This window comes from Xenopus tropicalis, chromosome 1 (assembly GCF_000004195.4).
Source record: "Xenopus tropicalis strain Nigerian chromosome 1, UCB_Xtro_10.0, whole genome shotgun sequence".
Classification (NCBI taxonomy): domain Eukaryota; kingdom Metazoa; phylum Chordata; class Amphibia; order Anura; family Pipidae; genus Xenopus; species Xenopus tropicalis.
In genome coordinates, this window is record NC_030677.2 from 203,500,911 (window position 1) to 203,561,858 (window position 60,948).

The 60,948-nt window shown below is 46.2% G+C and overlaps 3 protein-coding genes across 6 annotated transcripts; all 3 read right to left on the reverse strand.

Moving 5' to 3' along the window:
• Window positions 1-15,593: 15,593 nt before the first annotated feature.
• c18orf54 (chromosome 18 open reading frame 54) lies at window positions 15,594-28,208 on the reverse strand. Its single transcript, XM_004910367.4, has 8 exons — window positions 27,895-28,208; window positions 22,865-23,155; window positions 21,783-22,460; window positions 20,556-20,703; window positions 19,127-19,244; window positions 18,402-18,533; window positions 15,999-16,072; window positions 15,594-15,877 (listed from the first exon to the last, which is right to left on the reverse strand). Exons 2-8 carry the CDS (start codon window positions 23,124-23,126, stop codon window positions 15,793-15,795), a joined length of 1,497 nt encoding a protein of 498 aa, XP_004910424.2. The 5' UTR covers window positions 23,127-23,155; window positions 27,895-28,208; the 3' UTR covers window positions 15,594-15,792.
• Window positions 28,209-32,226: 4,018 nt separating this feature from the next.
• Window positions 32,227-41,090, reverse strand: stard6 (StAR related lipid transfer domain containing 6). Of its 2 annotated transcripts, XM_031894881.1 has the most exons (8): window positions 40,773-41,090; window positions 39,252-39,492; window positions 37,406-37,497; window positions 36,979-37,028; window positions 35,347-35,473; window positions 34,989-35,106; window positions 34,500-34,593; window positions 32,227-33,147 (listed from the first exon to the last, which is right to left on the reverse strand). In XM_031894881.1, exons 2-8 carry the CDS (start codon window positions 39,265-39,267, stop codon window positions 33,000-33,002), a joined length of 645 nt encoding a protein of 214 aa, XP_031750741.1. In that variant the 5' UTR covers window positions 39,268-39,492; window positions 40,773-41,090; the 3' UTR covers window positions 32,227-32,999. The 2 variants fall into 2 exon arrangements, with proteins under 2 accessions (XP_031750741.1, XP_012822495.1); XM_012967041.3 differs by lacking the exon at window positions 39,252-39,492 and having other exon boundaries at window positions 40,773-41,088.
• Window positions 41,091-43,025: 1,935 nt separating this feature from the next.
• Window positions 43,026-56,928, reverse strand: poli (polymerase (DNA directed) iota). Of its 3 annotated transcripts, none has more exons than XM_031900939.1 (10): window positions 56,692-56,766; window positions 53,061-53,183; window positions 51,075-51,239; window positions 50,313-50,462; window positions 49,282-49,518; window positions 48,404-48,582; window positions 47,121-47,212; window positions 46,186-46,319; window positions 45,636-45,838; window positions 43,026-45,283 (listed from the first exon to the last, which is right to left on the reverse strand). In XM_031900939.1, exons 1-10 carry the CDS (start codon window positions 56,747-56,749, stop codon window positions 44,447-44,449), a joined length of 2,178 nt encoding a protein of 725 aa, XP_031756799.1. In that variant the 5' UTR covers window positions 56,750-56,766; the 3' UTR covers window positions 43,026-44,446.
• Between the last annotated feature and the right edge of the window lie 4,020 nt (window positions 56,929-60,948).

The window sequence follows — 60,948 nt, forward strand, 5'->3', positions numbered from 1 at the left end:
TAAAGGGAGCAGAAAAGGGATTGGGGTAAAGACGTTATGGTCATTTCAAGGGTCACGCTATGCATGGCGCATTATGGGGGCCCCAAGTATCAGGTTTGTTTCGGGCCCCATATTATGGTGAGTAGCATGCCCCCTACTGGCAGCGCCACACCCTGTTCCCAGCAGTGTCACTAATTCCCCTCACATTGGGGGTGCATGCAGGACCATTGCCGACAGCAGAATGGGGGTTTGTAGCGGTGCAGGAGGGGGCCCTTGAGGTAAGGTTCTCTGGTGGGCCCCAGGTACCCCAATCTGATACTGGCTCAGTAAACCTGGTTACAAAGGGAGGTAGATGTGACCAAAACAAGGCACTTACCCCCCTGCCCCCCCCCAAACCTAAGGATTTCCACTGTGCTAATGAATCTGAATTAACCCCCAGATAAATAAAAAAAATAAAAGCGCACTAAGTTTGCCCAGGAGCAGTAACTAATAGCAGCCAATAAGATGATTGCTTTTATACAGGGGACCAGTTAATGCTACCTGCTGATTGGTCGCTATGGGTTACTGCTCCTGGGCAAACTTAGTGCCTTTTATTACATTACCCCATAAGTCTTATTAAATTTGTTTACCTTACATCCTCCGCTATGTGTTTTGGCTTTTGAAAGAGAAATAACTTAAATGGTTTGTTTATTGAATTCTCTGTACTTATTTATAATAGGGAGGGTATAAGGAAGTAATTTGCCAGGGACCTGCGGGAAACGGCCCTCGGTTTGGCACAGACAGGTTGGTAGATAAATATGGGGCAGAGAGAGAGAAGTGACTCAGTTACAGGATGTTACTGTCATCGCGTTTAACCTTGGCTTTCAGTTCCCAAGAAGTTCTAATGGTTTTTATTTGTTAATCCATGGTGAGCACCACAGTGAGCTGATATTGCACCGCAGTGAGCTGATATTGCACCGCAGTGAGCTGATATTGCACCGCAGTGAGCTGATATTGCACCGCAGTGAGCTTATATTGCACCGCAGTGAGCTGATATTGCACCGCAGTGAGCTGATATTGCACCGCAGTGAGCTTATATTGCACCGCAGTGAGCTTATATTGCCCCGTAGTGAGCTTAGATTGCACCGCAGTGAGCTGACATTGCACCGCAGTGAGCTTACATTGCACCGTAGTGAGCTTAGATTGCACCGCAGTGAGCTAACATTGCACCGCAGTGAGCTGATATTGCACCGCAGTGAGCTTATATTGTACCGCAGTGAGCTTACATTGCACCGCAGTGAGCTGATATTGCACCGCAGTGAGCTTATATTGCACCGCAGTGAGCTTATATTGCACCGCAGTGAGCTTATATTGCACCTCAGTTAGCTTACATTGCACCGTAGTGAGCTTAGATTGCACCGCAGTGAGCTGACATTGCACCGCAGTGAGCTTACATTGCACCGTAGTGAGCTTAGATTGCACCGCAGTGAGCTTACATTGCACCGTAGTGAGCTTAGATTGCACCGCAGTGAGCTAACATTGCACCGCAGTGGGCTTACATTGCACCGCAGTGAGCTAACATTGCACCGCAGTGAGCTTACATTGCACCGCAGTGAGCTTACATTGCACCGCAGTGAGCTTAGATTGCACCTCAGTGAGCTAACATTGCACCTCAGTGAGCTAACATTGCACCTCAGTGAGCTAACATTGCACCTCAGTGAGCTAACATTGCACCGCAGTGAGCTAACATTGCACCGCAGTGAGCTTACATTGCACCGCAGTGAGCTAACATTGCACCGCAGCAGGCAAGTTACACAGTAATACAGGGTATCTCCTCGCACCATTTCAAAACAGATTTAAAGTAAAAAGAAAGTGATCCCTGTAGCATTGGGGCGACAAGTAATAATTCCTACCTGCAGCACTCATCCCAGCAATGTGACACGATTGGCCAGAGTGCCGCATCATAATCCTCCCAATGTTATGTGAATAAATAAATATAAGCTTTACTATTTGCTCAATGGAGCAAGGGAATATATCTTTGTACAATACTTCAGTATGTGACACTGTGTGCATAGGGTCCTTTTTACTTATAAAGAGGAAAATAAAATGAATAAATATTAGGCAGATTTTGGTATGGCACTAACAGCATTTACCCTGGATAGACAGATACCAACGACCTACGGCCTCATGTTTTTATATGGTTACAGAACCCCTCAGTGACTGCTAATATCCTTATCATTTACAGTAGGGGGTACATTATCCCTTATAATACATGAGTGATACTCAGACTTCCCTGTATAACTCAGCCTGCAGCCTTGTGCCTTTATATGGGCACAGAACCCCTCAGTGACTGCTAATATCCTTATCATTTACAGTAGGGGGTACATTATCCCTTATAATACATGAGTGATACTCAGAGTTCCCTGTATAACTCAGCCTGCAGCCTTGTGCCTTTATATGGGCACAGAACCCCTCAGTGACTGCTAATATCCTTATCATTTACAGTAGGGGGTACATTATCCCTTATAATACATGAGTGATACTCAGAGTTCCCTGTATAACTCAGCCTGCAGCCTTGTGCCTTTATATGGGCACAGAACCCCTCAGTAACTGCTAATATCCTTATCATTTACAGTAGGGGGTACATTATCCCTTATAATACATGAGTGATACTCAGAGTTCCCTGTATAACTCAGCCTGCAGCCTTGTGCCTTTATATGGGCACAGAACCCCTCAGTGACTGCTAATATCCTTATCATTTACAGTAGGGGGTACATTATCCCTTATAATACATGAGTGATACTCAGAGTTCCCTGTATAACTCAGCCTGCAGCCTTGTGCCTTTATATGGGCACAGAACCCCTCAGTGACTGCTAATATCCTTATCATTTACAGTAGGGGGTACATTATCCCTTATAATACGAGTGATACTGTATAACTCAGCCTGCAGCCTTGTGCTCAGTGACTTTCAATAGTCTTATAAATTCTAGTAGGGGGTACGTTTATTTCCAGTTATTTATATAGTGCCGACACATTTGCGCAGCGCTTTGCAGACATTATACATCATTCACATCAGTCCCTGCCCCTGAGGAGCTCACATATATGTACTAATAAAGCTGTGATTTCATGGGATGGGGAAGCCACTTCACATCACTTTTGATGCCAGGTTCTCAGCTAAAATAATATTCATCTTGCCCCCAGATGAGTTGCTATTACTGAAGCGTATTAATCCATAGCACACCCCCCCTACACCCATTTATTCCAGTGTAAGTATGGTGGAGCAATAGCCCACTAAAGGCAAATAGACAAAATGAGACAACTCAACCATGGGCAATGTTGCAATGATCAAGTCACAACCCTAATCCCAATCCAATTGTGAATCTTTGTGCACTATTTGTGCACAACCTTATCCAAACCATATAACCTGGAGCAAATCTGCCTGGAAGAATGGGCCAAAATCTCTTCTGAAGAGTGTGCCAAGCTGCCCACATATCTAGGGTTGCCACCTCTGCCGGCTTTCTTAGCCGGGGGCAGGGGTGATGTCATGGGGGGTGGGGAAGAGGCGGGGCTGTGATGTTGCAGGGTGGGGAGGAGGTGGGTTGTGATGTCATGGAGGGGGCTATAATGCGGCTATTGTGACTTGGGAAACTGGGCAGGAAGTTTTGACCTGAGCTGTCTGGGTCAAAACCGGACAGGTGGCAACCCTACACATATCTATTGGGCAAATTAGAAAATGCCAAGTAGATAGGTCCTCTGCGCTCAGCCTTTCAGACCTTATGCGTCAACCCCCGAAACAATTGTTGCATTTTATGCAGTACAAAAAGTAAGCCGGGGGAGCACAAAGGATGCAATTATAATGTAAAAAAGCTTTATTGTTCTGCCATACCAGATTAGAAAATGCCATTGGGCAGTGACTGCATTGGTACATTTATGGGATCGTGAAAGGTGGGCCTACCCTCAGAATGAGCTGCAGGGTTATACTGTTACCCCCAAGCAAAGTTGTGCCAGTTGGGTACATGCAGCCCATACCCCCTTGTACCTTGTTCTGACCCAGTGAAGATTAAAGTGTTTTACTGGGGCTGTAACCTGCCCGTGGAACGTGGCATTATCTGGAAACAAGGAAATAGTGGGCACATTCCCTTCCCATCTTGATGCCCCTGAGGTCCTGGACTTCTGGTAAAATGCTTGCCGTGGAGGTGACAGAAATGCACAAAACCCAAAGTCCTTTTGGTGTTGGTATCACAAGAAAGCATCCGATTTATTGATCCTAATAAAAATGACTTCATTAATCAAATCTGACAACATATCGTGTGCAGTCATCCTCTGCTTGTTTAACCCTTCAAGTGCCAGCAGAATTTCACATTTCAGTTCCTCTCAGTGCCAGATGTATTTAGAACATTTTGTGCTCTCTCATTTTAGGAGCATTTCCTGGGGGGACCTCATGTCTCCCGAACGTGCCAATACCTGATTTGTATAGTTCTATGGAGATCTCTGACTTCTATAGAGCAAAAACTCCCAGCAGTAAATTACCAAATTTTCAAAGCATTACAGCAGAATACGGCATACTTTACATTCCAAATCCTGGAACATTAAGTTTAGCCCAGGAAACCATATATTTAGTACACATTCTGCCGAATCCAAAATGAGTAACCCTGTCTTTCTACTTCTAAGTACCAAAAAAATACGTTGACCCCTGAAACTATATAACATATATTTTTGGAAAGTACACACATTTGGGTGAATTAAAAATGGGCCCCCGTGTATTTCTACGCCAAATTATGGAGTCTGGAGTTTTGATGAAATACCAAACATCACCTCAAAACTTCCACTTTCAAGCACCATATCTCCCACATAACATTAGGCACCAAGAAAAAACATCCTAAATAAGAAAGCCAAGGGTCCGCTGAACAGTTTGGTAACCATTGTGCATAGGATCACCGATGTATCTGGCATTTAGAGACCCAAAAAAGTAAGTTAGTGCATACATATGTCATGGCATATAAATCAGGTGGTGTATATTTTGGTGGTAAAAGTGGGAAATAACTAAGCTGAGCCTTCGTCAGGCAAAGGGGTACGCCCCCGAAACGTTGCTGCTATTTTTTTTAATAAACACGCAGGGGCTAAGCCCCACTTACATTAAACTCATTGTGCCGGTCAACTATTTTTTGTTGGACTGCGCTGGGAGTGCCGACTCTCTGGGCTGTGCACCGAGTAAGAATTGTTGGAGGAGGTAAGGGTGTGCTGGGTGAACTTTTCTTGTTGTATAACCTTAATGTTTGGCCCTTGGACTGATTGGTCAGAGATCGTACCCAACCATGCCTTTACTCTGCCTGCTCTGCTTTCCTTACCCATACTGAAACAAAGATTGATAGAAATAGAAGCCTATTATAATGGTGCAGGGTTACTGCCTACTCTAATGCCCCCTGGGAAAAATGGGATTGGCATAGAGCAGTGATCCCCAACCAGTGGCTCAGGGCAACATGTTGCTCCCCAACCCCTTGGGTGTTGCTCTCAGTGCCCCCAAACCAGGTAGTTATTTTTGAATTCCTGACTTGGGGGCAAGTTTTGGTTGCATAAAAACAAGATTTACTACCAAATAAAGCCCCCTGTAAGCTGATAGTGTGCATAGAGGCCCCTAATAGCCAATCACAGCCCTTATTTGGCTCCTCCATGAACTTTTATGGTGCTTGTGTTGCTCCCCAAGTCTTTTCCCATTTTCAGGCCTCCAAATACTTAAGTATTTTATTTCCTATTATCACTACGTTGAGTTCATAATAGTTTGGCAATCTGACCTACGGACGTTATCTGCCTCTCCAATGAATGTTATCGCAGATAAGGACGTAAGGTGTTAGAAGGAGTGTGTGTAACAAAGCTGAGGTGTAAAGGTTAAGCTTTGTTTGTTTATTAATAAACAAATGACATTCTTTCTAGATGATAAGTTTAAACAGCAGGACTGACAAAATATGTTCTTTCCTGGTTTGGCATACTTGCGCTATTGATCTGTTTGCCAGGCCTGGCCAAGATTTTCAATAAGGATTTCCTGTCCGTTGCATCTTGCAACCCCCAGGCCGGCATCTGGCAGTCTCAACTCCTCCGTCTCCCAAGTTTCCCTGATGCCGATTGGCATGTCGGTATCTAGAACTCCATAATGGACCCCTATGTCCCCCAGTCTGGTACAGTAATAGTCTCCCTCACCCCTTGCTAAACCCCCAAACCTGATTCTCTGACTCTTACACACAATCTACAGGAAATACTGTCCAAAAGCATTTTACTCTATATTTCTAATTCTCTCTCCCAGGCTAAACAAGATTAACGCTCATTAATGGCTTCTCCAATGCATGATGCACAATATTCAAAACCCCTCAATGTCCCTTATCAACAGAACTTCTAACCTGTCTATGATCCCTGGGACCTTTCAAACTTCTTCAAAGTCAAAGTAGTGTTACGAGTGGGAGACAGGAAGGAGAGTCCTTTAGGCAGGGGCTGTTACAGGATGGAGTGGGCGTAGACAGGATGTAGCAGGCGTAGGCCAGACAGGACAGGACATAGCAGGCGTAGGCCAGACAGGACAGGACATAGCAGGCGTAGGCCAGACAGGACAGGACGTAGCGGGCGTAGGCCAGACAGGACAGGACATAGCAGGCGTAGGTCAGACAGGACAGGACGTAGCAGGCGTAGGCCAGACAGGACAGGACATAGTAGGCGTAGGCCAGACAGGACAGGATGGAGCAGGCATAGGCCAGACAGGACAGGATGGAGCAGGAGCAAGGAGCGAGTACAGGAGCGAGAACAGGAGCAAGGAGCAAGAACAGGAGCAAGGAGCGAGTACAGGACCGAGAACAGGAGCAAGGAGCAAGAACAGGAGCAAGGAGCAAGGAGCAAGAACAGGAGCAAGGAGCGAGTACAGGACCGAGAACAGGAGCAAGGAGCAAGAACAGGAGCAAGGAGCAAGAACGGGAGCAAGGAGCGAGTACAGGAGCGAGAACAGGAGCAAGGAGCAAGAACAGGAGCAAGGAGCGAGTACAGGAGCGAGAACAGGAGCAAGAACAGGAGCAAGGAGCAAGAACAGGAGCAAGGAGCGAGTACAGGAGCGAGAACAGGAGCAAGGAGCAAGGAGCGAGTACAGGAGCAAGGAGCGAGTACAGGACCGAGAACAGGAGCAAGTACAGGAGCAAGGAGCAAGAACAGGAGCAAGGAGCGAGTACAGGACCGAGAACAGGAGCAAGTACAGGAGCAAGGAGCAAGAACAGGAGCAAGGAGCGAGTACAGGACCAAGAACAGGAGCAAGGAGCGAGAACAGGAGCAAGGAGCGAGAACAGGAGCAAGGAGCGAGAACAGGAGCAAGGAGCGAGAACAGGAGCAAGGAGCGAGTACAGGAGCGAGAACAGGCAAGAGGAACAGGCCGAGAACAGGAGCAAGTACAGGAGCAAGGAGCAAGAACAGGAGCAAGGAGCGAGTACAGGACCGAGAACAGGAGCAAGTACAGGAGCAAGGAGCAAGAACAGGAGCAAGGAGCGAGTACAGGACCAAGAACAGGAGCAAGGAGCGAGTACAGGAGCAAGGAGCGAGTACAGGAGCAAGGAGCAAGAACAGGAGCAAGTACAGGAGCAAGGAGCAAGAACAGGAGCAAGGAGTGAGAACAGGAGAGAGAACAGGAGCAAGGAGCAAGAACAGGAGCAAGGAGCAAGAACAGGAGCAAGAACAGGAGCAAGGAGCGAGTACAGGAGCGAGAACAGGAGCAAGGAGCAAGAACAGGAGCAAGAACAGGAGCAAGGAGCGAGTACAGGAGAGAGAACAGGAGCAAGGAGCAAGAACAGGAGCAAGAACAGGAGCAAGGAGCAAGAACAGGAGCAAGAACAGGAGCAAGGAGCGAGTACAGGAGAGAGAACAGGAGCAAGGAGCAAGAACAGGAGCAAGGAGTGAGTACAGGAGCAAGGAGCGAGTACAGGAGCAAGGAGCAAGAACAGGAGCAAGGAGCGAGTACAGGAGCAAGGAGCGAGTACAGGAGCAAGGAGCGAGTACAGGAGCAAGGAGCAAGGAGCAAGAACAGGAGCAAGTACAGGAGCAAGGAGCAAGAACAGGAGCAAGGAGTGAGAACAGGAGCAAGGAGCAAGTACAGGAGCGAGAACAGGAGCAAGGAGCAAGAACAGGAGCAAGAACAGGAGCAAGGAGCAAGAACAGGAGCAAGAACAGGAGCAAGGAGCAAGAACAGGAGCAAGAACAGGAGCAAGGAGCAAGAACAGGAGCAAGAACAGGAGCAAGGAGCGAGAACAGGAGCAAGGAGCAAGAACAGGAGCAAGGAGCGAGTACAGGAGCGAGTACAGGAGCGAGAACAGGAGCAAGGAGCAAGAACAGGAGCAAGGAGCGAGTACAGGAGCAAGGAGCAAGAACAGGAGCAAGGAGCGAGTACAGGAGCAAGGAGCAAGAACAGGAGCAAGGAGCGAGTACAGGACCAAGAACAGGAGCAAGGAGCGAGAACAGGAGCAAGGAGCGAGAACAGGAGCAAGGAGCGAGAACAGGAGCAAGGAGCGAGTACAGGAGCGAGAACAGGAGCAAGGAGCAAGAACAGGAGCAAGGAGCAAGTACAGGAGCAAGGAGCAAGAACAGGAGCAAGGAGCGAGAACAGGAGCAAGGAGCGAGAACAGGAGCAAGGAGCGAGTACAGGACCAAGAACAGGAGCAAGGAGCAAGTACAGGAGCAAGGAGCAAGAACAGGAGCAAGGAGCAAGAACAGGAGCAAGGAGCAAGAACAGGAGCAAGGAGCGAGTACAGGACCAAGAACAGGAGCAAGGAGCGAGAACAGGAGCAAGGAGCAAGAACAGGAGCAAGGAGCAAGAACAGGAGCAAGGAGCAAGAACAGGAGCAAGGAGCGAGTACAGGAGCGAGAACAGGAGCAAGGAGCGAGAACAGGAGCAAGAACAGGAGCAATGAGCAAGAACAGGAGCAAGGAGCAAGAACAGGAGCAAGGAGCGAGTAACAAGATTAATGCTCATAAATGGCTTCTCCAATGCATGATGCACAATATTCAAAACCCCTCAATGTCCCTTATCAACAGAACTTCTAACCTGTCTACGATCCCTGGGACCTTTCAAACTTCTTCAAAGTCAAAGAAGTGTTACGAGTGGGAGACAGGAAGGAGAGTCCTTTAGGCAGGGGCTGTTACAGGATGGAGTGGGCGTAGACAGGATGTAGCAGGCGTAGGCCAGACAGGACAGGACATAGCAGGCGTAGGCCAGACAGGACAGGACATAGCAGGCGTAGGCCAGACAGGACAGGACATAGCAGGCGTAGGCCAGACAGGACAGGACGTAGCGGGCGTAGGCCAGACAGGACAGGACATAGCAGGCGTAGGTCAGACAGGACAGGACGTAGCAGGCGTAGGCCAGACAGGACAGGACATAGTAGGCGTAGGTCAGACAGGACAGGACGTAGCGGGCGTAGGCCAGACAGGACAGGACATAGCAGGCGTAGGTCAGACAGGACAGGACGTAGCAGGCGTAGGCCAGACAGGACAGGACATAGTAGGCGTAGGCCAGACAGGACAGGATGGAGCAGGAGCAAGGAGCGAGTACAGGAGCGAGAACAGGAGCAAGGAGCAAGAACAGGAGCAAGGAGCGAGTACAGGACCGAGAACAGGAGCAAGGAGCAAGAACAGGAGCAAGGAGCGAGTACAGGAGCGAGAACAGGAGCAAGGAGCAAGAACAGGAGCAAGGAGCAAGAACAGGAGCAAGGAGCGAGTACAGGAGCGAGAACAGGAGCAAGGAGCAAGAACAGGAGCAAGGAGCGAGTACAGGAGCGAGAACAGGAGCAAGGAGCAAGAACAGGAGCAAGGAGCGAGTACAGGAGCAAGGAGCGAGTACAGGACCGAGAACAGGAGCAAGTACAGGAGCAAGGAGCAAGAACAGGAGCAAGGAGCGAGTACAGGACCAAGAACAGGAGCAAGGAGCGAGTACAGGAGCAAGGAGCGAGTACAGGAGCAAGTACAGGAGCAAGGAGCAAGAACAGGAGCAAGGAGTGAGAACAGGAGCAAGGAGCGAGTACAGGAGCGAGAACAGGAGCAAGGAGCAAGAACAGGAGCAAGGAGCAAGAACAGGAGCAAGAACAGGAGCAAGGAGCGAGTACAGGACCAAGAACAGGAGCAAGGAGCGAGTACAGGAGTGAGAGCAGGAGCAAGGAAGCAAGACAAAGGAGCCAGAACAGGAAACACAAACCAGGGACAGGCCCCAGTGCTTAATGTTAACCAATGTTCAGGCCCTGTGTGTGAGGAGGCTGGGCTTAAATAGGGCAGAGTTAGCCCTGATTGGCTGACCCCACCTAGCCTATAAGGATGCTGGGGTAATGTTACCAAGCCCAGGACACAGGTGAAAGGAAACACAAGGCAATCACCTCTTGACAGGTGCTCTGCTGGCTCAATGGTTAGGGAGAGCAGCCAACAACCAGGAGGTCCTGGGATCAAACCCCAGCAGATCCTAACAAGTAGATTCCAATCACCATTTCTTTTGCTGCTCTTTATCTCAGGAATTCAATCCCAATTTTGATCGATGTTAACTTAAATCCTATCCAACCTCTCCTTCCCAAACCAAGGTATTAGTATAAGTTGGACCTCCAACTCTACTCTTCTGGGAAGGCGTTTTGCTAGATAGTTGGGCGTTGCTTCCATTCCACCACAAGTGCATTAGTGAGGTTGGCAACTGATGTTGGGGTTCAGTCCTGTCTTGCAGTCGGCCAATGAAGGTTCATTTGGATTGAGTTCAAGTCTTTGTGCAAGGCCAGTCGAGTAGTTTCACTTCCATCTCAGCAAACCCATTATGTACAGGGCGGACTTTCTGCATGGCGGCATTGTTGGGCTGAAACAGAGAAAGACCTAACCCAAACTGTTGCTATGAAGTACTGAATAGTCATGAATGTCATGGCGTTGTGGCACCCTTGTTCGCAATGATGGCTGTGGTTTACCACCTCCAATAATTAGAGGGGGATGTCTTCATAGTTTCAATCATATAGTGAATGTGAGTCAGTCAACTCTTTTCTAAGCCAGGATAGCAACCAGCAGCCCTTAGTGGCCACCAACCATAAAAGCTTATTGTGCCTGTAAAGGTGGCCATACACGTTAAGATCCGCTTGCTTGGCGAGGTCGCCAAGCGAGTGGATCTTCTCCCAATATCCCCACCTACGGGTGGGCGATATCGGGAAAATGTAGGCTAATTTGATTGTTTGGCCCTGGGGCCAAACGATCGAATTATAACCGGAGCAATGGGCGCAGTTGGTTCGGGGACCACATCAGTGAGCCGATGCGCCCCCCGATCCGACTAAATGTTTTAACCTGCCCGATCGATATCTGGCCAATTTCAGGCCAGATATCGGTCGGGCAGGCCCCTTGTTCCTGCCCCTACACGGGCCGATAAGCTGCTGAATCAGTCTAAGGGACAGATATTGGCAGATACAGTCGGCCCATGTATGGGGACCTTAAGTTACCCTCATAGTCCTTAACCTTTGTAACGGTGTAAATTGTTATATTTTGCAATGTTTGCGCTCCCTGTCTGTATGTTGTTACAATGTTCAGCATAGTGTTTACAATGAAAGCTATAAATATGTACAATTAATTTCAAGTTATCATCTCAGTACGTGTTGTTCTTATCATTGGTTGCTCAACCTTTTTGTAACCCTTATGACCTTCTTAAATCAGTGATCCTCAACCAGTGGCTCGTGAGTTGCTCAACAGCCCCTTGGATTTTGCTCCCAGTCGACTAAAAATAGGTTCTTATTTTTTAATTTCTGGCTTGAAGACAAATTTAGGTTGCATAAATCCCAGGTGTACTGCCAAACAGAGCCTCCTGTAGGCTGCCAGTCCCCATAAGGGCTACCAGTAGCCAATCACAGCCCAAATTTGGCACCTTCAGTAAGTTATTTATGGTTGTGTTGCTCCACAACTTTTATATTTAAAAAAAGGGTAAAAACAAAAGTTTGGGGGACCATGTCTCCTATTTCCACACCCACATGGGATCTGAATCGTTCCTATCAAGCTACAGGTCAGATGAGTAGGGGAAGCAAACCCAGGGCTTCTTAAGAAAATAGAGAGCTCTGGGCAGGACATCCTACTTCATATTTGGGGCACCCTAAAAGTTGAGGCCAAATTGAGACCACTAGCTTCAATCTTTCCTTCATTGATAAAGGGTTCTTTGAGCTTCTGGGGGGCCCTTAGGTCCCTGAGCCTTGGTGCAATTGCAACACCTGTAGCCACTCCCCTGCCTATGCTGCTGTTTCAGCAGGTTTTTCATTGGATGTTGAGTAATTAGAGCAATTCCTATGGATTCATGGATGCACAGAAACCAGCCAGGTGTATGAACCGTAGCCCAGGAACATCTGAGGAGCCAAGGTTGAGGAAACACTACTTGAAGGTTCGACACATCTTGACACAATTAAGCTTTATTGCAGTCATTGCATTTCCGCGTTTGCTTGTTTGTGGCAATAAAAAGTTCACCCAAGGACATGGGGGAGATAAGATGCAAATGGGAGGTAAGTGCAAGCTTTCAGGTGAATTTCAAACGTTACAAAAAAATGATTTACTTTAGCAAAGCTTTATATATGGTTTTCTGGGGTCAACTTACTGTTAGGGGGATTTTAATGAATTAAGGCTGATGCCACACGTGGCGTTTTTACGCTGCGTATTTTCTAATTCTCTCGGCGGCTAAAAAACGCACGATATCATCATCCATAGAAATAACTTGAAAAGACTCGAAGCAAACCACACAATGCGTAAATACGCTAGAAACCGCCTTACCACGGATTTTTCAAGCGTTTGCCGAAATACGCCAGTATTTGCACAGCAAGCTATTCCTATGTATACACAAAGGCAGCTGCCAGACCTTGCGGAAATACGCTGCGTTTTTTACTATTTCGCACTATTAGCACCATGGAAACGGGATTTGCTATGTCACCAGTACTAGGCTGAAAAACGCCATAGTCAGGGGCTGTGTGGCTTGTGCGGCGTTTTTAGGCTGAGTAAATACGCAGCGTAAAAACCCCACGTGTGGCATCAGCCTAAAGTAAAAAGTGTGCAATGGCAATGTTGTAGGAGCCGAAGCGTCAGCCATAAAAATTTATAAGCACAATGTAGATTTTGAGGTCTTTACATGCTACATATGGGCTTATGTCATAAAAGGCACTTTGCCCAGGAGCAGTAACCTATAGCAACCAATCAGCAGGTAGCACCTAAGGACATTACAGAAATAAAAGTGCATGCTTTCAGGCTTTTCAGATTTTATAAAACAGGGCCAAAACTAGGGGTAGGCAGAAGAGGCACGTGACTGGGGTGTGGGCTAGGCATATACCCCTCCAGGTGGCCAACAGGGATCTCTAGGGCTCCTGGCCCTGTTATAAATATCTCAATATTAAGCAAAAAATTAAAACTTGGTATTTCGGAAGAAAAAGACATCTTGAATTCATCAGAATGTATATTTTTATATGACGTTGTGAGGTCAACTTACAGTTAGCGGCCTGTTTGGCTTCTAAATTGCTCTTATTTCCCGTGTGATGCTTTCACAATAAGGTATTGTACTGCCGTGGGTTCTTCATCAAGTCCGGATTCTCTATAAAACTATGCATATTTGGTATTGGTGTCCTTAAGAGATATGGGGGCTCATTTACATCTGCAAGCGGAATGGGACCACTTTCATTAAAGGTACTTCTGTCAAATTGAGCTCCTACCACCTCCACATAGTAGCTTTCGGCACAGGTAATATATCATATATAATAGGAGACTAGTGGGTTTTGTCATTGACTAGAATCCAATTCCTTTTGATCTTGTCAAGTTAAATAGAGATCAACCTCCCGGACTTTGCTATTGCCTTGGGGGGGGCCTGATTTATCCCATGTCTTGGTACTATTGTTCTTTCCTCTGGCACTGCTCCCGTTAAAGTCAAATAAGGATTGTTATTTAAAGGAAGAGTAACACCAGAAGTTTTTAACAATAATCTCTTCTAAGTCCTTCAGTTATTTTTCAATACATTCCATTTTAACGTGTTTCCTAGCTCTGTCCCAGTATTACTAATTAGGGCGGTTGGGCACCATATTTTGTGCAGAGACTCAACACCCCTCACTAGCCAGCGGTGTAACGATTCGGCATCGGGCTCAAATGCAAAAAAAAAAAAATCTTCGGAGGAGCCCGGCACACAGCAACCTACCCAGCTGCCCCTTACCTCCCCCCCTCCCTGCCGCCTTGCGTCTGCCAGCTGCAGATGTAACAGGTACCCAAATATTCAGGGACTAGCGAGCACCTATAGAGGAGGCAGAGCCCAGGCCCGACTGGTTTGTTCCTCCATAGTTATGCCTCGGGCCCCAGCCAGCGTGTAGAGTTAGCGGAGGGATGTGGGTAGCAGTATATTTCAGTAGTGGGATTTGTGGCTGTCTGAGCTGTGACGGGAGAACAAAGAAGAGCGGAGGCTCCATTGCACAAGCGCAGGGAAATGTGTGTCTGTACTCACGCGATTGGAATGGTTTAGATACCGGAAATAAACTTCTGTGTATGCTGGGTCAGAGGGAGCCAAGGGAAGGTAAATGGCTGAGACACCTAGGGGCCTTCCAAACTCTCTGCTCAGCTTTCCATCAGTGTAATAAACATAAACAATATAATTGAGATTTTCGGCCCTTGTGTGGGCTCCAAATGATCATCCCCCTAATTTATATACCATGGCGATTGGTTATTTAGTTTGGAGAGTAGTAGTCAGCACCAAGCCTTGTGATTAGTTAGAAGTAGTGCAGGTTCCCCAATGGCCACTTTCCATCGGCATATCCTGGTACAGAAGAACAGGAACAGCACCTCTTGTCTTTGTAGATTAAAATGCCTGTATTGCAACATTTTTTTGGGGCAAACAACAGATTGGTTATTTAGTCAAATGGACAGGTTAGAAAATTTTGGCCAGATAATGATACAATCTGCGCTTGTATTGTATATCAGACAATAACCTTGGGGGCCTACGATGGAAGTCACTTTTGTATGACTATCATACAATTTCAGGCTGAATGTTAGGTTTAGATCATTGCATTTAAACGTACCATCAATATCCAAATGTATGGCCAGCTTTACACATGTAGGGAACAAAAGGGGTAAATTCAGAGAGGTTTGAAAAGCTGTGACTCGAACTACACAATACATGCAGAGATTTTAGCGTTGTGCAACCGAAATGTTCTAACCTGTCCGATCGACTAAACGACCGATCCCCATGGTACGAAAATTATTGGGAGATAATATGTCTGACGAGGGGGCGTGCCCCAAAAACGTTCACATGGTTGGCACAAAATAAACTTGCAGGTATATCCTGCTGAAACAGCCCTGTTGTGCCAGTATTTTTGCAAATTTGACGATAAATTGGAGCCAACATTGTCCGAAAATCACATAAAACTATGTTTCATACTATTATATCAGTGCATGTATGGCCAGCTTTACTTTGGCATAATTGGGGGAGGGAAGGCAGTGGGGGGCAACAGTACTTACATGTAGGGATCGGGTCTAGTTGGGTGGGGCCCACTGGGTTTTTTCCTTAGTGTCCGACCCTGCTGTGGTTTCCAAATACAGACAGACAGACAGACAGACAGACAGACAACCTTCTTTGTGGGAATTCTGCTAATAAGTAAACATACTTTGCGTTCTTCACTTTAATAAGGCACGCCAATCTCAAATATTAGGCAAAATGACAAATTCAACATAATAATGTAAATATAGATATGTTCATAGGCCTTCAGTGATTAATAAATGTAAACATCTGTATGTTAAATAAAAAAAATTATAAATATATATTGCAACTTATTAGTTAACTTCGTATTTAAATACAAAAACCCGTCATGATTCTCCATTCTTCTCCTTATATTGTTCCATGCTGGTATCGCCCACCAGTTCCTTCAGTCTGGCTAAATGGTGCAGCGCCCTGCAGGGACACACAGGGGAAGGTGGTAACGTTGGCATTCAGTTTTTGGGAAGCACAGATAGATAGTGAGTAAAATGAATGTAAAAACCATACAAATGGCTGATAGAAAACAAACACCTACTTCTGCAGTGACTTATTGACCGGGAACATTTCTTGGTCGAGGTGCCGTAAATCTTCACCAGCTTCTTTGGAAACCTGTGATTGGACAGATATGAGAGAGGCTGTAAGTCTGACACTGAGGCCCCCACACTCCGTACATATCATGGTATGTACATATCATTCAGTACAGCCATATACATCTGCAAAGTCTTAGAGCAAAGCTTCCGCTACATGCTGTAGATTGCAATTCGTTATGTGTCTGCTGCGCCATCTAGAGGCTGTGCACTTAGTTACAACTGTATTTCTGAGAATGTAATGGTCCTCAGGAGTTATTATCCGCAAAATGCTGCAATATTGTTACAAGGGGAAAAACAGCAGAAATTCACATATTAAACTTTATTTATATAGCACTGACATAGTCCACAGCCCTTTACAGAGTTTAGAAATCATTCCCAGCAGTCCCTGCCCCAGTGAGCTTACAATCTAAGGGCCCTATCACATTCCCATCAGCCCCTGCCCCAGTGGAGCTTACAATCTAAGGTCCCTATCACATTCCCATCAGCCCCTGCCCCAGTGAGCTTACAATCTAAGGTCCCTATCACATTCCCTTCAGTCCCTGCCCCAGTGAGCTTACAGTCTAAGGTCCCTATCACATTCCCATCAGCCCCTGCCCCAGTGGAGCTTACAATCTAAGGTCCCTATCACATTCCCATCAGCCCCTGCCCCAGTGAGCTTACAATCTAAGGTCCCTATCACATTCCCATCAGTCCCTGCCCCAGTGGAGCTTACAATCTAAGGTCCCTATCACATTCCCATCAGTCCCTGCCCCAGTGAGCTTACAGTCTAAGGTCCCTATCCCATTCCCATCAGTCCCTGCCCCAGTGAGCTTACAATCTAAGGTCCCTATCACATTCCCATCAGTCCCTGCCCCAGTGAGCTTACAGTCTAAGGTCCCTATCCCATTCCCATCAGTCCCTGCCCCAGTGAGCTTACAGTCTAAGGTCCCTATCCCATTCCCATCAGTCCCTGCCCCAGTGGAGCTTACAATCTAAGGTCCCTATCACATTCCCATCAGTCCCTGCCCCAGTGAGCTTACAGTCTAAGGTCCCTATCCCATTCCCATCAGTCCCTGCCCCAGTGAGCTTACAATCTAAGGTCCCTATCACATTCCCATCAGTCCCTGCCCCAGTGAGCTTACAGTCTAAGGTCCCTATCCATTCCCATCAGTCCCTGCCCCAGTGAGCTTACAATCTAAGGTCCCTATCACATTCCCATCAGTCCCTGCCCCAGTGAGCTTACAATCTAAGGTCCCTATCACATTCCCATCAGTCCCTGCCCCAGTGAGCTTACAGTCTAAGGTCCCTATCACATTTCCATCAGCCCCTGCCCCAGTGGAGCTTACAATCTAAGGTCCCTATCCCATTCCCATCAGTCCCTGCCCCAGTGGAGCTTACAATCTAAGGTCCCTATCCCATTCCCATCAGTCCCTGCCCCAGTGGAGCTTACAATCTAAGGTCCCTATCACATTCCCATCAGTCCCTGCCCCAGTGAGCTTACAATCTAAGGTCCCTATCCCATTCCCATCAGTCCCTGCCCCAGTGGAGCTTACAATCTAAGGTCCCTATCCCATTCCCATCAGTCCCTGCCCCAGTGAGCTTACAATCTAAGGTCCCTATCACATTCCCATCAGTCCCTGCCCCAGTGGAGCTTACAATCTAAGGTCCCTATCACATTCCCATCAGTCCCTGCCCCAGTGGAGCTTACAATCTAAGGTCCCTATCACATTCCCATCAGTCCCTGCCCCAGTGAGCTTACAATCTAAGGTCCCTATCCCATTCCCATCAGTCCCTGCCCCAGTGGAGCTTACAATCTAAGGTCCCTATCCCATTCCCATCAGTCCCTGCCCCAGTGGAGCTTACAATCTAAGGTCCCTATCCCATTCCCATCAGTCCCTGCCCCAGTGAGCTTACAATCTAAGGTCCCTATCACATTCCCATCAGTCCCTGCCCCAGTGGAGCTTACAATCTAAGGTCCCTATCACATTCCCATCAGTCCCTGCCCCAGTGAGCTTACAATCTAAGGTCCTTATCACATTCCCATCAGTCCCTGCCCCAGTGGAGCTTACAATCTAAGGTCCCTATCACATTCCCATCAGTCCCTGCCCCAGTGAGCTTACAATCTAAGGTCCCTATCACACTCCCATCAGTCCCTGCCCCAGTGAGCTTACAATCTAAGGTCCCTATCACATTCCCATCAGTCCTGGAAACTATTGTATCACCCACTCAACCATATTGCTCTGTTAAGGCAAGAATAAAACTGGATGTTTGTGCATTTGGTACAGTTTACAGGGTACAAATGTTTATTCATGCAGGAGAAAATTGTACTTAAGCCCAGTGATTTATAAACTTTAATCCCAAGTACTCACTTTATTAATTTCCTTTATTTCGTCTGTGGTTTTTCCCTGGGTGAAACTGTGCTGGAACGCCTGGAGATTGTACAGCATGTGTTTCAGTGCTTCCACCGGCCCGTGGTGATTTCCTCCGGAGAAAGTACTCGCCTGGGGGCCAGAGAAACGATTACATTCAGCCAACACTCAGCCCAACAGGTATGCATAATGTTAAACGTATTATAAGGGATAATGTACCCCCTACTGTAAATGATAAGGATATTAGCAGTCACTGAGGGGTTCTGTGCCCATATAAAGGCACAAGGCTGCAGGCTGAGTTATACAGGGAACTCTGAGTATCACTCATGTATTATAAGGGATAATGTACCCCCTACTGTAAATGATAAGGATATTAGCAGTCACTGAGGGGTTCTGTGCCCATATAAAGGCACAAGGCTGCAGGCTGAGTTATACAGGGAACTCTGAGTATCACTCATGTATTATAAGGGATAATGTACCCCCTACTGTAAATGATAAGGATATTAGCAGTCACTGAGGGGTTCTGTGCCCATATAAAGGCACAAGGCTGCAGGCTGAGTTATACAGGGAACTCTGAGTATCACTCATGTATTATAAGGGATAATGTACCCCCTACTGTAAATAAGAATATTCACTGAGGGGTTCTGTGACCATATAATGGTAAAGAGGTATTGGAGTATGCCTAAGAGTGATTTCTTGGTGTCGGCATTACAGGTTGACCTTACCGAAGGCCTGAAGGATTTGTAGTCTTTTGTCAGGAGCCCAGCGATATCTTCAACAGATTTGGATTGTGAGAAAATCCCCAGATCGCTGTCTTGGCAAATCACCGGCACAGGAGGTTTTCTACAATAAATGTATAACATGGAAAAGAGTGCACTGCAATAAATACTATATTGGGCAATAAAAGGTTTAAGGAAGAACAGACTGTGTAACATCCCACACCTTCATTTTCTTCAGATAGATTCTGTCACTAAGCCAGATGGCTACATTTTTCCTTAATTTGTCCCATAGCCCTCCTACTGTGTTACAGTCTCCACAGTCTCTAAGGCCGAAGAAACACTGAGCTACTAGTAGCAGCAACTTGTCAGACAATGCTAATCATTTACTGATAATTTTCTTGTAAGTTGCCTAAGAGACAGAAAATGTAATGCGCTATTAATACAGGTATTAGACCTGTTATCCAGAATGCTCGGGACCTGGGGTTTTCAGATAAGGGATCTTTCTGCAATTTTGATCTCCATACCTTAAATCTACTAAAAATAATTTAACCATGAAATAAACCCAATAGGGCTGTTCTGCCACCAATAAGGGGTAATTATATCTTAGTTGGGATCAAGTACAGGTACTGTTTTATTATTACAGAGAAAAGGGAATCATTTAACCATTAAATAAACCCAATAGGGCTGTTCTGCCCCCAATAAGGGGTAATTATATCTTAGTTGGGATCAAGTACAGGTACTGTTTTATTATTACAGAGAAAAGGGAATCATTTAACCATTAAATAAACCCAATAGGGCTGTTCTGCCCCCAATAAGGGGTAATTATATCTTAGTTGGGATCAAGTACAGGTACTGTTTTATTATTACAGAGAAAAGGGAATCATTTAACCATTAAATAAACCCAATAGGACTGTTCTGCCCCCAATAAGGGGTAATTATATCTTAGTTGGGATCAAGTACAGGTACTGTTTTATTATTACAGAGAAAAGGGAATCATTTAACCATTAAATAAACCCAATAGGGCTGTTCTGCCCCCAATAAGGGGTAATTATATCTTAGTTGGGATCAAGTACAGGTACTGTTTTATTATTACAGAGAAAAGGGAATCATTTAACCATTAAATAAACCCAATAGGACTGTTCTGCCCCCAATAAGGGGTAATTATATCTTAGTTGGGATCAAGTACAGGTACTGTTTTATTATTACAGAGAAAAGGGAATCATTTAACCATTAAATAAACCCAATAGGGCTGTTCTGCCCCCAATAAGGGGTAATTATATCTTAGTTGGGATCAAGTACAGGTACTGTTTTATTATTACAGAGAAAAGGAAATAATTTTTAAAATGTAGCATTATTTGCTTATAATGAAGTCTAGGGGAGACTGCCTTCCAGTAATTTGGAATTTTCTGGATAATGGGTTTCTGATCTGCCTTACACTGGATAGGGATTATTTTCCCACGATCTTTCAGCCTCGAGGATTTCTTCAGTCTGAGGGCTCCCTTGAAAGTGCAGAGGGCTCGAAACCTCTGTCTGGGAAATGTCGGCATCTTCAGATTTCTGTAGAAGCAAATCAATACTGTCACCTAAAAAATAAATAATTTGAAAATAGTGGTTTAGCCATAATAAAGCGCAATAGATGTTCCAATGGAATAGAAAAGGAGAAGGGAGGCTTTAGAGACAAAAGGAAGGTAATGGCCGACATAAAAGACCCACACATGGGGCACATCTAATAAGCAATTTTGAGAAAAAGTCAATATTTTTTTTACTTCTAGATATTTTCGAGATTTACAAATTGGTTTTTGTCAGTATTGTTTCTCGAAAAATTGGGAGTTTTTGTGGAGATTTTCCCCTAAGAATGTGAGTTTTTCTAAAATAACGCCAATAATTTGTGATTTTTTTAACGTTTAGTTAACTTCTTTTGGCAAAAAATTTGGCAGGTTTGATCTGAGAAGTACTGTCAAGTCCTATAGAGTCTTAAGGTCTCCATACACGGGCCGATTCTAGCTAATCGACCCGTGTATGGGCACTATTGACGGGCCTGCCTGACCGACCTGAAATCGGCCAGATATCGATCGGGCAGGTTTAAAAATTTATTCGGATCAGAGGCCACATCGGCTCGTTGATGCAGTCCCCGGACCGACTTTGCCTATACCCGTCGTTATAATTCGATCGTTTGGCCCCAGGGCCAAACGATCAAATTCGCCTGGATTCTCCCGATATCGCCCACCCGTAGGTGGGGGATATGGGGGAAGATCCGCTCGTTTGGCGATGTCGCTAAGCGAGCGGATCTTAAGGTGTATGGGGACCTTTAGAATAGTAGAAGACTAGAATAGTCAGTGACAGTCTGTCCTTGACACATTTTCAAGGGGAAGTTAATCCCATCATTGTTTTCAAGTGAAATTTAAACACATTGTTATATAAATAAAGAGGATCCATGGAAAACAATGCCAATTTTAACATGAATTTTTCATGTTTTATCAATCGATTTGGCTCGAAAAATGTGATTTTTGAACTCAAAAATGTTCGCACAACCCATAACAGTATTATCGTGCCATTTTAGAAATACAACAACGATCGCGTTTAATTCGAATATATACCGTGTCGTGTTTATACAGCTTTGAAGGCGAGGAAAAAAAATAATTTTAGTAAATCAGCTCCTTACTCTTCAGAGGTGTTTTTAGGTGACCAATCACGCGATTGCTTTCTTTAAGCTTGATAAATCCTTCATCGTCACTGTAGGAAACATGAGTTGGTTTGTACGAGCAAGTTCCTGCCCCATTAAGTCTTTTATTCCTTCCCGACAATAAAACATCTTGGTGGGACTTTGCTCTTTCAAGGCTAAGTTGACTGTCTGCATCAGAAAGGAGGCCGTGGTTCTTCAGCCACACCGGATATTTCACTTCAGGAACGCTGGTTATGCCAGAAACATCCAGCTCAGACTTATGGCTGGTCAGCCATCTTGGATAATCCTTTGCAGGCCCCAGAGGTGACGGTATTACTGCGGCTTTGTTTTTCCTGGCAGCAACATGTCTACTATAGTCTCCACCATGTCCTTCTTTGTGGGAATGGTTGGCAATATCCCTGTAGGTCTCAAGGTCCAACAGATGTGGCTGCCGCTTGCTGTAGGCCGATAGAGTCTGGGACGACTTTTGCTTTCTTAAAGAAGATCCGTAAAGTGTTCTACAGTTTCTACTTTGTTTGTGCTCAGACTGGTAAGTCCGGTACAGGGGTAAGTATCCATCTGACGGGAAAGAGAGCAAATCATCCGTGGTGAGGCTCAGTAGATCTGGGTCTCTCGCGCGAGGTTGTCTCCTTGACACGGAGAGCTGGTCCTGCAACTCTGCAAACGAGAAATTGGAATATGAATAGGTCTGAATGGTCTTTTTCTTAACCCAATGTAACTATGTGACTATGAATAGAAAAGGGACTAAATAGAAAGGTAAGGAATAAAAAGTAACAAAAATAAAATTGGAGCCTCAAAGAGCTAAAGTTTTTTGGCTGCCGGGGTCATTGACCCCCCTATAAAAGGTGGAAAGATGCAAATAAAAACTGTAAAAAATATATGAAGACCAATTGCAAAGTTGCTAGGAATAGTACATTCTATAACATATATAAAGTTACTGTATCTTAAAGGTGAACCTGCTGGCTGGATAGAAACAGAACTGGCCGATCCCTGTCCTGTCATTGCAGTGGTTGACCAACCCCTCATTTTCCATTAGCCTAAAAGTCATGTGACTTACATACCTCTTTCTTTAACAGACTGGTTTAAGCGGGCACAGCCGGCGGTCTTTCCAGCTTTGGTTCCTGTGGCCTGCAGCCCTTCCTCATAGTCCCTGATATAGTCCTCCAGGGCCCTGCTGGCGGAATCATACAGTCTGTCCTTGTACCTTACAGATTGGCGCGAGCGAGAGAAACGGCCCGTGCCGCTAAGGCTACAACTAGCCAGGAGCGAGGAAATGGATGCCGAGGAATTTGGAGACACAGATTCCTCCATGTTTTCCCTCATGGCTGCTGCTTGGCAAGCGGTGTCTCTGGCTGAAATATGAAATCACAAAGGACATCTGAGCAGAATGTGGGAAATACAGGGAAACTTTATTATCCTTTATATAGCCCTACCGTATTCTGCAGCACTGTACAGAGATTATACATCATTCCTATTAGCCCCTGCCCCTGTGAGCTTACAATCTAAGGTCCCTATCACATTCCCATCAGCCCCTGCCCCTGTGAGCTTACAATCTAAGGTCCCTATCACATTCCCATCAGCCCCTGCCCCTGTGAGCTTACAATCTAAGGTCCCTATCACATTCCCATCAGCCCCTGCCCCTGTGAGCTTACAATCTAAGGTCCCTATCACATTCCCATCAGTCCCTGTCCCAGTGAGCTTACAATCTAAGGTCCCTATCACATTCCCATCAGCCCCTGCGAGTTTACAATCTAAGGTCCCAATCACATTCCCATCAGTCTCTGCCCCAGTGAGCTTACAATCTAAGGTCCCTATCCCATTCCCATCAGTCCCTGCCCCAGTGAGCTTACAATCTAAGGTCCCTATCCCATTCCCATCAGTCCCTGCCCCAGTGAGCTTACAATCTAAGGTCCCTATCACATTCCCATCAGTCCCTGTCCCAGTGAGCTTACAATCTAAGTCCCTATCCATTCCCATCAGCCCTGCCCCAGTGGAGCTTACAATCTAAGGTCCCTATCTCATTCCCATCAGTCCCTGCCCCAGTGAGCTTACAATCTAAGGTCCCTATCACATTCCCATCAGTCCCTGCCCCAGTGAGCTTACAATCTAAGGTCCCTATCACATTCCATCAGTCCCTGCCCCAGTGAGCTTACAATCTAAGGGCCCTATCACATTCCCATCAGTCCCTGCCCCAGTGGAGCTTACAATCTAAGGTCCCTATCACATTCCCATCAGTCCCTGCCCCAGTGGAGCTTACAATCTAAGGTCCCTATCACATTCCCATCAGTCCCTGCCCCAGTGAGCTTACAATCTAAGGTCCCTATCCCATTCCCATCAGTCCCTGCCCCAGTGGAGGCTTACAATCTAAGGTCCCTATCACATTCCCATCAGTCCCTGCCCCAGTGAGCTTACAATCTAAGGTCCCTATCACATTCCCATCAGTCCCTGCCCCAGTGAGCTTACAATCTAAGGTCCCTATCACATTCCCATCACTCCCTGTCCCAGTGGAGCTTACAATCTAAGGTCCTATCACATTCCCATCAGTCCCTTGTTCCCAGTGGAGCTTACAATCTAAGGTCCCTATCACATTCCCATCAGTCCCTGCCCCAGTGAGCTTACAATCTAAGGTCCCTATCACATTCCCATCAGTCCCTGCACCAGTGAGCTTACAATCTAAGGTCCCTATCACATTCTTATCAGTCCCTGCCCCAGTGAGCTTACAATCTAAGGTCCCTATCACATTCTTATCAGTCCCTGCCCCAGTGAGCTTACAATCTAAGGTCCCTATCACATTCTTATCAGTCCCTGCCCCAGTGAGCTTACAATCTAAGGTCCCTATCACATTCTTATCAGTCCCTGCCCCAGTGAGCTTACAATCTAAGGTCCCTATCACATTCCCATCACTCCCTGTCCCAGTGAGCTTACAATCTAAGGTCCCTATCACATTCTTATCAGTCCCTGCCCCAGTGAGCTTACAATCTAAGGTCCCTATCACATTACCATCAGTCCCTGCCCCAGTGAGCTTACAATCTAAGGTCCCTATCACATTCCCATCAGTCCCTGCCCCAGTGAGCTTACAATCTAAGGTCCCTATCACATTCCCATCAGTCCCTGTCCCAGTGAGCTTACAATCTAAGGTCCCTATCACATTCCCATCAGTCCCTGCCCCAGTGGAGCTTACAATCTAAGGTCCCTATCACATTCCCATCAGTCCCTGCCCCAGTGGAGCTTACAATCTAAGGTCCCTATCACATTCCCATCAGCCCCTGCCCCAGTGAGCTTACAATCTAAGGCTCCTATCACATTCCCATCAGTCCCTGCCCCAGTGGAGCTTACAATCTAATGTCCCTATCACATACCCATCAGTCCCTATCACATTCACACACAGTAGGGTTTAAGAATGGTGGGAGTTGTAGCCCAACAACATTTGGGTACCCAATATATAAAACAGGGCTCTAGAGATCTGCCACAGTGCTATGGATTTCATAGCTCTATGGGGGTTGGCTGATATAGCAGAATCCTACTGATGGGATTGGCTAGTGCAGAACCACCCAAGGAGAAGGGTCTGGTGGGTGTAGCCACTTAGAGACAGGGTAGGCTATAACCCTAGAGCAGGGACTGACTAGTGGAATATAACCCTAGAGCAGGGATTGGCTAGTGGACCTTAACCCTAGAGCAGGGATTGGCTAGTGGACCTTAACCCTAGAGCAGGGATTGGCTAGTGGAATATAACCCTAGAGCAGGGATTGACTAGTGGACCTTAACCCTAGAGCAGGGATTGGCTAGTGGAATATAACCCTAGAGCAGGGATTGGCTAGTGGAATATAACCCTAGAGCAGTGATTGACTAGTGGACCTTAACCCTAGAGCAGGGAGTGACTAGTGGAATATAACCCTAGAGCAGTGATTGACTAGTGGACCTTAACCCTAGAGCAGGGAGTGACTAGTGGAATATAACCCTAGAGCAGGGATTGGCTAGTGGACCTTAACCCTAGAGCAGGGATTGGCTAGTGGACCTTAACCCTAGAGCAGGGAGTGACTAGTGGAATATAACCCTAGAGCAGGGAGTGACTAGTGGAATATAACCCTAGAGCAGGGATTGGCTAGTGGAATATAACCCTAGAGCAGGGATTGGCTAGTGGAATATAACCCTAGAGCAGGGATTGGCTAGTGGAATATAACCCTAGAGCAGGGATTGGCTAGTGGAATATAACCCTAGAGCAGGGAGTGACTAGTGGAATATAACCCTAGAGCAGGGATTGGCTAGTGGAATATAACCCTAGAGCAGGGATTGGCTAGTGGAATATAACCCTAGAGCAGGGATTGGCTAGTGGAATATAACCCTAGAGCAGGGATTGGCTAGTGGAATATAACCCTAGAGCAGGGACTGACTAGTGGAATATAACCCTAGAGCAGGGAGTGACTAGTGGAATATAACCCTAGAGCAGGGAGTGACTAGTGGAATATAACCCTAGAGCAGGGATTGGCTAGTGGAATATAACCCTAGAGCAGGGAGTGACTAGTGGAATATAACCCTAGAGCAGGGACTGACTAGTGGAATATAACCCTAGAGCAGGGACTGACTAGTGGAATATAACCCTAGAGCAGGGAGTGACTAGTGGAATATAACCCTAGAGCAGGGATTGGCTAGTGGAATATAACCCTAGAGCAGGGACTGACTAGTGGAATATAACCCTAGAGCAGGGAGTGACTAGTGGAATATAACCCTAGAGCAGGGATTGGCTAGTGGAATATAACCCTAGAGCAGGGAGTGACTAGTGGAATATAACCCTAGAGCAGGGAGTGACTAGTGGAATATAACCCTAGAGCAGGGATTGGCTAGTGGACCTTAACCCTAGAGCAGTGATTGACTAGTGGAATATAACCCTAGAGCAGTGATTGACTAGTGGAATATAACCCTAGAGCAGGGATTGACTAGTGGAATATAACCCTAGAGCAGGGATTGGCTAGTGGAATATAACCCTAGAGCAGGGATTGGCTAGTGGAATATAACCCTAGAGCAGGGATTGGCTAGTGGACCTTAACCCTAGAGCAGGGAGTGACTAGTGGAATATAACCCTAGAGCAGGGATTGGCTAGTGGAATATAACCCTAGAGCAGGGATTGGCTAGTGGAATATAACCCTAGAGCAGGGATTGGCTAGTGGAATATAACCCTAGAGCAGGGATTGGCTAGTGGAATATAACCCTAGAGCAGGGATTGGCTAGTGGAATATAACCCTAGAGCAGGGAGTGACTAGTGGAATATAACCCTAGAGCAGGGATTGGCTAGTGGAATATAACCCTAGAGCAGGGATGACTAGTGGAATATAACCCTAGAGCAGGGATTGGCTAGTGGAATATAACCCTAGAGCAGGGAGTGACTAGTGGAATATAACCCTAGAGCAGGGATTGGCTAGTGGAATATAACCCTAGAGCGGATGATATAACCCTAGAGCAGGGATTGGCTATTAGAGCCTAGTGGAATATAACCCTAGAGCAGGGATTGACTAGTGGAATATAACCCTAGAGCAGGGATTGGCTAGTGGACCTTAACCCTAGAGCAGGGAGTGACTAGTGGAATATAACCCCTAAGAGCAGGGATTGGCTAGTGGAATATAACCCTAGAGCAGGGATTGGCTAGTGGAATATAACCCCCTGATTGGCTTGGCTAGTGGAATATAACCCTAGAGCAGGGATTGGCTTTTGGAATATAACCCTAGAGCAGGGATTGGCTTTTGGAATATAACCCTAGAGCAGGGATTGGCTAGTGGAATATAACCCTAGAGCAGGGATTGGCTAGTGGAATATAACCCTAGAGCAGGGATTGGCTTTTGGAATATAACCCTAGAGCAGGGATTGGCTCAACAGAATATAAAAATGAAACGGCACAAATTAAAAACACGGATTGGCCACAATTGCAGAACGCTACATCAGTGATTGGCTAGAGAAGCACGAATCTAAAGCAATGATTGGCTCTAGCAGCTTGACCCTAGAGCAGGGATTGGCTCCCAGTGACTATTACCTTAGGTTACCTCCCACTATAACTTTCTTCTATACCGCCCCCCCTCACCCCAGCGAGTATCTCTATTACCTTCTCCTTCCACGTCGGCGGCAGCGCCACACACTCCATTCTCGATTTCTCCATGGAGTCGGGGATTAGTTTATTGTCGCAGCCCGAAGCCGCCCACTCTTGCCATCTTGCCGAGGCGGCCTGTATCTGTAGCCCGCTCCTGCATTAAAGCGCTGGTACTACTTCCCGTCTCCAACTGGTCACACTGCCTCCTGGCAACCGAGCCGCATTCCTCCGCGCAAAGTAGTCCGTGTGTGTAGGAGGGAGCGCGGCCCGGCGGAGGAAGACAGAGTTGTAGCAAGTGATGCGGTTACACCCGGGAAGTTTAAAGTGAGGGCGGGAGGTTTGGGCTTCGGTACTGAAATCAACTTCCGCTGGGATAAAGTGTTATTGGGTGTGACTGGGAGCAGTTTGTATGGAAAGGGGTTGTATACCTGCACAATAACCTTTTAGAGAATGATATTTTCATTAAATGATATTATGAAACAATTTTCAAATGGTCTTTATTTTGTATTATTTGCGTTTTATTTTTATAATTATTTAGCTTTTTGTTCAGCAGCTCTCCAGTTTGGGATTTCAACAGCTATCTGGTTACTAGGGTCTAATTTAACCTAGCAACCAGGCAGTGATTGGAAAGAAAGACAGGAATATGAATAAGAGTGGCCCAATCAGGGTCGGAATGGGGCACCGGGGGGAAAATCCCAGTGGCCCAGACCCAACCTTTGCCGGCGCTCTCCCTGCCCGACCATTCCTCCCCGATGCATTTAATTTACGCGCACTCAGGGGAGGACGTTGGGCGGGGGACCCTGCGGGGGGGTTAGGGGGCCCTGGGGCCAATAGAAAGGTAAATAATAAATAGTAACAATTACAATGAAATTGTAGCCTCACAGAGCAATAGTTTTTGGCTGCCGGGGTCAGTGACCCCCATTTAAAAGCTGGAGAGAGGCAGAAGAAGGCAAATAATTCAAACACTATACAAAATTAAAAATGAAGACCAATTGAAAAGCTGTTAAGAACAGGCCATTGTATAACATACTAAATGTTAACCTGAAGGTGAACCACCCCTTGAATTCTAAGCACTGTGATTTGGGCGGCCTGGGCCTCCAGCCACATAGCAGTCATTATGGGGAGAGGCAGAAGAGAGGAACAGAAGCCACATGAGGATGGAGAGCTCCCCCTGCTGGGCCTGGGCTCCATCTGCATTTGTGCCAGTAAAAGTTACGGGGCCCCAAAATCCTTTGGCCTCCAGTTAGTTCTTTGAGGGGGGACATTGACCTTGTGAGTAGAGCCAATGTTGCATTCTAGATCTGCCCAATACATCGGCCTGTGGAGCCTGCTATCTGCTGGAGAATCTCTATTGATTGGGCAGAATGGAAATCCCATGGGGGAGGGGTGCATTGGAGCGTGGATGTGGCCCTCTACCTACAGGCTCTCCATGTAATCTAGGGGCCAGTCAGATTATAATAATTATTGGGCTGGGTGGCCAAACAGAGCAAAGATCCAATCGTCTAGCAGCCTCAGCAATCAAGGGGCACCATGCCTGTAGGCGAGGGTTACCTGATCACTTGGAAATTCAGGGACACGTTTAATAGCGGCACTGCGGTACCGATAGTGTTACTGGGATACCGGCACAAACGCTGCGGTACCGATAGTGTCACTGGGATACCGGCACAAACGCTGCGGTACCGATAGTGTTACTGGGATACCGGCACAAACGCTGCGGTACCGATAGTGTTACTGGGATACCGGCACAAACGCTGCGGTACCGATAGTGTCACTGGGATACCGGCACAAACACTGCGGTACCGATAGTGTCACTGGGATACCGGCACAAACACTGCGGTACCGATAGTGTCACTGGGATACCTGCACAAACGCTGCAGTACCGATAGTGTCACTGGGATACCGGCACAAACGCTGCGGTACCGATAGTGTCACTGGGATACCGGCACAAACACTGCGGTACCGATAGTGTCACTGGGATACCGGCACAAACACTGCGGTACCGATAGTGTCACTGGGATACCGGCACAAACACTGCGGTACCGATAGTGTCACTGGGATACCGGCCTGGATACCGCACAAACGCTGCGGTACCGATAGTGTCACTGGGATACCGGCACAAACGCTGCGGTACCGATAGTGTTACTGGGATACCGGCACAAACGCTGCGGTACCGATAGTGTCACTGGGATACCGGCACAAACACTGCGGTACCGATAGTGTCACTGGGATACCGGCACAAACACTGCGGTACCGATAGTGTCACTGGGATACCTGCACAAACGCTGCAGTACCGATAGTGTCACTGGGATACCGGCACAAACGCTGCGGTACCGATAGTGTCACTGGGATACCGGCACAAACACTGCGGTACCGATAGTGTCACTGGGATACCGGCACAAACACTGCGGTACCGATAGTGTCACTGGGATACCGGCACAAACACTGCGGTACCGATAGTGTCACTGGGATACCGGCACAAACGCTGCGGTACCGATAGTGTTACTGGGATACCGGCACAAACGCTGCGGTACCGATAGTGTTACTGGGATACCGGCACAAACACTGTGGTACCGATAGTGTTACTGGGATACCGGCACAAACACTGCGGCACCGATAGTGTCACTGGGATACCGGCACAAACACTGCGGCACCGATAGTGTCACTGGGATACCGGCACAAACACTGCGGCACCGATAGTGTCACTGGGATACCGGCACAAACACTGCGGTACCGATAGTGTCACTGGGATACCGGCACAAACACTGCGGCACCGATAGTGTCACTGGGATACCGGCACAAACGCTGCGGTACCGATAGTGTCACTGGGATACCGGCACAAACACTGCGGCACCGATAGTGTCACTGGGATACCGGCACAAACGCTGCGGTACCGATAGTATCACTGGGATACCGGCACAAACGCTGCGGTACCGATAGTGTCACTGAGATACCTGCACAAACACTGCGGCACCGATAGTGTGACTTTGTATTGTCTCTGTTACCTTGAAACTCATAGAGAATCCCCATATCAGGGACAAATTGCAGTTGTACTTTCTGGTACATTATTAATCATGGAAAAGGCCAAGGTTCTTAGAAATAACCAGTGTTGGGAAGAGGTAGCATTGTCTTACAACAACTGTAAATGTGGCCATACATGTTAAGATCCGCTCGCTTGACGATCTTCTCCCGATATCCCCACCTATTCGATCGTTTGGCCCTGGGACTGAACAATCTAATTATAACGACGGCAATGGGCACAGTCGGTTCGGGGGCTGCATCAACGACCAATGCGATCCCGAATCTGACTGAATCTTTTAATCTGCTTGATCGATATCTGGACAATTTCAGGCCAGATATCGGTCGGGCAGGCCCGTCGTTGCTGCCCCTACATAAGTGTCCAGTCAAAAAAAATGATATGGACAAGACTTTGCTCATACAGTTAAGTTGTGAGTATTTGGTATATGGGCTATTGCTCTGCTGACTGAATGGACAATCTTTCTCTGGTTCTGTTTATCTGGCACGAGAACCAGAACAATCAGAACTTCAAGAAGTGATGTACCATAGACTGCTGATGTACCATAAGCATGTTGACATGGTATATATAAATATAAACAAAATGCATTATGGGAATGAATTCCAAACCAGAAAATCCCATTTACATGGGTATATCCTATAGGCCAGGGGTGTCCAGACTTTTTCCGATCGCGATCGACCGGACCGATGCGGAAGTGCGGCGTGAATGCGTACATACATGACACAACGTACGTAAACATTCACGCCGCACTTCCGCATCCCCGGCTTGATCGCGGACCACCAGAAATCGACTGGTTGACCACGATCAACGTATTGACCACCCCTGCCATAGGCTAAAGCTCACCCACTGGGTTTTTAAAGCGGAAGCCGGGATAATAGCTGATCAGATTCCCAAATATGAAATTTCCACACTGTCCAACTGACAAACCAACCAATATTTATGGAACGTCAATATTGGTCAGGGTCAGACTGGGGGGTGAAGGGCCCACAGGTGCCCGCGCCCATAGCCCCCCCCTCACAGGGCCCCCCACCTGATGTCCTCCCCCGAGCACGTAAATTTAATGCATCAGGGCAGGAGCGGTCAAGAAGGGGAGCTCCGCAAGGGTCAGGTCTGGGCCGCCGGGGCCCACCGGGATTCTTGCTGGTGTCCCGGTGGCCCAGTCTGACCCTGATATTAGTTGGAAATGTTGGGCAGCATATGTGAATATATATATATATATATATATATATATATGGCCATCTTACTTGCCTATGCACATCCTGTTAGATGCTTTATAATAAGGGTGTCTATCTTTTTCTGAATAATACACCAACTTCACTGTAATCCAAAGAACTTTATGGAAGTATAGGGGCCAAAAACATAAATCCTAGGAGGGCCCCATTCAGCCTGCAGCTGGACAGCATGACTCTATAACAGTAATCTCAGTTCTATGTCGTTTGCAAATTTTCCATTCCCTTTAAAATCCTCTGAAGGCAAAGCACCATATCTGGGTTTGGTAAACCTAGAACCCTATCCCTTCTACTGCCTTATAGGAAGGTGGACCCACCATTGTATAAACGTGCAACTGAACGCTATGGAATGACTACAGTACACAGGGAGGTACAGCTTTGTTTTCTGTAAACAAATGAAGGTAATCAGTATTTCTGGTGGATCCGGCTTCGCTGAGGTCCGACGTAACGTTGAGGTATTTGGATTGTGAGCTGAAGAAACAATATTTTTTCCAGCGGATCAACATTTTTTGTCTATATATCGATTTTTCTACTGCGATCCTTCCAAACCAATGAGCGCATCTTGGATGAAAGTTTTTCTATATGAGAATCCCCCGGTTGCTGCACCATTATTGGGACTTTGCAGAACTGTCAAAAATATTTCTCCGGCATTTCCACGCTTGAGAAATACCCGAGAACGTAAAAGAGAAAAGTCGAGAAATGTTCCACGATGTTTCTCAGGATAAAATTTGCTGAGAAAAATTAGAAAGATTTTTTGAATATTGATATATCTCGCCATACTTCTTCTGAAGTAGAAGAGCAGTGTCCGTTACACGTGCTTAGAAGTCTTCCCTGCCTGGTAATCCCCTCACTGTTATTTAAGGGAGAAGCTTTTTCACTCCTTCTTTGGTATCTTTGATGAGATTGAAGACGTTGTTTGGAAGGGCCGTTTCCACCAATGAACGAGGAAGCAAACCTCCTAGCTCCGGCTGGATAAAAACGACAAGTTTGGAATGCTCTGGATTCCTGGGAATAAAATAAACAACATGATCAGTTATGGGATCAGTTATCTGGTAACCTGTTACCCAGAAAGTTCCAAATTACTGAATGGCCATCTCCCATAGACTCCATTATAAGTGAAAAATGTACATTTTTTTTCTCTGTAATAATAAAACAGTACCTGTACTTGATCCCAACTAAGATATAATTACCCCTTATTGGGGGGCAGAACAGCCCTATTGGGTTTATTTCATGGTTAAATGATTCCCTTTTCTCTGTAATAATAAAACAGTACCTGTACTTGATCCCAACTAAGATATAATTACCCCTTATTGGGGGCAGAACAGCCCTATTGGGTTTATTTCATGGTTAAATGATTCCCTTTTCTCTGTAATAATAAAACAGTACCTGTACTTGATCCCAACTAAGATATAATTACCCCTTATTGGGGGCAGAACAGCCCTATTGGGTTTATTTAATGGTTAAATGATTCCCTTTTCTCTGTAATAATAAAACAGTACCTGTACTTGATCCCAACTAAGATATAATTACCCCTTATTGGGGCAGAACAGCCCTATTGGGTTTATTTCATGGTTAAATGATTCCCTTTTCTCTGTAATAATAAAACAGTACCTGTACTTGATCCCAACTAAGATATAATTACCCCTTATTGGGGCAGAACAGTCCTATTGGGTTTATTTCATGGTTAAATGATTCCCTTTTCTCTGTAATAATAAAACAGTACCTGTACTTGATCCCAACTAAGATATAATTACCCCTTATTGGGGACAGAACAGCCCTATTGGGTTTAATCCATGTTTAAATGATTTTTCAGTAGGCTTAAGGTATGGAGATCCAAATTACAGAAAGACCCCGTATCTGAAAAACCCCAGGTCCTGAGCATTCTGGATAACAGGTCCCTTACCTGTACTAAGTCTTTTGCTTTCTAATGTGCTCCATTAGGCTGCAGGGTCCTGATATAAGGGTGAAGACACACAGAGCTACTTAGTAGCAGCTACTTGTCACAGCTACTAAACGCCAGAAAATCCCCTGCCATAGACAATACTGAGAATTGCCTCTGCTAAAACACACGTAGAGACAATTATCAGTAAATGATCAGCATTGTCTGTTTTAGTAGCCATGACAAGTAACTGCTACTAAGTAGCTCTGTGTGTCTTCACCCTAACAGCATATGGGTCATTTTCTCCACTGGTGTAAATAAATTGATACATGTGCCACTCAATGACAGCCGGCTGAGCAATAGTCTCCATTCATAGGTAATATGATTTTGCCAATTCAGTAAGTTTACTCAAAAGCAAGTCATTTTAAACAGTCTGACAGTTGCAACCATTTCACAACTTTTTGTTCTTTAGACTTACTCAGGGAGCGGGGAACAGACATATCCACATGGATTATTAAAGCCTCGGACGTGTGAGCTAGATACCGGACAGCCTGCATAGTCCACACTTATAGCTGTCGGAACATAAGGCAAACAGAAGAAGAATTCAGTTGATGGAATGAATACATAGCAGCAGAAATCATGGACAAACAGCGACAATAGGAATTCTAGAACGCAGAATAGTCTGGGGATAGATCTATATTGCTCAAATGCCCATTTGGCAGCAAGCAAATAGGGCCACGGAAGGGTTAAAGAGAACAAATGAATGAAATAGCCTTTCCCTGTTCTTTAAAAGATAAGGAAAGGGAAATACCCTGAAGGTGGTGTTAGAATAGGATCTGATTATGTGTAGGTCAGTTACTCTCACTCTAATGGTCTTAGTGCCTTGGGTTGTTCTGGGTTGGAACCTTCTCATGGTCTAACTGGTCATGTGAAGAGACAGTTCAAGCACATAGAAGTCTTTACTCACAGTTAGTAGTGATCACGCCTTCATCATATCTCTTGATATGTACCAGATCAATAAATTCTCTTGATGAAATTAGACCCATCCCATAGCTATGGCTTATAGAGTGGCAGATCACTGTGTCCTATAGTAGATAAAATATAAACACTGAAGACAAAGTCTGATTTGAATGAGACCAAACCATAATGAAAAGTGTCATAAAATAGGGAACATTTTCTATATAATGGACCAACAAGCAGTCAGTATAGGGTCAGTCCTACCAGCCTGCAATACCCTGTACATACTTGTACAGAAAATGATCCCTACGTGTTGCATGTGGTGTTACTCGATGTGCCTCAATCATTTCCTGTGATAAGTAAATTACCTTGTCAATATGCTCTAAAATGTCATAAAACTGCAGTGCTTTGTCCCACTTGGACCTGTACTCCGCAAGATACAGAAATGGGACGAGCTTCTCTGGGGTTTCCTCGATTATCCCCTCTCCACGGTATCTGTTGTGGGAAGGAAAACACTTGGCATCACTTTGGTGTTTTGGGTTTGTTGCAAACAAGCCATCATTAGGTGTATATGGCATTTATTAAATCAACTATACACAGTGACACAGTACAATGCTATGCTAGGTAACTGGGCGGGGACAGAAACAAATAAGTTTATAGGAGGAGCTTCTAGATGTCAGGAACCCTGGGCTTAGCAATAGCAGTATTGGGGAGCTCAACTCTCTGGTAACCTACCCAAACGGGTATCAGGTGCAAATACTGGAAGAACCTCACCTTGCATGGAGGTCAATATCCAACAGCAAAAAAATCCAGTAGCTCGAGAAATGGTCCGGAGGGGCCCGAAACTTTGCTCTTGTTTTTGTATGTACTTGGGCAAATAAAAACTTCTTTACACGGGTTGCAACCTCAGTGTGCTACTGGATTTTTTTGCTGTAGGAACCCCGGGCTTAACAGGACTGTGAGGGGACCCTGATCTTAGAGTTTGGGATTGAGAACCAAGAAGGACACAGGGCAAGAAAGTAGGTCTGGAGTCAGCCAAAGCAACAGAGGGCATTACTCAATCTCCAAAGTCCAAGTTCTGGGAAATGGCTATGGCATGCAGAGTAAAGGCCCCCAAACACAGCCCGATAGAAGCTGCCGATATCAGTCCCTTGGACTGATTCGGCAGCTAATCGGCCCATGTATGGGAAGAAACGACCGGCCTGGCCGAGCGATATCTGGCCTGAAATTGGCCAGATATCGATCGGCCAGGTTAGAAAATCCAGTCGGATCGGGGACCGCATCGGCTCGTTGATGCGGTCCCCGAACTGGCCCCAGGGCCAAACGATCGGATTATTTTTTTTTTAAAGCAAGTTGCTACCCGATATCGACCACCCGTAGGTGGGGATATCGGGTAAAGATCCGCTCGTTTGGCGACATCGCCAAGCGAGCGGATCTTATAGTGTATGGGGACCTTAAGGTCAGGCCAAAAGTCTGTAACAGGATCAGAACAGGTATTTATTTACTGATGTGCAGGTTCTACCAAAACCTCTGGGACCTGCGGGTCCAGGCTGACCAGGTACGTGGCGGCCATATTAGCTGCCAGCCCAGCCTCTCCCTAATGTCACTGCCCTGTCCCAGCCCCACTATTTACTTAGCGTTTATTTATATAGTCACACTCGCATCACTCCCTCTGGTGAAATTGGTGATGGTTAGATCAGGCCCAGGAATATAAATCAGAGTGACAGGCCAGGTCTGTCTCACTTTGGGATGGGTCAGCCCAACACAGACAGCAGGACCCACTATATGTACCGTGACCTCAAAACTGGCATGGTACATCGAGAGCTGTAATTTCAATTACCCAGAATACTCCTGCACAAATCTTTACCCTTCACACTGGGCAGACCCTCCCAGTTCCTGAGGCAGGAGTCATATCAACAGCCACTATTTATTCCAATGGAGCTACATTGAGATGTTGTAGTTAAAGATGTAAGACTGGAAAGGATGTGCGGAATACTTACATATTTCCGGAATATTCCTTGGATGGTTTCCAGGAGACAACTATATTTTTCTAAGGGAGAAATAAATAAATGTCAAATAAATGATATCATAACCCTGTAGCCTTCTGCTCTACTAACTGCCCAGTCTTCTCCTTTGCACAGCTTAATGCTAAGCCACAATGTGGGCCCCATGGAGTCTGAAAAAATCCTTAGTGCCACACTGGGCAGATTCTGGGCCTGTGGATAAATGCAGGCAGAGTATCCAGCCCTACGCTGGCATCAGCCTTCTTCTTTGCCTGCACCCAGAACCATGGTGTTGGCTTGGGTGCAGGCATATGCATTACTTTCTCTAAATATGGTGTATGCTCCTGAGTATCTGCCCCTGTGTGGCACTTGCCTTAGACGCAATCTAACTAACCTAACAATCTTGGTCCTGGTATTTACTTACTGTTGACTTGGAGACTTTCCACCCTGATGTGTCTTGGCTGTACGATAAAATCTTTTGCGCAACATCAGCCGCAGTCTTCTGATAGTCCATCTCTAAGAACAAACAGGAATTATTTCATAGTGCAGAGGCGCTTAACCCTTGTGTGGTCTATGTTTATCGCAGATTGAGCATTAGTAGACTAAAGGTGGCCATACATGGGCTGATTGTAGCTGCCGATATTGGTCCCTTGGATTGATTCGGCCCGTGTAGGGGCAGGAACGACGGCAATGCCTAACTGATATCTGCCCTTTAATTGGCCAGATATCAATCTGGCAGTTTAAAAGATTTAGTCGGATTGGGGACCACATCGGCTCGTTGATGCAGTCCCCGAACCGACTGTGCCATTGCCGCCGTTAGAATTCGGCCCAGGGCCAAACGATCAAATTAGCCTACATTTGCCCAATATCGCCCACCCATAGGTGGGGATATCGGGAGAAGATCCTCTCGCTTGGCGAGGTGGGCACCTTAACATTCGACCTGTCCAATTTTAAACCAGACAGCTTGGTTGTTACACGGACTGTCCAGTTAACAACTGTCTGCCCCGGTAGGACTTTCAAACCCAGACAAAACTCTGCACGTAGGAGGCCCAAACTGCATCAATCACTGCTGGATGCTAAGCCCAACCCTAAATGTCACTATTCCGTCCCCTCAGCATCTGTCCTGCCCCCTAAAGTCACTGGCAAAGCAACTAAAAGGTGGCAGCCCATTCTTGCAGGCACGTTTGCTCCAGCTTGTTCAGGTTGATTGGATGGAGATGGTTCACCTCAATTATCAAATAGCGCCACAGATTCTCCACACAAATGAGGACTATAACTGGGCCATAGTAGGACATCCAATTAGTAGGGAACTGAGGTACCGCCACTGATCGAAGGTTTAAAAAGTTAAATCTTTATTTATAAAATGCTCCATATTTGGGCATTTGCCTTTTGTTACTCTACAATCCAGTGTTACATGGGCCTTGTGTGAGAGTCACTATCCTGTTAATCATGAGCAACTTCTCGTCCATGATGGGACCATGTGAATGGATCAATGATATCTATCTATAGGCCTAAAGCTGGTCATACATGCACCGATAAAATATGAAACCTAGGTGCATGTATGGCGGGTCAACGAGACGACCGAAATTGCAAAGGCTGCGGATATCGTCTCGTCAATTGATCGGGTTAAGAGATTTTGATTGGGCGCAGTTGAAGGTGCTTTAGAAAAATCTACATTACAATTTCTTTTGTTTCTACCTCCATATCTGACTATTCAGCCCTGGACGTCTGATCGAAGATCGTAATTGCTACGTGTATGGCTACCTTAAACAAGCACATTGCACAATATCCCTCAACCTCACCCACGACTGTTCGGAGAGACCCCAGGTTGGTCTGTGCATGTAGAGATGTCACCTAACCCCTATGTCATTAGGGAAATAATGATCCAACACTTACATTGCTTAAACCCAATTCCTCCTTCTCTAGCTGTAAATGCTAACAAGAGGCCTCAGATAGCAAATAGTGGATCATTACCTCACATGGGTCCAGTTACTGTCTCAATATGGCTTGTGGGGGACCCATATCTGGCTTGTAGGGGGCTGCCAGCATCAGGCCTAACGTGACAAGTGATCCATAGAAAACAATGAAGAGTTTATCATCAAAAGAAGAAAAAATGTGATATTATTGGTGGCTGTTATAAATATTTATCCGTAAGCAGCCCCACCGCTGGTATGAGTTCCTCACTGCTAGTATTACTGCCCCTTTGGTACTGGTTGCCCTGCCCGACAGGTAATGGGATTTGCACTTTGAGCCCCTGGCTGAGTTCATACCTTGCCTCCGGCACATTCCAGCAACACAGGTTGTAGATTGGACTCCCCGCAGCACCTTGTTTGTTTGTTTTGCTAAGCACGTTCCTGCATTTCCTCGAACCAAAGAGGGCAGAGGGGTTGTCTCTAGGGCCCGTCACCAGACAGGGGAGTCAGCGGCAGGGTCAGTTGCCAGGGTCAAAAACACAGACATGGTTTGTTTGTGGAAGGACTGCCAACTCCCTGGGGATATGACCCCCAGCACCTGTCTCGCACAAACATACACAATATAAGGGGCCTTACAGGCATTTTTACCTGCTGTCTGCCACGTAACAAGTCAAAACTAGTGATGAGCGAATCTGTTCCGTTTCACCGTAAAATTCGCGAATCTTTCAAAAGATCCGAAAAATTTGTGAAACAGAGAAAATGTCGCGCGGCAAAAAAAAATGTCGCCCGCGGCTTTTATTTTGTCGCATGGCTATTCTTTTGTCGCCCGTGGCTATTATTTCATCGCCTGCGACTATTCCTTTTTGACGCCGGCGACAATTTTTTGACGTGCGGCAAATTTTTCCGCGGCAAATTTTTTCATCCGTTTCGCGAAACAATCCACCAATGGCGAAACATGGAAATTCACCGCAAATCCATGCCTGGCGAAACATTTCGCCCATCACTAGTCAAAACCAACTATATGTAAGTGTCCAAGAAAGTCATTGATTAAGTCAGGGTCGGACTGGCCCACTGGGATCCGGAGACCCAATGGCAGGGTCTGACTGGGGGGTGCAGCCCCAGGGGCCCCGCACCCCCCAAGGTGCCTCTGCTGGCTGCGTCCCCCACAGGGACCCCTGTGCGCACCCCTAACCCCCCACAGAGGCCCCCGCCTCATGTCCTCCCCTGAGTGTGCGTATGTGAAACGCGTCAGGGGAGAACATGGGTGGACAGGGGAAGCGGCAATAGGGTCGAGTCTGGGCCGTTGGGGCCCACCGGGTATTTTCCCAGTGTCACGGCGGCCAAGTCCGACCCTGACCAATGGGACCTGGGTTGGTCCACTGGCCCCACCCACTGGCACCACTTTCTTTTATTCCTGCCCCGATAACTCTTGTGCACCTCTCCCATATATAATGTCACTGACCCCAGGTGTCCCAATAATGTAGCACAGTCTCTGAAGGGATAAAGCTGAACTACAACACTCCCCTTCCTTTCTTTCAGATAAAGGAGCAATACCGGCAGTTTTATAGCCTGGGGCTGTGATATAATTGGCGGGAGTTGCATTTCAACAACGGCTGAAAGGTTGCAGGCTGCACGTCCCTGGTGTATGTAGATAGACAGAGAGATAGATAGACCGACAGACAGATAGAGAGATAGATAAGTAGAATATGGCATGAATACAGGATAAAATGAAAGCCGACTGCTACAGCAAGCCGAGGTTGTGCACCTTTATGGCCCTACTCAGCCAGTGGCTACACAATTACACCCTGCAGAGATGCTGCCAAGGGATCCCTGAGGGAGGGCAATGAATGAGACTATTAATGGTTGGCAGGAACTTACCCGTTTGGCTGCAGAGAGGAGACGCTGGCTGCTCAGATCTAATAACCTTCTGCTCTGAACTTTGATCTGTCAGTCGCTGATAGAACCACTCATTGTTATTCTTCCAGGAAGTTCAAAATCAGCAACTGTACATGTCTGCCACGTGACTCATAGGTCACATGGCCCGGTGTGAAGCAAAGTCAGCCATCTTAAGTACTGGCGCCAGGAAACATACTCTCCTTCAAAGAGGAACTCCACCCACTGTTTGCATTTTGCTCTCTAAAAGAAAATACAGTTCTAAGCAGCATTCCAAAATACATTTATATCACATTGTAAAGTTGCTTGTATATGTCATTTGCTATTAAAGGGGTAGTTGACCTTTAAATTAACTTTTAGTATAATGTAGAGAGCAATTTGCAACTGGTCTTTGTTTATTATTTGCGTTTTTTTGAGTTATTTTGTTTTTTTGTTCAGCAGTTCTCCAGTTTGGAGTTTCAGCAGCTATCTGGTTGCTATGGTCCAATTTCACATAGCAACCAGGCAGTGATTGGAAAGAGAGATGGGAATATGAATAGAGGAGGGCCTTAATAGAAAGATAAGTAATAAAAAGTGACCCCTGTTTAAAAACTGGAGTCAGAAGAAGGAGGCTAATAATGAAAAAAGTATTAAAGGTAAAAAATGAAGACCAATTGAAAAGTTGCTAAGAATAGGCAAATTCTATAACATACTAAAAGTTAACCTGAAGGTAAACCACCCTTTTAAAATCTGTATCTGTCTGCCCCTTTCTATTCTCTGCACTGCTGGTTCCGACTCCTGAGTCACAGGCCTGGAACAGAACCAACTTCTGTCAGAACCGGAGCACAGAAAGGGACAGACACTGCTTTAATAACAATTGCACATAGAAATAATTTTAAAAATCAGTGACAATTTTAAAAATAAATGTATATTAGAAAGCAGGTCTGGACTGGGATACAAAATAGTCCCTGGTATTTCCAGTACAGAGGCCCAAACTGCCCCCGCAGGTCCAATAGCGACTGTCTGGCACCTTACAGCAGTAGGTAACATAAAAATAGTTTTTGAAAAGAGTTTCCATTTAATGTTAATCCCTAATAGGAATAAAACTGCAGTAACAGGAGGCAACCCCCAGTGTCAGTATACCCAAAACTTACCTGCTACATTATCATCCTACAATATCGTCCAATACAGTGGAGCGGGGGCGGAGCCACATGGCATGACAGGTGTGGCCAGGATGGCTCCATATCACTTTGGATCTGCATTGGCATCTGATACAGCGCCAACCTGCTCCAGCCCTGGGTTTACTCAAGTACCTTTGTATTTGTATAAGCATATAAGTTCTGTGGGTTAGGGTCGGGTGGGGGTTGAGTTTTTGCTGACCCACACATGACTAATATACATCACTATAGAGCAGCAGTTCTCAACCTGTGGGTCGGGACCCCTTTGGGGGTCGAACGACCCTTTCACAGGGGTCGCCTAAGACCATCGGAAAACACATATTTCCTATGGTCTTAGGAATAATTTTATGGTTGGGGGTCACCACAACATGAGGAACTGTATTAAAGGGTCTCGGCATTAGGAGGGTTGAGAACCACTGCTATAGAGGAAGCAGACCCTATGGATGCTGGGGGCTTAGGAGGCAGTGGGGAGGGTCCCAGAGGACAGTGACCAATAAGCAGATTCATTTCATGATTAGAAACTTGTTCCCAACCTTTAGGGGGGTGTCTAAATTTAATTTGCTCTGGACCCCATAACATCTAGTGACAGGTCAGGACTGGGATTGAAAAAAAAAATACACAGAGGCCCAAACAGCCCAATAAATAGTGAGTGTCTATGGCATCTTACAGCAGCCCCTCTGGCATTTGGCATCTTACAGCAGCCCCTCTGGCATTTGGCATCTTACAGCAGCCCCTCTGGCATTTGGCATCTTACAGCAGCCCCTCTGGCATTTGCCAGTCCGGGCCTGACCATGCCACTGCCTATAGGAAGAATGGCTGCAGAGCTACCATTGCTGAGGGATCTCTCGGTGATGCCAAACACAAGGCTGGTGTTTCTTGTTGCCCAGGCCAATAAAAAGCCTCTACATTTGCTTTACTGTTCTTACTAAACGCCATTGGGCCATTTCCTAGTACAAGTGGGTCTCTCCCTATCAGGGTGAGGGGTAAGTAGATGAGGTTTGACAGAAACACGTGTCTATAAAGTCCTTTTGGACGCCAAGATGGCAATTGGACCGGTACCTGGATCAACTTGGTGCTAAGAGTTAACTTTACCACCCCTGTATTACTTCTTGTTGTAAACTAACTCAGGGTGCACCCAAGCACTTTTGCCATTTACATTTTCTATTTTAAGTGGATTCAGAGATATTAGCAGTTTTAGACTGTTATATACTGCTAGGCAGGCCATTGGCTCAACAACCTTAAAGGGCCAGAGCTTCAGCGACCCCCACTGTCTAGATGGGGTGATAGAGTTAAACTGTGGCTATTGTGCAGTTAGGAGAGTGTCCAGTAGGTGTCAGTGGTGGATAAAAAAAAATAAATCATTAAATAAAATGTAAAAAATAGCAACTTTGGATGCAGCATAAATGGGGACACATTTAAAAGATCCTGTTTGAGCGCAGTGAGAAGCACTGGGCAACTGTAGGCACAAAAAAAAATTAGTTCAATGCAAAGTTCACCAAAAGTGATACCAAATCTTTTGCCTCTGGATGTTGTAGTACTACAACTCCCTGCACCAAATTGTTGCAGGTTTGTTTATTCTACAAGAGCTAGCATTTCATTCTTTATCGCAACCAGTTAAACCTCACTCACAGGCTCCTGTGAAACCCTGCCATCTAGTGGTTCCATGAAGTAATGCCCAACTCCCAGAGAATGTAGAATCAAATATAAGATCTATAATACCCCCTCCACCAAAAAAAAAAAAAAGTGATATACAGCACATACTCCTGGTCAGCAATTGATTCAAACTTGCTCTGATGCAGCCCACAATGGTAGCCGCCAACCCCATTTTTACACATTCGTAAATGAGCCCCTCTCTCTTAAAGATGTTGTTCACCTTTTAGTATCATATAAAGAGTGCTGTTCTGAGATCATTTGCAGTTGGTCTTCATTTTTTTATTATTAGTAGTTTTGTTTTATTATTTTACTTTTTATTCTGCAGCTCTCTAGTTTGGAATTTCAGCAGTTATCTGGTTGCTAGGGTCCAGTTTACCTTAGTAACCAGGGAATGGTTTAAAAGAGTGACTGATATATGAATAGAAGAGGGGCTAAATAGAAAGATAAGTCATAAAAAGCAACAATAACAATAAAATTGTAGCCTCACAGAACAATCATTTTCTGCCGGGGTCAGTGACCCCCATTTGAAAGTGGCAAAGAGTTGACAGCAGAAGGCAGATAACTATCAAAGGTAAAAACTAAAAAACAATTTAAAAGTTGCTTAGAATTAGCCATTCTATAACTTAAAGGTGAACTATCCTTTAAAGATGCAAGGAAACCTGTCACTAGTGGGGTAGGGCTGGGGCATGTGATCATTAAGGAGACCAATCAGGTTATTAGATCTGTAAATGACACATACAGAGTAGAGAGAGCAGTAGGCACAATGACTCCTTTAGGCACAGGGAAAATATTCCTATCTTTTTACACAGCAGGTGGTTTATTGATAGAAGCTAAAATGAGGGGGGGGGGCTAACTGGGCTTGAAATACTTGAGCAGGCTGCTGGCCCCCGCTGATGCCCCAGTCCTTTTGCCCCTTGAGGCCTTCGCCTTCTCACTCTGTTTCCTCACTGGGATTTTCGGGGTGGGCTTTAACTGTTTCCACTCCGCCATCAGTTCCCTCTGCACCTCCTCGGGCAATTGGGAAAAGACATTGACATCAACGCTGTGAGGAAAGGGCGCCCTCTCCTGGTCACCCCCAGCCTTGGCACACTCCATTTCTGCACTCTGCGGGGGGAGCTGCCCACAGGAAGTGGAAGAAGAACAGCATGAATCCATAGGCTCTGCTGTGGTGCCACATCTTTCTGCTGATTGGTCAGTATCATAACTTTGGCCGAATGGATGCATTTCTTGCTTTGGGTCCCAGAGACTCCCAGTAGGTCGAACATCTACTACCCCTTTAGGAAAGTTTGAGGAGGCGCCTTGAGTTGCCTCAGTAGAACCCCGGTTAGTCTGTGAGTGTTCCTTTAACAAGACCCCATCACACTGGCTGGGCAGATCAGCTGCTTTAGCTCTGGAAAAGAAATTCAGGATGCCCTTAGGGGGCGCTGCCTGGCTTTTTGAGGCACTTCTTACTGACGAGGATGATGATGCTGCTGCATGGCGCTGACCCGCAATGATTTCCTGCTGTATCTCTTCAGGCAGCTGGCTGAATACTTCCAGGTCAATGCCCTCAGGAAGGGTCTCCAACATTGTGTGATGATTGGTCGGTACAGGGGCGGTGGGCTGGCCTACAGTCTGTGGCGCTGTATGAGGGGCCGAAGAATTCTCCTTAAGGGGGAAACTTTCTGCTGTGTGTTGTTCAGCTTCCTAATGGGATAAAAACAGGATTTTATACAAAGAGTTTATGAACTTGTGATTATTTTATAATTCATTTTGGACCTAAGGTACTGACTAGGTCACAAAATGGGTGCCTAATTGCTCTGGTTCGGCAGGTGGTGGGTCCAGATACTGTTAGTTCTGGACTTGCTGACCTAAGCGCAAGTATCTTTCAAGGGTCCCTCCCCCTTGGTGACATCAGTAGTGTGTCCCCTCCCCCCAGCAGGTTCTGGTCATAGACAGATTTGGATGCAGATCTGGACTGGAATTCAAAATATACCCTGGTATTTCCAGTACACAGAGGCCCAAACAGCCCCCTGGTTAGAAACCCAAAAGCAATTACCGTAGATCCCTTAAGTGGAGTCGCTGCCGCCGGTGGTGCCTTTCGAGTTAAATAAAAGCCAATGGAGCTGCGGGTGGAGTTGGAGGCCTTCAGGTTGGAGAAGCAAACGTTAAGGAGCGTCAGGTGAAACTGCATCTTCACGTCGATCATCTTCTCAAAGAGCCTCATTAGTAATTCCATCAGGGCGGGAACGGCCTGGCACTCTGCGCCAAACAGCGAACAGAAGGCATTTATTAGGGAAAACTGGCAAAGAGTAAACCCCCATATGCAATAAAGGGCACTAAGTTTGCCCAGAAGCAGTAACCCATAGCGACCAATAAGAAGTGTGCTTTCAAAAATGTAACCAGTAAATGCCACCTGCTGATTGGTTGCTATGGGTTATTGGCACAGTGGCACATTGTATCCTGCCTATAGCCAAAGGCTGGCACAGTGGCATGTATCCTGCCTAGAGAATCTCCTTCTCTTAGAGAGATACAAAAGAAAAATAATCAAAGAAGGTAAAGTGCCCCTTTTGCCCCTCCACAATTGTTAGGCTGTTACATGGTTTCACCTGCGCCAATATTCTGGCTGATATGCGCTGGAATAGGGCACTGGCGGCTTTCTCGGTTGAACCACTTGTTGCTTGGAGAGAACTGGCGTATAGTGAGCCGCAGCGTGTGGGGGATCCTTCCATCCTTGGAGATCCTAAGGGAATAAATGGCAGCGCTGTCAGATTTATTTAGAAAGAAGGGAGACTAAATGGTTGCAATGGGGAAATGCACTGCCCAAAATGCTTTGTATTAGATCTGTTCCTTTAAAGGGGCTGTTCAAGTTTCAATTAACTTTTAGTATGATGTACGAGTGCTACTCGTTAACCTAAATTTTTTTTATATATTAAAACGGACATACACCTTAACATATAACAATGCAAAACTGCTTCTGCTTCTCTGAGCACTTGTGCAATATACATTATGTTTTTCCTAAGATTTAATCCCACAATTCCCTGCACACGTGATGTCAATAAGGAAAGGAACATCACAGGGCAATGCATTGTGGGTTATGTAGTCCCTGCATGCTGTCTGTAAGCTGTGGGGAAGTTGTTACAATTTGTAACATCAGTGTTTTAGTCCCTCCTCCCCTGCCAGGATTTCAAATGATGCAGAAAGAGAAGAACTGTTTTGCAGCTGGATTTCAGCATATAAAAATGGGATTTATTCCTACTTATTGAAGGAACAGATTACAGTGACAGGTATATTCTCAGATTGTAAGCTCTACGGGGCAGGGACCTCCTTCCTACTGTGTCTCATACCACATGGCACTTATATATATATATATATATATGTATACATATATGTATTTATTGTATTTATTTATTATATCACTTGTCCCCCCTGTGTGTAATTTTGTATTCTGTAAGATTGTACAGCGCTGCGTACCCTTGTGGCGCTTTATAAATAAAGTTATACATACATACATATTAGGGGTTCACCTTCATTAAGTACTCACCTAACTAACAGATTCCTCAGTCTTTCTTCCATTTTGATCTTCACTTCACTCACTGTGGAACATTTTTTGAAGGAATCTTCATCACTTATGGACTGAAAAACAAGAAGCAGAAAATAGTCTTTATACACTCAGAGAAATAAAACCCTTTCTATAAATTGTGTTTGTTTACTATTTTGTCCCACTCTCCCTTCCTATAATAAGGAACGTCCTTAATGTAATTACACAGAGTAATGCAATTATGCACACAGACGGGCTGCAAAGTATCACTCCCAGTTATTTAGCTTTGGGCTGGCTCAGTTAGCTGCTGCCCAATACAGGCCCAATCCAAATTATGATGAATGGACTCTGGATACAAATCAAAGGGGGGCTGCAGAGAAAGCACCTTCTCCAGCAGCCCTATCCCCCTTTATAAGGGGGATAGTATGGTCTCTCATAGCCACCCTCAGGTACCTCCATCTCTGCAAACTGTTTGGCTATCCAATCACAGCACAGATAGCTTTAAAGGAGAAGGAAAGTCATTTTGGCATTTTACTGCCAATAGATTCACCACATCAGTGCCACCTAGAACACTATATTTATTCTGCAGAAAGCTTTACTATATCCGAGTAAGAGCCCTAAAAGCTCCCTCTGACAGCAGCTGCCATTTTAGCTTGGTCTTGGTAGCTTCCTGCTGCAGTTATAGCCGTCAGAATCTCAGATCACACATTCTTAAGGGTGGGGGAAGTGAGGTCTAATGCATTCTTATGGGAGGGGGAGCGGGAGCACGAGAAGGGAGGGGGAGAGAACTGAGCAGACTCAAGCCCCAAACCTGAAGGAGCCCTAAAAGAGAGGAAGTCTGATGCCAAAGAACATGTTCCCAAAAAAGGGGACAAGAAATCCTGTGTTTCTTTTGATAGAGGACTCAGTGCAGCGTTTCTGTGAGTGCTTATGGCTGTATTTACATAGACCTTTCTGATAAAGCTTACTGAGTTTTTGCCTTTCCTTCTCCTTAACAGGATTGGACATGTCCCTAAAGGTGGCCATACACTGTGCGATATCGGGCTAATTCGATCTAATTAAAAAGGAGGGTATATGGGCCATTGGACCATATCAGCAAGACCTAAATCTGAGGGGAAAATCAAACCTGCCCCATCGAGATCTGGCCAATTTTATGCCAGATATCGGTTAGGCAGGCTCGTCGGGGGTGCCCATAAATGGGCAAATAAGCTGCTGAATCAGCATTTGGAATCTGCCCATGTATGGTCACCTTTACTGACAGCATACTGCATATTACCTGTCCCTACCTGGGGAGGCCCAGACGGCACTACAGCTGAATCGTCTTCTCCGCGGCTCAGCATCTGGATTCGGTGAGCGACTGAACTACCAAACTCCTTTTCTAGCAATGTAATAGGGCAGGCCTGCAAGTCACTGATTCTGCTCAGGCCGAGGGATTCAAGGCGCTTACTGGTTTTGTAGCCAATCCCTGCAGGAGAAGCAAGGCATGGTAAGCAACGCGAGCCACCTCCTTATGCACGTACAAAAGGTCCAGATTTAGGTTTATGATCAGCAGGCAAGAAAGTTGTCCTACAAATCCAGTCAAAGGGGGGGGGGGGGAGTCAAATATATTAAAAAGTAAAGCAATTTTCACATATTATAACAAAGAGACTTATGAAAATGGAGGAGCTCCTATTAAAAGCTTTGTCACATGTGATACATATGGAAGCCAAATCCAGTGCCGTAGAATTGCACAACTGTACTACAGGTGATATATGAACAACCACTAGATGGCAGCGACGCACAGACACTCGGAGTATATTTACCTTCTACATGTGTTATTGACGCTGCAAAAATGAGACCTTTGGCCAATTCTTTCACTGACTAAATAAATTCTAAACTGCAATTTTTCAAGTGAAAGAAAAAAAAAAAGCTTGTGGTTGCCAGGGTCACTGACCCCGCCAATCCAAAAACCAATGGACCCTAACGGTGAGGGTTCATTTTCACGGTCATTCTTATTTTTAGTTGTTATTTTGATCTTATCTTCTGAATTCCAAACTGTTACTTGGTCACTAGGGCAGTGAAGACCTAGCAACCAGATAGCAGTTGAAATTGCAAGCCTGAGAGTATTTCCAAAACTGTATCCCTTTATTTTCAAAATGGCACCCCAGCAGATACCTTCACGTACCAGGGATTTGTTTGACATGATCCAGACTGTTGATCAGGTGACTGTGACTCTCGTGGAGCAGCGCAGTTTGCTGGTTTGGTTTGTGTGTCCCAGAAACCAATTTGGCCAAAAGCTTATTGGAGGCGGTTCCAGCGCACCCAGTGAGACCCAGTCTGTTGTACAACGCTGCTCTGATTTCTGACGCGATGTGAGAGCCTGCCGCGATCCTCACGTGAGCCCAGTTGTTTACATTCATCTCTATGGCAAAATGTATGTACATAGGTATGCACAGTAATGACTTGCCTGGGCAGAACCAGCACCAACAGCACTACTGTTACCTACAGGGGAGTATGTATTTGTACCTGTAATATTGGTGTGTAGGCGCCAGTGCATTGTGCCTGAGTCTGAGCTTTTAGCCAGCGCTACACATTAGAACTGCTTTCAGCTAACCTATTGTTTCTCCTACTCCCATGTAACTGGAGGAGTCCCAAGCCGGACTTGGATTTCTTACTATTGAGTGCTATTCTGATACCTACTGGGAGCTGCTATCTTGCTCCCTTCCCATTGTTCTGCTGATCGGCTGCTGGGGGTGAGGGGGGGGGGGGGTTATCACTCCAACTTGCAGCGCAGCAGTAAAGTGTGCCTGAGTTTGAGCTTTCAGAAGGAGCCGGCGCTACACATTAGAACTGCTTTCAGCTAACCTATTGTTTCTCCTACTCCCATGTAACTGGAGGAGTCCCAAGGTGGACTTGGATTTCTTACTATTGAGTGCTATTCTGATACCTACTGGGAGCTGCTATCTTGCTCCCTTCCCATTGTTCTGCTGATCGGCTGCTGGGAGTGGGGGGGGGGGGATATCACTCCAACTTGCAGCGCAGCAGTAAGGTGTGACTGAAGTTTATCAGAGCACAGGTCACATGGCTGTGCCACACTGGGAAATTAAAAATATGGCTAGCCCCATGCGACATTTTAAATTTAAACATAAAAGAAAAATCTAGCCTGTAGCAGGCAGAATAGTACACCCAGTGTATGAGCTGCTTGCAGTGACTTACTCTGATCGCTGTACACATGGCCGCACACCCCAGGGTTCCTGCCATTCCCACGCTCCTCCTGTAACTTCTTATCCACCAGCTCGGTCACATCAATATAGTTTTCATCAAACCCGAGTCGTTCAACCTGGGGGCTGAACTCCTCCAGCAGTTCTACCGGGGATAGAGAGAAGCCCATCAGCCCGAGGCACCCAAGTGCCAACCCCAGCACTGGCACCGCCCCACAACCTGCTCATGTAGGGGATCCAAGGGGCAAGCAGCTACTGAGGGTGAGCACTAAAGCAGGTTCTACATCAATTAGATATTAATAAGTCCTATATACTGATTTATTATCTAATATTTGCTATGTATGGTCATACTGGCTGAGCATGATGGGTACTGTGATACCTACGCTGGGAATGATGGGTAGTGTTATACCTACGCTGGCTGAGCATGATGGGTACTGTCACAGCAGCTGGACAGCTGCGTCGATTTATGCCTCTAGCTCTTTGCTGCAATATGTAATAACCTTATACCATAAATACATTTAACAGTTTAATCGGCTTTCTCTTGTGCTATACCGTCCCCTGCTGCACCTCAAGCCTGACTGTGGCTACAATTAACTTCATCCCTGCTCTTTATGTAACATAACTATTAGCAAACTGGTAAATCAACAGTCTAACAACGTAATTGTGAAGGAATGACCCTTTCCCTGCTACATAAATCCCAGGTATAGTTCTGGCTTTGCACCATCCCAGCACATAGTGAGAATGAATGGACCGGTACCGGTAGCTCTGTAAGACATCTCTCTGTAGGGCGTCAGATCTTCCCCACTAACCAGCACTAACTGCGGGCATTTCTCTCTCGCATCTTTGATCAGCATCAGCTTTGTCACCCCAAACTTTCGGGCTTCGTAATTGCACGTGACCACAATATATTTCTGCTGAATCCCTGTAACATCAAAATACAGACTGTAAGTTTCATTTCAAACAGTAATAGCTCTCTGCAGTATGTGTGGTCGGTCTGCGCTGTGAGCATTCCGCTATTAACCACATTCATGTAACAACATATACTGCAGCGCTGCACATGTATTAGAATGGCTACCTCTCCTGTAAATTAGATATCAGAAATTTCAGAAAGGTTATGGAGGTCAAGGAAAGTATATTATAAGGGATAATGTACCCCCTACTGTAAATGATAAGGATATTAGCAGTCACTGAGGGGTTCTGTGCCCATATAAAGGCACGAGGCTGCAGGCTGAGTTATACAGGGAACTCTGAGTATCACTCATGTATTATAAGGGATAATGTACCCCCTACTGTAAATGATAAGGATATTAGCAGTCACTGAGGGGTTCTGTGCCCATATAAAGGCACAAGGCTGCAGGCTGAGTTATACAGGGAACTCTGAGTATCACTCATGTATTATAAGGGATAATGTACCCCCTACTGTAAATGATAAGGATATTAGCAGTCACTGAGGGGTTCTGTGCCCATATAAAGGCACAAGGCTGCAGGCTGAGTTATACAGGGAACTCTGAGTATCACTCATGTATTATAAGGGATAATGTACCCCCTACTGTAAATGATAAGGATATTAGCAGTCACTGAGGGGTTCTGTGCCCATATAAAGGCACAAGGCTGCAGGCTGAGTTATACAGGGAACTCTTTTTCTTCTAGTATTTGTTTTTTTTTATTATAACAGTTTTATAATATAGCAATTAAAACAGTTTATAGTATAATATAGCAATTACAATAGCTTTGTATATAATGAGAGCAAAAGCAACATATGAGGTCAGCTTCAATTAAATTCCAGTACATTTCAGTGGTGATTCCTGTTAGCTATAAATCGTGAGTGTGTTCAAGTAAGTTGTGTATTCATACTTGGATGCTCATTTTATTAAATGTCTTGGGTAAACTTAAACAGTGTTAGTATGAATGAATTAGCACCAAAATGATAGAAAAATGGTAAACAATATATTGTGCATGATCTCAATTACATTGCCAACAAGGTGGATTCATACCTGATGATCAAGTATTTCAGTACAGTTCTAGTACAGAGGAACGTGATTGTTATTACTATAGTGCCAAATGATAGATTGTTATAACCTGTTGCCTGTTTATGGCTTCCACAGAGGGCTGCATCTGGCACCCTAATCATTATATAAACGGAACCACCGTTTAGAAGAAAGGAGGTTCTGTTTAAATATTGGGAAAGGGTTTGTTACAGTGAGAGCTGTGAGGTTGAGTTATTCCCCCCTGAACCAGTCGTACTGGCTGATACATTATATAGGTACAAGAAGGGGCTGGATGGCTTCTTAGCAAGTGAGGGAATACAGGCACTGGTCTGATCTTGGGGGCCATCTTGGAGTCGGGAAGGAATTTTTTCCCCTCTGCGGCAAATTAGAGAGGCTTCAGATGGGGTTTTTGCCTTCCTCTGGATCAACTAGTAGTTAGGCAGGTTATATATAGGCATTATGATTGAACGTGATGGACGTGTGTCTTTTTTCAACCCAACTTACTATGTTACTATGTTAATCCCTCCCTCAATATTTCAGATAACTGGCACGCTATAAGAGATAGACAGCACTGTGATAATTTGGAACATAAAGTTTTAATTAAAAGAAAGCAAGAATGAAGCAATAAAGACACAGCTGCCTAGTGTTGTACAATTCCTTTTTCTACCTGAAAGTAAATGTTAATGTTAAAGTGAACGTTCCTTGTAAAAGACATTTCAGTCTGTGATTGTTTTCCCTTTCCAGAAATCACTTACCTAGGGGTTTATTCCTCAGTTCTGGGTTTCGGATCATTTCAACCTGTGCATAGAAGCAATCCATGTCTATGTGCACAATTACTCGGCTTGCACTGGTGCCCGATCTCCCCACACTCTTGGGACCTGTGAAAAAAGTATATTATTATTGTTATTATTAATAATAATTGTGAATATGAAGAGTGGGGAGGGGCTGACAAATATTGTAGGGGAACGGAACTCACAAAGCAATTAGGGGTGCAAGGAATCCTCTATTTTATGTTCTGGCCAAACCCTGAATCTTTTTTGAAAGATTTGTCCAAAAACCGAACCAGATACTGATTTTCATATGCATATTAGCATTTCCAGTCAGCTGAAATAGACAGCAGGTGGCGCTGTTGTTTTACGGTCATTATTAGTGCACAAAAACACAAACATCTTGAAAACTAGAAAATAAAATAACGTTATTGCAAAAGTGCTCAGCAGAGCATTTTTCAGGTAAATGAGTCCTTTAAAGGGGATGTAAACCCTGCTGCACTGCTCAATCAAACTTTACTCAGTTGTTGCTGGACTACAAATCCTAGAATAATGTAACATATAATAAAGGTATTCTAGGAGCTGTAGTCCAGCAACATCCAGGTTGTATTACACTATTGCACAATAAAGCTTTTCCTAAACTTTTCCCCAAATCTCCCCAGCCAGCGACTGCTTTAAAAAGAAAAAATCCTCCAATGAGAATCCCAGCTGATCTGTGTAAATCCGGCTCCCTGTTCTCTGTTCCTGCAATTGGAGTTGGGAGCAATAAGCACAGTTTCCCAGCACTGAACAAGTCTGTCCCTTTATCCCCATGTCTGATTCCTGTGTCATTTAATAAAGTCAAAAAGTGACATAATTATCTCTCTATGTGTAAAATAACAGCAAGATGCCTGACAGTGCTGGGAATCAGCATTCTCATTGGTCAATTCTTTTGCATAATGTATAATAACGTTTTTTATCAATAGAATTCTCATTGGTGAATTTTCTTGCATCTATAATTGTTTGTTTGGTAATTTCTATCATGGCTGGATTTACAACTCCCTTAACTTAATTAACTAACCCCATTATAACCAAGCAGGTTGCCAAACAAATTGCTCCTCTAGCGGTTAATTATCACAACTACTGAATGGTTGCTATGGGTTACCCAAATGGAGTAAAATGTAGAAAAAGGCCTGTTTTCTGAACTGTCCCCTAGGCCTTTGGCAAGGAGTGGGGATACCATGCCATACGTGGAAGGTTACAGGTAGTAAACCACTTACAACAATGAATGAATGAATAATCTTTGTCATTATCACTTGGACAACAAAATTGCAAACAATCAACTCAAAGCAATGCAAAAGCACTATACAAAAATAACACACCAAGAACAAATATCCACAAATGCACTAACAATTTAACATGCAATTTAACAATTCTCTCTACTTCGAATCGAGAGCCATAATCGCTTTAGATAAAAACCATTTTTCAAGCGATTTGTCCTTGCTCTCATTACCCTATATCTCTTGCCTGATGGCAAAACCTGAAAAAAGGAGTGACTGGGATGTGATGGATCTTGTATATTATCCAAAGCTTTTTTTCTGGCATCGGGAATTGTAAATTTGTTCCAGGGAAGGTAAAGGGAAGCCCACTATTTTCTCTGCTGCCCTAATAATTCTATGGAGTGCCTTTGCATCTGATAAGGTACAGCTGCCATACCACACAGAGTCCATATGTGAGTACACTCGTGATGGAACAATGGTAAAAGGCAAGAAGTAAATTCCTAGGGAGACAGTTCTAAGAATTCGCAAAAAATACAGTCTCTGCTGCACCTTCCCCGGCAGCACCCTAGTATTGGCCCTCCAAGACAGCTCCTCCTCCAATTCAATACCTAGGAACCTAAATTCCAAAACCCTCTCCACACATACCCCAGAAATCTTAAGCGGCTGAATATCAGTTTTATTTCTCCTGAAGTCAACCACCAACTCCTTTGTCTTTGAGGTATTAAGTTGCAAGTTGTTTACACTGCACCACTCTGACAGCCGCTCTACCTCATTCCTATGCCATCTCACTCTCCCTGCCTGAGATGAGTCCAATTACCGTTGTATCATCTGCAAACGTAATGATCTTATTACTGAGGTGAGTAGGAACACAGTTATATGTGTAGAGGGGTATAGAGGAGCGGACTTAGCACACAGCCCTGTGGCGAGCCGGTATTCAGCCTGAAGATCTAAGAATCCAACCTGACCCTCTGAGACCAACCAGTTAAAAAATCCAGTATCCAACTGCAAGTAGATAATGGAAGTCCCAAGTATACCAATTTAGACACCAATCATCGCGGGAGAGTATTGAATGCTGAACTGCAATCCACAAAAAGCAATCTAGCGTAACTCCCCCGCTGTTCCAGATGACTCAAAGCAATATGAAGGGCTATAGCCACCGCATCCTCTGTAGATCTCTTTGCCTTATACACAAATTGAAAGGGATCTAAGTCTACTGGTAAACAAGCAATAATATGACTCTGCATCAGTTTCCCAAAGCACTTCATGATGACCGATGTAAGTGCCACTGGACGAAAATCATTCAAACGTAATGGGCTTTTTAGGCAGTGGAACAATAATGGACGACTTAAGTTCATGATGGAACCATAGCCTGAGACCAATTAAATTCCTAGTAAAATCCAAGTAAGGACTCGGGCCAATTGGTCCGCACAATCCTTCAGCACCCATCCAGCCACACCATCAGGCCCCACGGCTTTCCTTGGATTCACCCTCCTCAACACCCACCACAACAACCTGTTTTCCAGTGATACTTTTGTGATAAACTGAGAAACCCATAAACAAGTCATTTTCTAATTCAAACTGTCCCGCCCAGAATTCAAGAAAAGAAAGGTTTTGGGCATTGGGAAACCCTGTCCCGCCCAGAATTCAAGAAAAGAAAGGTTTTGGGCATTGGGAAACCCTGTCCCGCCCAGAATTCACAAAAAGAAAGGTTTTGGGGGTCACTCTGTATGAGAGGATTAGAGAACAATCTCGGCGCCGGTTCTGATCTAATTTCCTATTGGAATTCATAAGGCAGAACCATTCATTCATTCAAAGGCCAAAATCAAAGGTGCTGCTGGCCGAGATAAAGAATAACCGCGGCGCTGTAGCCTTCGCCCTGTGGCCCCCACCGACCCAGTCCGCTCACTCCACTCCATCACGGGCGCAAGGAGGAAGGGGGGTACATGGTGGGGGGAGGGGTTTGATGGCACAACTGGGGTGGGGGGGGACCCCCAGGCATCAACCCCGGCCTTTGCCTGCTGCTGCCCATAACTTTACCAGGTTTCATCACACCAAGGCCCCACAAAAACACCTGCGCACAATGTTACCTGCCACTAGAACCCCCCAATGCCCTGCAGCACCCACAGACTTCCTAATGCCAGCCTCGCCCATTATTAACTATATATACAGTTATATGCACAAGCAGAACAAGCAGTGCAGAGACTGTAAGTAGCCAGATACCCCATTTACAAATAACTCTAAAGCCACTGGAACAGAATACAGAGATTTGGAAGTCGCTTAGAAACACAGATGTGCAGCCATGCTATCTGCCCCTGACTATAGGGCTCATTGCCATGTTACACATGAGGTGCCACCCCCACCCCTGTCTCTATGCCAACACTGAGAGGAGATAGGAGGCCTTTGCTGCTGTAGGAGCATTGGGCATGGGGAAGACCCCTTGTTATTTACATGGTACTTCCACACCGACACGGCTTGGGCTCTCAGCTTTGCACAACCAGCCCGCTTCCTCCTCCTCCTCCTCTTCAGCCTCATCCTCACTGCCCCCTGGGGAGCCCATCGAGCCCAAAACCCAGCACCTTCCTCACACACAGAGCAAGGGATATGGGCGGGTCTTGAGCTAGCAGTGCGGCTCTGCGATAGGAGTAAATTACAAGGGGAGGGACACAAGCCAGCAGTGCGGCTCTGCGATAGGAGGAAAGTACAAGGAGCGGGTCTTGAGCCAGCAGTGTGGCTCTGCGATAGGAGGAAAGTACAAGGGGCGGGTCTTGAGCCAGCAGTGTGGCTCTGCGATAGGAGGAAAGAACAAGGTGAGGCACAAGCCAGCAGTGCGGCTCTGCGATAGGAGGAAAGTAGAAGGGAAGGGGCACAAGCCAGCAGCAGTGCGGTTCTGCGATTGGATGAAAGTACAAGGGGAGGTACAAGCCAGTAGTAAGTCTCTGCGATAGGAGGAAAGTACAAGGGGCGGCACAAGCCAGTAGTAAGTCTCTGCGATAGCAGGAAAGTACAAGGGGGGAAACACAATCCAGCAGTGCGGCTCTGCGATAGGAGGAAAGTACAAGGGGAGGCACAAGCCAGCAGTGCGGCTCTGCGATAGGAGGAAATTACAAGGGGAGGGACACAATCCAGCAAAGCGGCTCTGCGATAGGAGAAAAGTACAAGGGGAGGCACAAGCCAGCAGTGCGGCTCTGCGATAGGAGGAAAGGGGAGGGCGGTGCTAATGCCAGCTGCGTGTCTGTCGGGCAGCTGTAGGCGCAGTGTCAGATATAGTGCAGTGAGACAGCATGGCCCAGTTTGGTGCATATACTATTTCTTTCTGGTTATTCAGTGGGAGCTGCCATGCAGCTTGCTTCCAGTGTTCCCTCCCCCAGACACAAATGGCTCTGCTCCCAGAGTAGCTCACCCATATACAACCCACTCCCTTCAGCCTTTGTTGTGACTGTTTTCTTAGCAGGAGGGGATATCTGCTTTATCGGATGTGATTAAGGCAAAATAAAAGGATGGGTTGCGCTTGTATAGATAAAGCTGGTGTGTGAGAAAGACGCTCTTTACAGGCGTTTCAGTAGGGGCCGGTGGTTGTTTCCATTGCAGAACCTGTTTTTGGTGAGATAAGGCCCCACCCAAACCGCACAACGCCCATTTATGTGCCACGTTCCTTCTATCCTGTACCTACTGCTGCACCCAGGCCGGCTGCCAATAAAGCCAGAGAGCGCTCTGAGCAAAGTTTAATCTGGAAATGCTGCACCCTTTCCTTGAAATGCTCCCCTTGTGCGGCCGGCAGTGCCAAGCCTTTGCCTTATACGCTCCCCGTGGCTGCCCTGCCTCAGTGTGTGGGAGAAGGAATCATTAGACTGGGAGTGGGTAGGCACCCCAGATACATGCTATCAGAGAGACAAGGCCAATGTGTAATGTTTTAGCCCAGGGGTGGGCAAACCTTTTGGCTCAGGGGCCACATTGACTTACAGACGGGCCGGGCCAGCGTTGCGCCGTTTCCACTCGTCAGTCCCCAGATGCCAAGTCTCGCGTGATGGGACATGCGGAGTTGGCGGACCAGATTAAAAAGACCAACGGGCCATAGTTTGCCCACCCCCATGTTAGCCTATATCAGCTAGTGAAGAAATGCCGCGTACCCCTCAGTACCGTCACACAACAGATGGTTCCATTTACGGAAATGGTATTTGGCACCGAGAAAGTTATCGGCCTTAAAATACCCCACTAGTGAAGCACAACGTGTACCGCTGGGCAAGGAACAAGTCATGAACCACAATGGCACAGTACTGTTATACTGGCCTTCAGGGCAAGTGGGGAAATGGGCGGAGTAAGTGGGCAAATAGGCAGAGTAAGCATGGAAGTGGGCGGGGTATAGGTGTGCCTGGGGCATGGCTATTTGTGGTTACAACACCAAAGGAACTCACCAAATCCCAATCTGAGCCTCACTGTGTTTATTCTGTGTGAATTTCCCTTCCCATAAAGTCTCTTATGTTCTGGCACTTTTCACTTGGCGGCTCTGTTCCAGTTTTCCTGTATGGCTTCTAAACTATTTAGCAAAATGTAAAAGCCAAAAAACATACATGATATAATAGTGGCCGGCCAGCCTTCTAGGGAAACTCTCTCAAATAACTAGGGATGCACCGAACCCACTTTTTTGGGTGTGGCCGAACCACCGAACCCACCCTTATGGATTCTGCTGAATGAGAAGGGTTAAAAGTTGCAGCGCGTGGAGAAAATGTTTCCCCCCCATTTTCCAGATTCATACTCTCTACTTATTAAACAGTCCCCCTAGTTATACAGGTCTTGGTGTAAGCAGTGGGCTTTAACCCTGCATGTTTTGTTCACACAATCAGGGTCGGACTGGGGGGTGGACGTTGGGTGGGGGGCCCTGCGAGGAGGGCCCCTACGGGGGAGGGGGGTGCGGTGCGGGCAGGGGGAGGGCAGTTAAGGGACGGGTCTGGGCCGCCGGGGCCCATCGAGATTTTTCCTGGTATGCCGGTGGCCCAGTCCGACCCTGCACACAATTAGGACACACCAAACTCTTGTCTCTCTACACAAGAGACTAGAAAGGAACTCCCTCCTACAAGAGGGAGAGGAGAGCCTAGTACCTAGGGAGTCGGCCTTCAGTGGGAAATTACCTCCTGGGTGGCTCCTTGTGACCGTGGACAAGTCACTAAACCTCCCAGTGTCCTGGCACAACAAGCTTGCCTAGAAATGGGCACAAATCCTGTTTTTTACATTTTCAAGGGCAGCTAATGATTTATGATACCAGCTATCAAATTGCCCACCATAATTATGGTGGGTTTTCCTGTCACGGTTAGTGGAATTGTGCTGTCTATGGCGGCTGAAAGCAACTGGCACAGGAAAAATCAGTTTTTTATTACTGGCAATAATAAGTTGGCACACTTTGCTGATGCTTGTGATATTACTTGGGGAAATAATTACGTTCAAAAGTTCATTGCCATTCAGTAATCTGAAAGTGAGCGCTGAATGTTAACAGAACGTCAGCACTTTGCTACTCAGATTCTTAATTTTTATCAGAGAAGGGCCCCTTTTCAGGACTGGGATTAATGTAGGAGCATGTTCCTTACAAGAGAAAATTTATATGCGCTATTTTCATTCAGGGTCTGTGGATGCCACATGTTTTGGTATAACCAAATATTTAGCTGTTTTAAATTCATGTGAATATTTTTTTTTAAAAAAATATGTGGTTTTCTGGGGGTCTATGTACAGGTAGGGGTCTTACAACCAGGCCTGGACTGGGATTCAAAATAGGCCCTGGCATTTCTAGGGCACAGAGGCCCAAACAGCCCCCCAGCAGCCCATTAAATAGTGACTGTCTATGCAGGGCCGGATTTCTCTCCGGTGCGCCCCGAGGCCGCCCCTGTGGGAGTCCCCCATGCGCATGCGCGAACGCGCCCCCAATGCGCATGCGCAAAGCGCCAGCTCCCCATTGCGCATGCGCGAACGCTCTTTTTAACTCCCATACGGAGCAGTGGGGAGAGGTCCCGACTGCTCCGTATGGGAGCAAAATTAAAAAATGTTCTTGCGGCGGGGCGGCATGCCGCCCCTAAACTTCTGCCGCCCTAGGCCCGGGCCTTTGTGGCCTCTCCACAAATCCGGGCCTGTGTCTATGGCACCTTCAGGGCCGGAACTAGGGGTAGGCAGAAGAGGCAGCTGCCTAGGGGGCAATGATTGAGGGGCGCCAGGCAGGTACCTCTCCTGCCTACCCCTAGTGCTACTTTGTCATTGCCTCCGCCGCTTGTCATTAGCGGCGGAGGCAATGACCGATCTTATCGCTCCGCCCCCCCTGCACCTTCTCCTGTGCTTTGGCACGCATGCGCCGTTTGGGGGGCGGGGAGGTGGGCGGAGTTGGCTGACTGGGTTGCCTAGGGCGCCCGGTCGGCTTGGCCCGCCCCTGGGCACCTTGCAGCCCCCCTGGCATTCCCAGTACCCAGAGGCACAAACAGCCCCCCCAGCCCAATAAATAGTGACTGTCTGTGGCACCTTACAGCCCCCCTGGCATTCCCAGTACCCAGAGGCACAAACAGCCCCCCCAGCCCAATAAATAGTGACTGTCTGTGGCACCTTACAGCCCCCCTGGCATTCCCAGTACCCAGAGGCACAAA

Coding starts and splice junctions, on each gene's coding strand:
- poli (XM_031900939.1), bottom strand. CDS start 56,749: ATGCTCCTACAGCAGCAAAGGCCTCCTATCTCCTCTCAGTGTTGGCAT. Junction 51,240..53,060: donor ACTGAGGAATAAACCCCTAG/GTAAGTGATTTC, acceptor TTGATGTTACAG/GGATTCAGCAGAAATATATT. Junction 50,463..51,074: donor GATGTCTTACAGAGCTACCG/GTACCGGTCCAT, acceptor TATCCCCGGTAG/AACTGCTGGAGGAGTTCAGC.
- c18orf54 (XM_004910367.4), bottom strand. CDS start 23,126: ATGAGGGAAAACATGGAGGAATCTGTGTCTCCAAATTCCTCGGCATCC. Junction 18,534..19,126: donor ACAAATCCTTCAGGCCTTCG/GTAAGGTCAACC, acceptor TCTGGCCCCCAG/GCGAGTACTTTCTCCGGAGG. Junction 15,878..15,998: donor GTCAATAAGTCACTGCAGAA/GTAGGTGTTTGT, acceptor GTGTCCCTGCAG/GGCGCTGCACCATTTAGCCA.
- stard6 (XM_031894881.1), bottom strand. Junction 35,474..36,978: donor AAGGAATATTCCGGAAATAT/GTAAGTATTCCG, acceptor TTCCCACAACAG/ATACCGTGGAGAGGGGATAA. Junction 33,148..34,499: donor GTCTGTTCCCCGCTCCCTGA/GTAAGTCTAAAG, acceptor TTTTATTCCCAG/GAATCCAGAGCATTCCAAAC.